This window comes from Bidens hawaiensis, unplaced genomic scaffold (genome assembly GCF_021521415.1).
Source record: "Bidens hawaiensis isolate Kalapana, Puna unplaced genomic scaffold, B.hawaiensis_p1.1 tig00004192_1, whole genome shotgun sequence".
NCBI classification, from domain to species: Eukaryota; Viridiplantae; Streptophyta; class Magnoliopsida; order Asterales; family Asteraceae; genus Bidens; species Bidens hawaiensis.
In genome coordinates this window covers 447476-519564 of record NW_027491249.1, presented here as the reverse complement: position 1 = coordinate 519564, position 72089 = coordinate 447476, and the positions used below count along the sequence as shown (strand labels likewise).

Here is a 72089-nt window from a genome sequence, read left to right as displayed (position 1 = left end):
TTTGCTCTATTATGTTTAGCAACAAAATGTCAAATATAGCAAAACTCGAATTCCCAGCACTCAACATTTCTGGAGAAAATTATATGTCTTGGACAGCAAATGTCAAAAGACATTTAAAATCTATGGATGTGCTAGACGCAATCCAAGAATACAATGATTGCTCTGACCAGGATAAAGCAAGAGCTGATGTTTTCATCCATAAACATATTGATGAATTGCTACAGCATGAGTATTTTAATTATGATAACCCATATATGATATGGGAAGATTTGAAAAGCAGATTCGGTCATCTAAAGGAAGTTTTACTTCCTACTTCTAGAGATGAATGGAACATTCTTAGGTTCCAAGATTTTAAGAGGGTAAATGATTACACCTCTGCTTTATACCGAATTTGTTCAAAGCTAGAATTTTGTGGGTATCCTGTAACAGAGGAAGAAAAGTTAGAGAAAACTTTCTCCACGTTTCATACATCAAATATAAACTTGCAAACACATTATCGTTTGCAGAATTTTAAGAGATACTCTAATCTAAATGCATTACTCCTTGTAGCAGAGAAAAATAATGAATTATTGATGAAAAATCATCAATCTCGTCCCACGGGTTCATTAGCAATACCAGAAGCACATGTTGCTCACAAAAGTTCTCATAAAAATTCTGATCATAAATGGGAACAAAGCCGAGGACGAGGCCGTGGACGTGGACGTGGTCATTTTGACAAAAGGCATTTTAATGATCGTAAGCATCCATTCAAATGGAACAATAACTCTTACGGTCGTGGTCGTGGCCGTGGTCGTGGTCGTAACCAGAGAGCCAATAATTATCATGTCCCACACAATACCAATTCCAACCACCAAAATAAATGGAATGAAGCTGGTAGGTCCGAAAACAATGGCACTTCATGTTTTAGATGTGGAAGTACAAACCACTGGGCAAAGGCTTGTCGCACAGCTCCACATCTGTGTGAACTGTACCAAGCCTCTCTAAAAGGAAAAGAGAAAGAAGTGAACCATGTTGATAACTTTAATAATATCAATGCTGAGCTGAGTGTTGAAGACTTTGGGGTGGAATTTTGAAACAAAGTTGCTTGACTATTATAATTAGATGCAATTATTAAGTGTGTTCTCATTATCTTTAATTATGTAGTTTCTCTTTCATGTACTACTTGTGTTTCAATTAAATAAAGTTCTTATTAAAATATCATATGTCTTCGTTATACACTTATTTTTTTTCTTAATATTTTTCAAGATTTAAAATGAAAATCACCGGAGCACAAGATCAAACAAATGAAGAAGATATATGTATAGCGGATAGTGGAGCCACGCATACTATACTTAGATCTAAAAAATATTTTTATAAACTGAAACCAACAAAAGGGATCATCAATACAATATCAGGTCCTACAAACTTGATAGAAGGAGTGGGAAAAGCTAATTTAGCATTACCAAATGGTACAAAGCTCAAAATAGAAAATGCTTTATTTTCCCCAAAATCAACAAGAAATTTGTTGAGTTTCAGAAACATATATCATAATGGATATGATACTCAGTCAAGGACTGTCAGTAATAAAAAATATTTGCATATCATAAGCAAAGATCAAATATTGGAAAAATTGCCAATGCTCCATTCTGGTTTGCATTATACATATATAAATGTGCCTCAAGCACATATGGCAGTCAAAGAAAATTGTTGCGATTCTGGTATCATAAACTTATGGCATGACATATTAGGCCATCCAGGATCCACAATGATGAAAAGGATCATTGAAAATACACATGGGCATCCACTGAAAGGTCAAAAGATCCACAAAATAGATAAAATGCCTCAATGTACATCTTGTTCTCTTGGAAAATTAATTACAAGGCCTTCGCCATTAAAAGTAGATAAAGAAACACCAATGTTTCTTGAAAGAATTCAAGGTGACATATGTGGACCAATTCATCCACCATGTGGACCATTTAGATACTTCATGGTCTTAATAGACGCATCCAGCAGATGGTCTAATATCTCTTTATTATCGACTCGTAATGTTGCTTTTGCAAAATTTCTTGCTCAAATTATCAAATTACGTGCACATTTTCCGGATTATACCATTAAAAGAGTAAGGCTTGATAATGCGGGAGAATTTACATCACATGCTTTTGATGATTATTGCATGTCTGTGGGGATTGTTGTAGAACACCCTGTTGCTCATGTACACACACAAAATGGCTTAGCCGAGTCGTTGATCAAACGCCTACAGCTAATAGCTAGACCATTAATAATGAAGACAAAACTCCCTGTTTCTATTTGGGGTCATGCAATTATGCATGCTGGATCATTAATCCACGTGAGACCAAGTGCAAATCATAAATACTCTCCCACACAACTTGTTTATGGAAATGAGCCAAATATCTCTCATCTTAGAATTTTTGGTTGTGCTGTGTATGTTCCTATTGCACCACCACAACGCACAAAAATGGGTCCCCAAAGAAGGTTGGGAATATATGTTGGATATGAAACATCTTCCATCATAAGATACCTTGAACCTTTAACAGGTGATGTATTTACAGCATGTTTTGCTGATTGTCATTTTAACGAGACAATGTTCCCGACATTAGGGGGAGAGATGAAAAAGCAAGAAAGAGATATATCATGGTGTGTGCCATCATTGTTACACCTAGACCCAAGATCAAAACAAAGTGAGACAGAGGTTCAAAAAATAATACATCTACAAGAAATTGCAAATCAGTTACCTGATGCATTTACTGATATAAACAGGGTCACTAAATCTCATATACCAGCTGCTAATGCTCCAGCTCGAGTTGAGATTCCAAGCAAGCAAAACCATAATAATGCACCTCATGAATCTCAAAAACGTTTAAAACGTGGAAGGCCAATCGGTTCAAAGGATAAAAATCCTCGAAAAAGAAAGGGTTCTGAGAAGGATACTGACCCTAAGGAAGGAATGATTGACAAAACCTTCCCTCAGGAAAGAATAAATGATATAACATTTCCTCAGGAAGAAATAAATGATTCCAATAAAGAATTGTCAATAAACTATGGTAAATCACATATAATGTGGGATCGAGATGAAATGGAAAATATTGATGATATATTTTCTTATTCTGTGGCAAGCGATATCATGGAAGAAAATGATGACCCTGAACCAAAATCTGTAGATGATTGTAAAAATCGACAAGATTGGAACAAATGGAAAGATGCTATGCAAGCTGAATTAAACTCACTAAACAATCGAAAGGTTTTTGGACCTATTGTCATTACACCAAAGTCAATGAAACCTGTAGGATATAAATGGGTTTTTGTGAGAAAACGAAATGAGAAAAATGAAGTTACAAGATATAAAGCAAGACTTGTAGCTCAAGGTTTTTCTCAGAGGCCAGGAATTGACTATGAAGAAACGTATTCTCCTGTCATGGATGCTATTACGTTTAGATATTTAATCAGCTTAGCAGTCTCTAAAAATTTAGAGATGCGTCTTATGGATGTTGTCACAGCTTACTTGTATGGATCACTAGATAGTGACATCTATATGAAAATTCCCGAAGGATTTAAACTCCCCGATGCAATAAGCTCAAAGCCTAAGGAAATGTATTCCATCAAATTACAAAGATCCTTGTATGGACTGAAACAATCTGGAATGATGTGGTACAATCGTTTGAGTGATTATTTGATAAGCAAAGGATACACAAATAATCTTATTTGTCCATGTGTCTTCATCAAGAAGACAACATCAGGATATGTGATCATAGTTGTGTATGTTGACGATCTAAATTTAATTGGGACACAAAAAGAAATTAATGAAGCAATTGCTCTTTTAAAGAAAGAATTCGAAATGAAAGATCTTGGAAAAACCAAATATTGTCTTGGTTTACAAATTGAGCATATGCATAATGGGATACTTGTGCATCAGTCAACTTATACTGAGAAACTCTTAAAACGTTTCAATATGGACAAAGCAAATCCTTTAAGCACACCGATGGTTGTTAGATCACTCAATGTTGACAATGATCCATTTCGTCCTTGCGAAGATAATGAAGAGATTCTTGGTCCCGAAGTACCATACCTCAGTGCAATTGGAGCCCTTATGTATCTTACTAACTGTACAAGACCTGACATTTCTTTTGCAGTTAATTTATTGGCAAGATTTAGTTCATCCCCTACTAAAAGACATTGGAATGGCATTAAACATATTTTTCGGTATTTAAAAGGAATTGTTGATTTAGGTTTATTTTATCCTAACGATTCAAAAGAAGGGTTAGTTGGTTATGCAGATGCAGGTTATTTATCTGACCCCCATAAAGCAAAATCTCAAACTGGATACGTATTTAAGAATGGAGGAACTGCGATTTCATGGCGTTCTCAGAAACAAACACTCATTGCAACATCTTCAAATCATGCTGAAGTCATTGCATTGCATGAAGCTTCAAGAGAATGTGTATGGTTAAGATCTATGTCACGACACATATTGATTTCTTGTGGACTAGAGAAAGATCGAATTCCAACTCCTATCTATGAAGATAATGCAGCTTGTGTCTCGCAAATGAAGGAAGGATATATCAAAAGTGACATAACAAAGCATATACCACCAAGATACTTTGAGTATACTCGAGACCTTATTAAAGACAATCAGGTTGAAATGAGATATGTCCAGTCCAGCAACAACTCAGCTGATCTTTTCACAAAAGCACTTCCCACAGCAACATTCAGGAAACATGTTCATGATATTGGCATGCGCCATGTACGAACAATGTAACGACCTGCAGTTTGAGGGGGAGCTATATACTGCACTCTTTTTCCCTTAGCTAAAGTTTTTTCCCATTGGGTTTTCCTTTAGCAAGGTTTTTAATGAGGCAGTACTTCAAGACCCCGACGTTTTGAAATGGTGTCATCCAAGGGGGAGTGTTATGAATTATTGGTGGATGTATGAATTATTGGTGGATGACACAATTGTCAAACACCTTTATTCACACGAACACTCAAGTGAAAATTGAATAGTTTAGATTGTCGGTATTTTACTTTTTGCACAGTAGTTTTTTTTTCCTTATAAATAGAATGATTTGAACGAAGGTTGATATCCAATAAAAAATTCTCATATTTCCTTGTTTCTTGAAGTTCATATATTATAAGCTTGTTAAAGTTTGGGCTAATATCACAACAATGTCAACATTTTACAAACTTAAACGAGTTGGGGGTTGGTAGCCCACCCACTCATTTGTTCTCCATGTTTTAATTATTTTATATTTATTCAAACAATTTTTTTTAAATGTTTGTTTTAATGAGAAGTTTTATAAATATTAAACTTGCGCTTGTAAAACGATCGGTCACATAATTAAGTGGCATGTTATATTTTTCGTTAGTTAAATTGTTTTAAAGGGATTATTTAAACCGTTAAATATTTAATCGGTAACCTAGTTAATTATGTTTAATAAATCTATAAACGTTTATGTACTTTGGTCAAAATAAATGAGCGTTTAAACTGTTATTTTAGTAACGTTGCGATGACATTTTGTCCAAAGCCAAACCGATGTAGTTGTTAACTCATTTCATTTTAAATACTAGAATAGTTTCGAAATATCCATTTAAGTGATAGCCGTAAACCGTATTAGTAGTTCGTTCATATATTATAATCATATAATAACTGCTATTTTTTTTCCAATGTTCGTCACATGAAAACTAATTCCCAAATGTTGTAGTTTCGTTTTAATTAATTTATTACATATGTATACTTGTATAAGATAATTCGTCGAGTTCCATCAAACTGCTCGTTCAAGTCGTTTAAACCATTGATAATGTTATCCTCATCATTCAAGTGAGTAATCACATCCCCTTTTTCCTATGTTTTGTTTTGGGGGCATTACGCGCATTAGAAATTATTATTATTATTATTATTATTATTATTATTATTATTATTATTATTATTATTACACTCAAACCAATTTCATTATTTGCATGGTTGTGATATTGCTTAATTAATTGTTAATTGCTATATGAATTATGTGTTTTATTGCTATATGTTTGGTTGGTATCTCATCCCCATCCTTATCCTCATAGCATGATCATACGCCGTCCAAATAGACATGTCCGAATCTAGTGGCATGTTTGAAAAGACATATTTGTTTACTTTTATTTTATGTTGTTTATTGGTTGCGAATCCGTCCAAGTAGACATGTTTGTATTCTAGTGGCATGATCGAAAAGACACTTATACTTGTTTATATTAATTGATGCTATTTACATATGCAAGAAATTGCTTATTTTTCATATTATTATTATATTTACACCAAACTGTGAATTACTCGCTCAATATGTGTTATTGATAAATTATTTTAACGCATAATGCAGGTTGTAAGAAGTTATTTGAAGTGAAGACATAGACTTGAACTTTAGGCTAAAAACGATAATGTAACATCCTAAAATTTATAATGTTGAATAAAGAAAGTTACGTTTAGTGATTTCCGCGTTATTAATTAATTAATATCGAGTAAAGAACGGAATGGATTTAGATTAATTGAGATGGGTTAAATGAGAATGGGCTTTAGGTCCATGGGCTTTAAGGGATATAAATATCCCCTAAACCAACCTAAAACCCTAAACCCTCATTTCATTTCCATCATAATCTCTACACACTCCAAAACACACACACACCACACACCGCCATATACGACCGGCGGCCGAGGGAGAGAAACGAGCAAGATCCGAGAGAGAGTAAACGATTAGTTGTGATTAAACAAGTTAAACGAGATCCAAACGAGCACAAAAGGTATGTTCTTGACCTTTAAAGTTTATGTTTTATTGAATGTCCTTAAGCTTAAAGATCCAAGCTTTATAGTATATACGGGATATATATACGAACGAAATGGTTAGGGAACGTTAGTGGGTGATGTCGAACCATAACAAGGGTATTAAAATCGCCAAAATGCTTGATAAAAACCAAACCCGTAGCTGAACTGCGCAACTTCGCCTGCGAACTGGGCAACTTCGCCTGCAAACTGATAACTTCGCCTGCAAACTGGTAACTTCGCCTTCAAAGCTTAACTTCGCCTTCAAAGCTTAACTTCGCCTACGGCCAAGTTCGCCTAGCTGGTAACTTCGCCTAAAGCTAAGTTCGCCTAAGGTTTAACTTCGCCTAAAGCTAAGTTCGCCTAAGGTTTAACTTCGCCTAAAGTCAAGTTCGATTAGAAAATAAATTAAAAACCTAATGGAAAATGTGTTAAGACGGTTAATGTAAATAAAATTTTTCCAAGCTGACCTGGCAGCTCGACCCCAGCCAGGGGCTCTGCCCCTTGGACCCTGCTAGGGGCTACCGCCCCTAGACCCCGCTGCCCCCGGACCCCCGTTCGTTGTGGGTTGTATAAAGATAGAAATACAACATGAGTAGTAGTAGTTAATTGATACATGTAAATATTATACAGTTAGCCGTGCACAGCTCAAGAAGGGAATAACGATTAACGGAGAGCGTAACAGGATTCAGGTGAGTTTCTAGCCCCATTTATGTGTTATGTTTTCGGGGCTGTGTGCATACTCGATGTGTTGTTAATACATTTATCCTAAGTGATAAGTGTATGCCATATGTGATATATGTGATGGATATGAATGATTGCTTGTCGGTACGCGAACGATCTTCGGATATTGCGCGTACTGTCAGGTCAAAAATAAAGGTACGAATATTATATATCGAAGATGTATGAACATTACAAATGAATACTTGTCGGGGCGTGAACAATCTTCGGATATTGCACGTATCGACAAGAGGTCTGGTTGTTAAATGAATGATGTAAAGAACGCCTAGAGTGTTCTTATGCTGTAATGTAATTATTGTATATGTGAAGTATGTGTATACAGGTACACGAATGGTATGTGAGTTCTACGTTCGACATAGTAAGTTAGGATGGCAAATCCCTCTAGCTGTTGTCGGACATAGACTCGGCTGGTGATGGCGTAGTTAAGGACTGCGGGCCTTATACGTAATGTAGATGATAGATGTAAACGTAGATAGGGACGGTGGGCCTTATACGTGTTACAGATAATAGACGACAACGTAGTTAAGGACTGCGGACCTTATACGTATTATAGATAGGCATCAGCATAGGAAAGGACTGTGGACCTTATACGTGCTGTATTTGTATTGTGGTAGCATAGGGGAGGACTGCGGACCTCGTACGTGCTATGGTTTAGGTTGCAACATAGGGAAGGACTGTGGACCTTGTACGTGTTGTGGATGTAGGATGGTATAGGGAAGGACTACGGACCTTGCACGTACCATAAATGGTGAACATAGGTAAGGACTGCGGACCTTTTACGTGTTCACGACCTTGAGTACAGGTATAGACGGCGGACTATGAACGTACTCTCGGTAGACTGAGGTTAGTGATTGTAGATATGTATGTATGTATGGTAGTAAGTATGTATGTAGAACAGAAGGGTAACTAGTTAGGTATGGATATGTATCTTCGGATATGTATGTATGTGTATGTATTGTATGGCGTCCGATTAACTAGAACTCACTCAGCGTAGCTGACTTTTAGTATGCACGCAGGTGAGTAGAATGAGACAACTAGCTTGAGCGGGCACATGGTGGGCGAATAGGAGACTGGCATTTGAAGACTCAAGATGTTTTAATGTAATTGACGTTTATTTTGAAAGACAATAATGTTTAATTAAGGCAAGTTTTGGATTGTTGTAACGTTTCATGAAAGTTTTTATATTCCGCGAAAGTTTTAATGAACTCTGATTTGTAAGAACTGTGTTTATGAATAAATCCGACGCTAAAGTAAGGCTACCGGGTTCGGGGCCTTACAGATAAAGTTGATGTTGTATCAAATTTTTTTAATTGTTTGTGTACGATTTATGTGAATGAATAAATTTAGATATTGACACTTATAATTATTTGTAGTGTCTTTGAGTCAGGGATGCAAATGAGTCGAGCTACTCAAGATGTATTCAGGTGCCATATATTGTCCTATGCAGTCTTCTAGAGCTTGTTCGGGATCAGGTTGTTGATTACATAGATCATGATTATTATTACAATATTTATTGTATCCCATCATTATTCGAGTAATAACTTCATCAGCCAAAAGTGATTTTTTGTGGCACTGCGCTTGTTGGATGGTTGTTTCCCATTATTATTACCTGCAAGGAACAATTAATATATCCCCAAACCAAAATATTATTATTACATGTCTGGTATGGTATGATACTTGATTTCAAAACAAACAAGTACATAACTACAAACATACCATGAGTAAGTGATATTCTGTTGTTGTTAGAAGACGACGATTTGGTAATAAGGAAGAATCTACGATGTATACCCAGACCGAGTGCAATAGCTGCGGGTTTCCATGCAGCAGGTTAATTAATTAACTAATTAATTAATTTCAAAACATAAACACATACATACATACATACATACACACATACATACGTACATACATAACAAACAAAGAAACAAACATACCATGAGTAAGTGATTTTGTTCTTCTGCCATTATTACCTTCACTTGCTGCAGGTGTAACAAACAATCAATCAGTATATATATATATATATATAGGTTTTGTTTTATTTTAGAAGTGATGCTTAGAGCGAGAAGTGCGAGAAATGATCAAACTAATCATGTAATTTGTTTTTATTTTCTAAATTAATAATTAGAAGGTTATAATAGTCAAATGTTTTACTTTTCATTTTTGGTAACTATCAAATATTGAAAACAAGTTAATTACAATCAAACAATAATTTGTTTACACCCTTAACCATTTTTTTTATTAAAACTTGAAATCTCATCAGATTAAATTCACCATCCGGTTAAATTATATAATTCCTTTATATGAATTAACTATCAAATAAGCTCCATATCCCCAGTCTGACAATTCAACCCAAGATGATTATATAGAAGAACAATCATGGGTCAATTTCAATCACGTTACTTTTATATGAATTAACAACAAATTAAACCGACCCTCTGAAAATAATCCTACACAAAACTATTACACACATAAAATATACATTTATTGTATATGTGTGATTATATGCTTAAACATACATACAACTAGGATGAGCACTTTTTATACAGGTACAGGTTGGTACCGATACTGATTTTAGCACTCAATCGGTACCGAGTTTTGAGTTTTTGGTATCGGTAAGTTCGGTACGATACCGGTGTTTACTGAATTTTGCATGAAATACCGGTACCGAACCGATACCAATATCGAACCGAACATTTCGATACCGGTACCGGGACCAAAATTTTGTGACTTTTGGTTTCAATACCGGCCGGTACCGGTCTCATCCCTACATACATAGCTTGCAGCGATTTCTTTCATTAAATTTAAAAATAGGCATATATTTTAACATTTTAAACTTCAAACACCACATTTATTTGATGCTGTTATTAACTTAACACAAAACATATAGAATTAGGCTATTTCAAATACTTGGTTGTTTAGACCGGCTTTTATAGTTAACTGAGAAACTTCCCACGTAACATATCTTATTGGACAATAGACTCATACACATACAAACAACAAAGGGTATGCTAATTAAAAATGTGGGCTGAGTTAAATGACCATGCAACTCCTAGATTACATACCAAACTTAAATAGATCTTTGTAACATAAACCTATACAAACGCAACAAAACAATTAGAGTAAGCAGGTTCAAAAACCATTGACTATCAAATACGTTAATTTCACAACCCATTACATTAATACTTCAAATTATTACTAAATACATAGTAGAGTCATAAACATATTACCTACATTCAGGTAGACACACAAAACAAAACAATAGAGTTTATCAACACAAAACAACCGATAAAAAAAAACTTTCAGTCTTAAGAAACTAAATTCTCATTCCAAACTTAGAGCATCCATAACGTCATATCTTTTTGTGTTTGTGCCATAAAGCATAATATTGGCAACATATTTAGTCCTCAAACTGATGAGTACTTTTTTCTGCTTCTTTGACTCATCTCCTAGACCACAATCCCAAGCCCTTTTGAATGTGAATTCTTTGAATTCCGGTCTTTCATTCTGTCAACAAAAATTCAAAGCACCAAAAAATTTTGAATAATAGAAAATTAACTTTGTATTGTTCAATATCAAAGCGTCATAATGCGTATGAAATTTTAATGTATCATACACATGTAGCATATATACTTACACACCAAACATGATATATTCAATCACAACAAAAAGCTAATGTATCCTACACACTTAGCACATGTACTAACACACCAAAGATCATGTACATCATAACTTGAACATTCAGAAAAAAATAATACCAAGATTACGCAACAAACAATATATCCTACGTAGGAACTAAATAAACCTAAAAGGTAACCTGACATCATACACAATAAACAAAAGTTCACAGTCGAATGGGATCATACACAACATACAATAATTTCACAGCAACCTACACTACCTACACTGTAACCTATCTTCACATTAACATACACTAACATAACATAACAATAACCTACACTAAAACAAATTCTTCTTACACTTAATAGTATAGCTGGTGATTCCTAAACATAATCAATTTCAACGTAACATCTAAACTATTATAAAATTACTATTATGACTATTAAATGACATAAACTATATACAAATGCAGAAATAACTAACAAATGCAAAATTATTATCCAAACCTACACACAGTAACAAATTCTTCTTAGTGTAGCTATAGACAAACCAAACCAAAATGTTTAACATGGTGATTCCTACACATAATCAATTTCAGAATAACATCCAAAACTATTATAAAATTATTTTTATGGCTATTAAATGACGTAAACTATATACAACCGTGGAAATAACTAACAAATATAAAATTATTATCCAAATCCCAAATTCTTCTTACACTTAATAATGTAATTATATACAGCCTAAAATCTTATCCATACACTTTAACACAGTAACTGTCTTCTACACTATTAAACTGTAAATTAAAAAAAAGTTAAACGCTACGCAACAAATATACCATATAAAATTACTATCAACATACAATATGTAACACCTACACTATTACATATCAATAAACAAGACAACACCACTGTCTTCCTACACATAAGCTTCATGTACTACCCAAAAACAATAATATAACTCTTAGAAAACCATACCTACACAATAACATCAATCCAAACAACCTTTTCATATATTAAAATATGAGATCCTACACAACAAACCAACCATAAAACCAGCATCCTACACAACATGCATTATAAAACTAGATGGTTGTTTTACATGTATATATCCTAATTCACCATTATATTACTGCATGCTAAGTTATTAAAAAAATCAACTTACACAAATTAAATAGTGTAGTAAACTGTTGGACCATATGAACTCATATATTAATATATTAATGTAAATATAAACTCATTTTTACCCAAAACAAAAAGAAAACAACTTTTGTCGAACCTTATTTATCTTCATGATCAATACAATAACAAAATGTCAAACATAGGTACATAAGTGTAATAACCGTGATGATTTTACAAATTAGTTCTCAAAAAAGCTCAAAGATGGGCAACTAACCTTGATTCAATTGAAAGATTGTGAGACGGTAACCTCGAAAAATCCCCAATTTTGCACGACAAAAATTAAAACGACGGTGGTGATTAGTGTTTTCCGGATCCTTCCTTGTACCCTAGTGCACTGAATAATCTCTTAAAGAAGGGAAATTATGTGAATCACATATCCTGGGAAGACGATTCAGTGGATGTTTCCAAGAGATTTAGGAGTGAAAAGAGGAAACCGATGAGGAGATGTATGTTTGAATTGACTGGCCTACTACACACAAATGACAAATCTATCATTTTTACTAAATACAAAGGTGTTACTAATTACAATCATGTACTTCTAGCACTTCTCATTATCAACCATCTCTATATAGGAGAGATTTCAAATAAGAACCCTTTTAAGTTTTAAAAACTCGGTGTAACAATTTTTTTTTTGAATTTTTTTTACACATACGTAATATATGTATGTTACATATACGTAAAAAAATTACATAATTTTTTACGCACAGAGTCGACTTATTACATATGTGTAATGGACGTTTAAAGTTGTGTAATCACTGTACATAGTTATTCTCTCTCCTTTTTTGACTTTTTTGTCAGATTTAATCTCAACCACATGTTCCAATTCTTTTAACTAAATGTGTGGTTTAACAATCACTTTGCAGGCTGGTTTCTGAATCTGTTCTGGATCTTGAAGAATTCATATCAAATTTTTATAAAGGTCTTCCTCCAGCTACCATTGTCTGTCTTAGCATACTTGACGAAGATTATGCCAGCTGGCTGAGCAGTGTATTACCTGGGAAAACAACTGCTCATCAATGGATTATGATTTCACGTCTGAATTCAGATTGTGCACCTGATATCAGTATGTGGCCCGTTGACTCAATCTTGCCAGATAAAAAAGTTTGCAATGTTGTTGTATTAACTTTTTTTGAGCGCGCGCTTAAAATCTGTATGAAATCCAGGTGCTGAAGAATAAAGGACTTCTAATATAGTGCTGCATTGGCCGGGGGGAGGGGGGACACTGTTGACAAAATTGCACCAGAGTTCGGAGCAATTATGGAGGAATTACTTATAGTATCAACAAACCTCAAGGGTCATAAATATGAAGGGCGGGTCAATAAGCTTGATGAGCGTGTTTGAACTTTTTGAAGTGAGACTTCATACTCTATGCTTACAATATCAAAGATTGGCTTTTATAAAAAAATATGTATATATCACTCTACCAATCGTTCATCTTTTAAAGTAGTTTTAAGCTTTGTATTTAAATGGACAGTTTTTTTCATCCTCTGTTGCTGTGATATTATCTACCACAGAAACACGCAAAAGGCTTGGTTTGGCAATCGGAAACGGAAGCGCATGCTCTTGGGAGAACGCACTAATGATGGAAGGTGGAGATTATGCATATAGAAAACCTGTCATATTGGTGCTAGACCTTGAAGTACAGGTAGGATCACGCGTTCCCTCTTTAATTTTTGTTTTACATTTGTATTTGTTCTGTGAGTTGTGTGATCATGATTCTTAAGTGGCAACTAGTAAAAATTTTAAAAATGATATATATATTGACATTGTGTTAAAATTTGCAGATGCTACCATGGGAGAGCCTCCCGAAACTTCAAGACCAAGAGGTGTACCGCATGCTATCGGTTGCTAGCATTGCGTATACTCTTGGTCACATCATTCACAACAAGAAAAAGGTGGGGAAGGCTGTTCGGTATTCCCCGTGATGGATCCGTTAAAGGCCTGTTATTTTGTGGATCCACACGGCCCTGTTGCGGTCAGGGTTATACATGATTTTCTAATTTAAAAAGGTATGTCTTCAATGCTATTTTGTTTATTAAGGAAACATGACTTTTAGCACTGTCTTTTCTGTTCTACCACTATTGCTAGTTTTCTGGTAATTCACTTTGGGTTATTCCAATTTGAAGATTTAAAAACTGTATATGAATTTTAATAAAAGTTCAAATAGACCGATTCGAATAGTCTTTACAAAAAATCAAAACCACTTGTAAATACTATTATTTTTTTTGTTGTTTTTACATATTATTAATATTTTCCAAAACCAAAAAAGAATAAAACAAAATATGTAGATTGCGGAAGTACATATATGTGCTTACGAAGTTACCTGTATGGATCTTATACGAGGTTTTCATGAGGTTTCAAGTATATCTTTGTGGATTTTATTATGAATATACACACATGAATATACATATACATACATTGATATTGATTAGTTTCAACAGATGTACCAGGGAAGCACGGGATCTTCACCCGGTGTGGATGAATTGCTTAGGGTGTTAAAAGAACATCACCTTTATATTTTCATTGGACATAATAGTGGTATGCATTGCTTTATCTCCATTTTTATATTTTTCTCTAGTTTGAACTTATTTTTATGTTATGTGATTTCAGGGAGCCAATATGTTCCTGATCATAAGGTTCAAGATCTAGAGTGCTGTGCGGCTGCAATGCTAATGGGTTGTAGCAGTGGATGTTTACTATTAAAAGGGCCATACATCCCTTTTGGCACCCCATTGAGTTACTTGCTTGCTGGATCCCCTATAGTGATCTCTACTTTATGGAATGTACATCAAGATATTGTTTGTCACTAGAACAATGCTGGATCTGTGCATAAAAGCGAGAGCAGGTGCTTGTGTAAAATGCATTAAATCTGCTAAAACAGAACTTGGATGCAAGCACAAACAAGGGATCGGTCGTTGATGGGTGAAGCCCGGGTAGGGGGTTGCCTACCCAGCCTAATTGGAGCTTCTTGTGTCTGCTATGGTGTCCCCACACAAAGTTTTAGAGGTGATCAGTGATTGTGATTGTGATTATGCTTGATGTTTTTGTTGATGATTATATTACTAAATTTTTGTACAAGTTTATTTTAGAAGTGTTACTTAGATTTTGCTATTTAGTTTCTTATTAATGTTTAATGTTTTACTAATGCTAATTTTACTTGCAAAAGTTGTGTATAGTTACATGTATGTAATTACAATCATGTGGATATGTTTCAGTAGGAATTGAGTGGTCATTGCTTGTGAATTTGTCATGCTTGGCATTGGCAAACACTAGGCCCGAGTAGAAGTTGGATCTGGTGGTTTCAAGGAGTTTACTCGGGTGGTTTATGAAAACAGGCGTTTGGGGTACAAAACTGGGCTTCTCTTGGACGAAAACACAATGGAAAGTTGATTATTATCATCGGGTAATCAATTTTGGGTGGATTTTAAGCAAGCATTTGTATCAATCAACTGAAGAATACATGGCTAAATCGCTTGTAGTCCAACCTGGTTAGGGATCATTATTCATCACCTGTAAGACTTTATTTTGTTATGTTTAAACCTTACATTTTATAGTTAGACTCATCATCAAGATGGTCATTCTTCTATATACATTAGGATTGTATTGCAGTTTCTTATATAACTCGATAAATTTGAACATCCAAATTAAACCACATAATGCATGTTATATAACACTATATTGCACGCAAAACCCTAGTTTGGAAAACATAATAATAATAATAATAATAATAATAATAATAATAATAATAATAATAATTACCGTTAAGCATAAAGCTTCACTACAAAGTAGAAACTAGAAACAATGATAGAATTTTCCATATTAACAAACAAAAGTTTGTCACAAGTAACAGGATCTGATAATTACCTAACACAAAACAAGATCATTGTTCTAGTTCAATCTTTTAGTTCAAAATGCGAGCTTAACGCTATGCAAGTAATCAAAACTCAGGTTGCGGTTGACAAGACGGTGTCTGCTACAACAAAATTTAAAATCATCAAATCATCCAAACAATAACTACTATTTTAAGAAATCAGTTCCCACACATGTATCCAAAGTCCCAACACCCCTTTTCAAGTTTATAAAATTAAATGATAATTACAAAACAGTCATGAGACCAGTAATATCATACCAAAAAACCTAGCTACATCATGGAATGAGTAGGCCATAACAGCATCTTGTGATACAGGATAATGATATACCTGAACGACTATAGCCAAATAAGCCAACGGGTGTTTGACTTTGACCATTTGGGTGTTGACCAAGGTGTCGTATTGGTACTACATGATCATATCGGACTGCATTTTTGATGCAGCAGATTTAATGTTATAAACATGCCTTGATAGCTCCCGCCACAATCTGGGTCGGTTAAATTCGGGCCCAGTCACGAGTATATATATAATCCTCTTTCCTTTCTTCAACCGTCTTAACCGAACTAGATTTCTTACCGACAATATGGGCCTAGGCTACTTTTAACACAATCTTGGTTTGCGTGTGTTTATTCGGAGGGATAAGATGTCGGAAAATGTTGAAACAAAAATTGTTGTGTTTTCGGTGTTTTGGATCAATTTTTGGTTGGATATCGTGTTTCAATATTCAAAGAACTAAAACAAACAATAGAAAGCAAATTGAATGGCATAATAAACTGTTGTTTTTCTTTAAAAAATTCCAATATAAAAGCATCTGCATGCCTGCTTATTACAACCCATTAATAAATATATCATATATCATATAACAGCTTACTTAATTATTAATTGCTGATGTACAAAATATATCATGTAATACGCCTAGCTCCCAAATGTTGAACAAAAGTGGATCACAGCATCATTAATAAATCTTGCGAAACACATGAACGTAACGTGAAAACAAGTAAAGATAAGTGTACATGTCGGAGCCTGGTGTATGTGTATGAAGGCACTCGTTAATTTAGCAAAAAAATGAAGCTAAAATCAGAAAGTAAAACGAAACTTGAAAAATATAAATACGGAGATTATTAACTTAAAACATAATAAAAGATCTATTACATGATAGTTTCAGCACACAAGTGAGTAACATTCTAGTCCTAGTACAGAACAGAACAAAATAAATTAACACAAAAGCAGGGTTTTTTGATCGAGTAACGAAAACTCAAGGGCGGTTGCTGCTGCTGATAGAATGGCGCCTGTTCCAACAATTTGATTATCATAGAAGATTTAAATAATAATAAATAAATAAATAAAAAGAATAAACGGATAATTAATGTACCTCGGATGGTAATTACTTTGGGTCAGTTAAATCCTCCTCCTCCTCCACATCACTGTCATCAGTCACGATATCACTATCAAAACCGGCGTTATAAGAGTCTTGGCCAGCATCAATCCGATCATAAGCTGCTACATCTGACTGAAGAGGGGCCATAGATTGTCCGATGCAGTCTCGTAGATCTGGTTCGGGAACATGTTGATCACACTGATGATTACAATAATCAGTGTATGACGCCAATATTCGAGTAATCTCTTCATCAGTCAAAAGTGATCTTTTTCTGCGCTTGTTGGATGGTTGTTTCCCATTATTATTATTACCTGTAAGGAACAATTAATCCCCAAAATAATAAGAATAATTATTATTCCACGCACATACATACCATGATTATGATTACAAAACTTACTGTATTCAGGTGCCATGTATTGTCCGATGCAGTCTTCTAGAGCTGGTTCGGGATCAGATAGTTGATCATTACATAGATCCTCCTCCTCATCGGTCACGATATCACTATCAAAACCGGCGTTATAAGAGTCATGGCCAGCATCAATCCGATCATAAGCTGCTACATCTTACCGGAGGGGGGGCATATATTGTCCGAAGCGGCCTCGTAGATCTGATTCGGGATCACGTCATTGATTACAGTATTTAATGTATCCCATCCTCATTAGAGCTTCTTCAGCCAAAAGTGATTTTTTTGTGGCGCAGCGGCGCTTGTTGGATGGTTGTTTCCCATTATTATTATAATTATTACTACCTGTAAGGAACCAAAATATTATTATTACATGTATGGTATGGTATGGCACTTGATTTCAAAACAAACAAGTAAGTACATACCATGAGCAAGTGATTTTCTGCTGTTGTTAGAAGACAGTGGCTTGGTAAAAAAGAAGAATCTACGACGCATTCCCAGACCGAGTGCAGTGGCGGGTTTCCCTGCAGCAGGATAATTAATTAATTTCAAAACATACATACATACAACCATAACAAACAAACATACATACCCTGAGTAAGTGATTTTGTTCTTCTGCCATTATAATTACCTTTACCTGCTGCAGCAGGGGTAAGAAACAATCAATCAGTATATATATATACATACATACACACATACATAGAATCATAACAACAGATGAAGAAGGAGAAGGATGAATGTTAATAATAAAGAAGACTCACCACCACCACCATAAAGCTCATACATACGCCTACGCCTGGAATTCATATCTGATCTGCACAATAGCAAAAGGGCTTTTATTATTATTTTGGGGGCAAAACCCTAATCGGCGGTATATGTATGTGTTACAGTCAATCATTTTATTTATTAATTATGGTTTCGAAGAATAGTACCGACGGACGGATGGATCCATCGACTCCTTCTCCTTTCTTTTACACCTTTAATTAATTTATTAATTTCATCAAATAAATATAGTATTCTTATAATAATTGAGTCAAATTTACAATAAATGGATGTATGCAATTTTTTCAAAGCCTAGATTAATCTTACTTACCTAGTTGTCTACTTAATAGTAATTTTTGTCTACTTCATTTGTAGTATAAATACCACACTAATGTTATGGAAAACATGCACCATCATATATACTCTTTTAAAGATATATAATCTTTCTCTACTTCTCTTTATAACTCTTCTAAAAGCTCTTAAGAAATAACATTAATCATGTGTTAGTCATTGCTATATTATAACAAGTATGCAATAATAAATATTTTCTTTATTGGCTACCCCAAATAACATAAACAACCCCCCCCCCCCCCCCCCCACACACACACACAACTAACAATAAATAACCAACTACCCCTCCAACTAAACATATATGGCCCATTAGAATAAGGCCGGCTACACGACTTTAGCAGGTAACAGGTAAGGACTTAACAATTTTCGTGTTCTAAACAGGTATACACGAATTTACCTGTTAATTTTCGTGTCTAAGCAGGTAAAAATATATGTTACTTGTTAAGTACATTTTAAGTACCTGATTAGATTTTTATAATTAAATATACATATAATTATAAGTTATCCTAAACCCTAAATTTCTAAAACATTCTCACTCTCTGTTTCTCAGTCGTCACCACTCACGAAATTCCCTCACCGACCATCAGCTCCTCCTCTAAACTTCGGCCATCAGCATCGCCTCTAAACTCCAGCTTCACAGCCGCCGGTGCTTCCTTTGGTCGTCACAGCTTGCCGCCTCATCGTAGAATCCTTCACTGTTTTCGTTTCGAGATCGTTTTTTCTTTAGACTTTTTTCGGTAGGTCGGTTTTAAAAGTTTGAAACCATAGTAAATGATTTGGTCTATGATTCACGCCCAAAACCCGCAGTATAAATATTTCTGCTCCAATTGTTTTATATTATATATGTTTTATAATGTTTTGTGTTTTAATAAAAATATAACTAGCTTATTAACCAAGCAACACTTTGTATTATTTTATGTAACAACTGAATATACTACTTCGAATCATATCAACACTTTCTTTTGTTTTAAATCTTTGTATGCGTTTAGTGTTCAGGTTTATGGATCGTATCATACTTTTTGGTTTATGCATTTCTTTAATAGTAAATTTGTTTTAATTTTTTGTGACTGGTTTCTTTTTTTTTTTTTAATCTTTTGCCTAAGAGCCCATAAAAGCCCAATTCGTAACCAAAATGTTTATGACGGTTCGCTTTGGTTTGTTTTGAATTTGAATGATTCGGTTTTGATTTTTTATTAGACAGAATTACATAAATTGTCCTTTATCTTTCACCCAAATTTCATTCGTTGTCTCTAATCTTCAAAATTGAGTTTTTTGTCCTTTACATTTCAAAATCCAACAGCGTTTGTTCTTTTCATCTAACTCGGTTAGTTTTTTCGTTAAGTCATGTCATATGTCCAGCACATGAGGCAAATTCGTCTTTTTATTCATTTATTTAAAAAAACATTTGAATTAATTAATTAAGCTTCATCTCAATTTAATTAAAATATTTATAAATATTATATATTATTTATTTCATTATAATTTAACCCAACCACCTCCCATCTCCCCTTCTTCCTCCATTGTCATCGGACTCATCTCCGGCGAACCACCACCATCCACCGTCTTCTTCATTGCCATCATCACGACACCACCACCACCTCCCTCTCCCTTCTTTATAAGCCGTCGCCATCACCGCCCCTTCCCTTTCATCAGAAGCCTAACCAAAGTTCAGGCCCCGTCGGAACCGTAACCCCAAACAGATCTGACGATGGGTTCGTAAATCGAGTTTACAAATCGGACAATGGTGGCAGTAATTGCTTACGGTGGATGCAGTTTTGTAGGGTGATGTTTTACAGAGTTTTTGTGTGTTTTTATACTCCCGCAAGTCTTATTCGCCGGAAACCGTCGAGTTGCAGGTTTCCGGCCAAACAAGAAGCAATCGGAACCTTTTTAGTCATCTTGATTTTTTCCGCCTAAGTCGTCGAAGAAGAAGGTTGCGGTGGGCTCGCCGGAAATGAAGCTTGGTGGCAGGGTGGCCGGCGGGATGACGGGAATGGTGGTGATTCGCGATGATGACGAACTGATGTTGGCCGGCGGGAGACACGATGATGGTAACGGAGAGGTGATGAAGTAGTTTTGTCGGAGAAGACGGCGGCGGTGGCCGCCGAAGAGCTTGGTGGTGACCGAAAAGTTTGGCTATGGAGGAAGAAGAAGGGGAGAAGAGAGAGAGAGTACAATTATTTATTAAAATATTATTTTAGTTTAATAGGTAAAATGATCAATCTGCCCTCATATGCAGGGCACATGACATGACTTAACGAGAAAATCTAACCGGGTTAGACAAAAAGGACAAACGCTGTTGGATTTTGAAACGTAAAGGGCAAAAAAGATCAATTTTAAATATCTTGGACAACAAGTAAAATTTATGTGAAAAATAAATGACAATTGCTGTAATTCTGTCATTTTATTATAAAATCTCGTTACTAACTGTTTGATCTAAAATAGTCAAAACCGGATCACAAATACCCTTATTGGCTAATTCATACACTTGACCTAACATGTTAAGTTGAACTAAATTATATTAAGTTATTAACATTCTCAAGGAATAATGTTGTACTCAAATTGAATGTACTAAGTACACCAATAATCAAATACAGTCAAAGGTATTGACGAGATACATAATAAACCATAACTAGAGGTGCATAAAATGGTTTGACTTAATACCAGTTCGGTTTGGTCAACAAAAGTTAAAACCGGTTTATGATCGGTTTCGGTTCGGGTTGAAACCAGTTTCTTATCATGTTACGATCGGTTTCGGTTCGGTTTTTACCCGGTTTCGTTTCGGTTCGGTTAACCGGTTTTGGTGGAGAAAAATACAAACCGGTTCCAAACCTACGGTTCAATCGGTTCCAAACCGGTTTCTACATAATCGGTTTCAAACCAGTTCGGTTATGGTTCAGTTTTCGGGTCAGTTCGGTTAACCGTTTATTTGCTCACCTCTAACCATAACTAGAAAATATAGATTCACATGATTAAGTTCATTATCCAATTCGCTTAATTTAATAGTTAAATTTTAAACTTATTTATCAAATATGATCCTGATTTAAAAATTAAAATTATCCCCTTCATTATCTTTATATCTCTATATCTTTTCAAAAATATTTACATCTAGTTCGATGTTTTAAAAACCAGTTTTTAACTCGTATCAGATTTGGCTAAAAAATGATGCAATCGGTTAAACAGTTTAACTTATAATTCATATAAATGCAACTTCAATTCAAAAAATAACCAAAAATTATATGATAACAAAATAAAATATAATCTAAAATTATACCATAATCAAAATTAATACAATTGCACTCAATTTTTAAAAAAATAATAAAAAAAGTTTACTCGTTTTAATTTAATCACTAGGTTAACAATAATTAAAAAAAAATACGGGCCGCAAGATATCAAAACTTTTTTGGGCTTCAAATAGGTTTGCCCGTTTAAGCTGATATTTTTGAAAAAAAAAAAAAATTTGGTTAATGTCCTACGACTTCTATCAAGCCGCCTAAAAAACCAAGCTCAAAATACCGGCTTTGGCATACGAAACCTGATTTTACCATTTTAATCACCCGGTACAAACCGGTTTTTAAAACAGTCATTTGTTACCATAATTTTATCAATCAATACATATGATATTATTCTATTCTAGTTTCGCGCCATTCTCTTAACCTTTATCCTCAAGGGGTGGGTATTATCGTCATTTAGTAAAAAGTTGGTCCAGCGTGTCAAACCCACTCCGTTGGTAATTCGGCCCACCATCTACAAACTCATCCTGACCGTTGATCTGGCATAACTGGGGCCCATATGTTTAAAGCCAACCAACACACAATATTAGTTAACTGAATTGTATGCATATATGTATATGTACAGCTCACCTGATTTCTTTCGTCTCTTCTTGTTTAATTTTGATACTCTGCGTATATACACCTATAGATACAAAATCTATATGTGTGTTTAGTTGATAATAATAATCGGCTTAACTGAAGCAGCGTGAACATGTTGGACGGGTTATTGAAGAGCAAGTTTTACTCCAGATGGTCAGATTATTATTATTATTATTATTATGTGAAGTTTCTTTCTTTTAAGTTTATTTGTTCTTAATCTTGTATGGTGATAGTATTATTATTATTATTATGTTTTTTTTTTGTGTGTAGGGTTATTTATTCTTAATTTTGTATGATGATTAATTAAATTTGTTTTTATTATTTTTGGGATATTAGTAAGTCGGAAATGAAGCTGATGATGAAGCGAATCGAGATAATAAGGAGAAAGAGGAACGCAATGCACAAGTTCTTGAGGAATGATGTTGCCGATCTTATTAGAACCGCTCTTGAATCGAATGCGTTTGATCGGGTAATAATGTGTTCTTTGATTATCTTGTTTGATAAGTAAGATAGATTGATATGTGTACGGTTTGGTTCGGGTCGGTTTTGGGAAAAAGACGAAAAGAACAGTATATTCGGTTTTTTAAGTTTTGAAAAGCCTTTGGTTTTCAGTTTTTGGTTTGGGTTAAAACCGAACCAAAATCCAAAACTTCGGTTTTTGAATTTGGTTTTCGGTTTTCTCAGTTTCACGGTTTTGAGTTCGGTTTTTTCAGTTTTGCCATATGAGCTTGAAAATTTTGGATTGGCCCAAAATAATGAATTTGAGCATAGATTATTTTGTTAATTAATAACTAACTAATTATTATACATTTTGACTAAACTATTTGAGTTGCATATTATTAAATTCTTAATGATTACTTAAAATAAAAATGAAAGTCTATAAATTCAGTTCCATTCCGTTTTTTCAGTTTTTGTTACATTTAAAACCAAGATCGACCCATAAGTCGGTTTTTACAAAAACATTCAACCAAACCGTTGGTTTTTGTTTCGGGCTGGTTTTTCTGTTATTGATTGTGTCATGTTGGTTTATCTATTTCTAACAAATTATTATTGAAAGTTGGAAGTTAACTGCATACTAAGTAAAAACAGCTGGGAATATAGGTGTACCATAACTAACAATAAATACTTTCATCTATATAATGTGTAGTGATTATAAAAATAAAAATATACATTTATAATTGATGAAAATTGCAGGTTGATTAGGCAGGTTAATTAATGCCTAACTTTCATTAACAAAATGAGATCAAATGTTTTAAAGATTCTTTATACTTAATAATTTCAAGACTGATAAATGATAATATTTGCCATCTTGTTATTTAAACAGGTTGGACAGTTATACATTGATCAGAATCTGTCATCGTGCTATGAATTCATCGAAGAATCATGCCTGCTCGTTTTAAGTCAGCTCTCGGTCATGAATAAACAACGGTAAATACTGAACTTGGTAGATAAATATAATGTTTTTATGAAACTTTGAATTTAAATCTATTATTATTATTATTGTTATTATTATTATTATTATGTCACATTATTGTTATTATGTCACATTATAGGGAATGCCTTGAGGAATGTAAAGAACCTTTGTCAACTATAATGTTTGCAGCTGCAAGATTTGCAGATTTACCAGAATTACGCGAGTTAAGACGTCTATTTAGAGAACGATACGGGAATAATCTTGAACCGTATGTCAACCAACAGGTATTAAAATTATTATTTTTTTTCATTTTGTTATTAATTATATAAAACTAAAAAGATACAATTTTTATTATAGTTTGTCAAGAACTTGAAAGCCGACCCGCCCACAACGCGTATAAAGATTCAAATGCTGCACGAGATCGCAATGGAATACAGTATAAGTTGGGATTTGGAACATTTGGAACATAAACTGTCTAAATCAATGGCTGAGATTGAAACTAGAAAAGAAGAACTTGATCATGGTAGTTTATCGCCTTGTCGGTCAAGCAACACGAGCATTAGCAGTGAGAGTATAACTAGTGCAGATGATAGTGCTTCTGAAGATACCTACAAAAAGTCAACCAAAACGTCAACAGAAACATATGATGGGCTGTTAAGGTCAATGGGTCCTCCTTACACAAAACCGAATAATATTAAAACCGAAGATGATATAACTAAAGCAGTACCAAGATCAATGCGGGTTAGAAGACCGTTAGAGCGAGCAGCAGGATCGTCTAAAGGGGAAAATGAAGTTGTAAAAACAAGCTATGATGTTTCGAGCGATGAGAATAATATTAGAGATGAAGGTGAAAATAAAATGGACAAGCTTCTGTCACACTACAGCAAAAAAGGTTCACATGTACCCGCGGCTGCTCCAAAACGAAGCGGTTCACTTCCGTGTGAACGGGTGGCTGGTGGTGGTGGTGATGATGGGAAAGGGCTTTCAAGGGCGGTTACTTTTCAAGCGGATTCACGTGGTCATGTGCATCCTAAGCTTCCGGATTATGATGATTTTGTAGCGCGGTTAGCAGCGTTTAGAGCGAGTTCGTAGTAGTTGTTTGTGTTGATATTGTAGGCTTATATCTTTGTCTAGCATTCTTTGTTTTGATCAGTGTTTTGCTGATGATATGTTAGTAGAATTGGTGCTTGTGGAACATTTGAATTTGAAGGACTAAACTTGACTAACTAGCAAACTAAAAGGGCTTTCAATAGTTGAAGGGTGCAAAATGTAAATTGGAGTAACTTGGGGATTGGTCATTGTGGGGTGTGCCAACTGGCCAACACCGATGATGACAGTTTTCGGGATCGGTTGATATTGAAACAAAGGTCATACGTTGGCAAGGATAGACCATCGGTTGGGTGGTAAAGTGTCATGTGTTGACTTGACGAACCATTGGCTTACATAAAACGTGTCAAGTAAATGTTTAAAGATGTTTTTATGATGTTTTAGATGAATGATTATGAAACATGTAAGGGATAAAGGAATGAGACAAATAATTATAAATGTGATAAAAGATTTATAAAAGTTTGTGTTATGAGTCATGAAGTACTTATGTAGTGTGAATGTTTGTCATATGTTTTCGGTGTATATTTATAAGCATGCTATGAGTCGTGTCTTACGCTATAATAAAGTTGGTTAAAAAACCGGTGTTTTTATCATATATACAATAGTGAGCTATAGTATGAAAGCATTAAAGCATCTTCGGGCTTTCTAAAAACGTCGCACATTCGTAAACATATCATGAGTTGCGTTTTTAGCACATGTTAAAAGGTTAGCCATAATATGTTTATGAATGCATAAACGTACATATTATGTGTTGTCTTGTGTTATCATTGGTAGACAATTAACTGAAAATATTACCTACCCCAATTGATTTATCTTTATCATTAGTGATAATGTGATATAAGTTTTACTTTATAAAAAGATCATTCTCAATTGATTTATTATTTGCAATAATAATATTCTTAACACCCACTATGGCTCTAGTCTATATATTGTCTCTTTTAGGATTTACTTTTAAAGAAAGTTGCTCAATTATTATGTGAAGTATATCGTCAAATCATCAAAATATTATGTTCACTGATGGATGGTCATCTCAAGCTGTTGATTGGAGGTATATTATACATAACTATTGCTTGATGCTTGAATAAAGCATTAATTTAAAGTGATGATATTCTTTTAGGCCATGACTCAAGTTGGAAATTGAATCTATTCCTACCCATAATATACCTGACCCAACATTGTATTCGCTATACATGTTAATCGTGTAATAATAGCTGCCCATAGTGTTCATCTCTTAATTCAAACAAAATAATAACGAATTGGTTCGAGGACTTGATACGTATCGTTATTGAGGGCCATCGAAAGTATTACGAAACAAGTTGAGCCTTATCAAGCCCCACCTCAAATAAAGTTTGTTTAGTTATCAAGCTAGAGCCTCGTGCTCGTATTGGAAGATCGTTTAGGCTTGTCGAGCCTTGTGCATATTTAAGTTTTTATTTTTTTGGAATTGTATTAGTTACATGTTGCATAGCGGAGCTCAAGCCGTGTTTAGGCACATTTAAGGTTTTTCTTAGAATAATATGAAAATAGAAAAAAAATGTACATAAATTAATTAATAAAAGCTGACGACTGAGTTAGAGCTTGGAAAAACAACTCATTAGATAAGCTCGAGCTCTGAATCCATTGCAAAACAAAACCAATGACTTGATAAGGGCGTTGTATGGGGCGTGACACTTGAATTTCATTCTAATGAGCTTGACACTAGATGTGAAACAAAAATACTCAATTGGACCCAATGTATCAATTTTTACTGTTTGGGCTTAGCCTGGGATCTAAAGTTACTTGATTTTTAACAATTTAAGAAAATTAATATTAGCCAATATCTCCGGCTATTATGTGACATTTTCCCTTGAACACAACTTTCACCTTTACATATATCAATGAAATATATTAATTAATATTTAATAGATTAACAGAAAAGAACCATTACATGAAAAAACAGTCCATTACCATATCACACTTCAACTATTTATCTCCCAACCCGCCCTAGCCCACCCGAAGTAACTTACCAGGTGGGTCAGGGTCGAGACTGGGGGTCGTCACACGACCCACCCACACATACTCCGAATGATGACGCCTACACCTGAATGAACCCGGGTGATGAGTTGGGGAACACAGACATTGTTTCTTCCCTCTTGTTATTTCTTCACCACCACCCGCAACCACTTGTGCCACGGCTACAACCACCGCCTGGTTGATAGCCGTGGCCAACCGCCGGACTAGGGTCTCGAGTTCATGAGCACTAAAACCGGGTATGGTAGCCGGATAGCACATATGTGGTGATGGGTTGAGAATATTATGTGAAGGAAATAATAAGAGGATTGATTATTTAATATTTGGGTGTTATGTGATTGAACCACACTTGGCTTATAAAGAGACTTGTTTATGATGATGCACCAACCAAAGATTCAAACCACGTCTTTGTGTTTTGTTTTTATTTGGAATTTAAAAATAATTGATTGAAAAAGACTTGTTGCTAACGTCATGGGTTTCTTAGCAGAGGGGTTTTCTCATGGCTATTTTTGGGTAATGGTAAAATTGGTTTGGTTCAAAACGGATTCTGATTAATGTGGTTTTACGTTAAAACAAACCGTTTTAAAATAATATAAATTTGGTTCGGTTCTAACAAAAATGGTCGTAGTTCTAGAAAAGAAAAGGTATTAGTATAGGTTTATCGATTACATTTGGTTTTATAGCGATTAGTAGCAACGGATATTTGTGTATACAAAATTGGTTTTTGGTCGGGTTTTTTAAACTTTTTTGATTAAAAAAAAGACAGAATTACAAATTTTGTCCTTTAAAAAAAGCCAAAATACGGTTCGTGTCCTTTTCTAAGTTTCCTTGCAGGCGGTGTACTTTAAACTTTTTTTTCCTACAAGTTTTGTCCTTTACGCTAACTGGGTTAGAAAAAGTCAGTTAAATCCCCTCACGTGAGACGCATGTGAGGGCATTTTGGTCTTTTTACCTACCCTGCAACAACTTCTTCTTCTTCCTCTTTCACCGGAAACCCACCACCACCACCACCAGCGATGGACTTCCGCCACCACGCCCCCGGCGGATCTCCTTCCTCCTCTTCCGCCACCACGCGCCGGAGGTTATGAATCTGAAGAAGGAACGAGATGATGGTGATGTTCAGAAGCAGCAGCAGAAGGATATATTTATCCATGGCCAAATTCTGTCTTTATTCAAACAACCCAACCAATAAAGTGTGTCTGATCTATTAATACATTAGTCAAGCATCCATCCAATCCATCAGTTTCACAATTCCATCTCAATTCCACTTTTCCTTTCTGGGTTTTTTTCACAATTCCATCTCAATTCCACTTTTCCTTTCTGGGTTTTGTTCAAAATCATAATTATCATCTGGGTTTCATCAATTTCCCCAAATTGTTTCCAATTTCCAAAACCCCCAAATTTGATAATATTCAAAAAAGCTTCAACTTTTACCATCCAAATTAGTGGGGTTTCTTGTAATTGATGTTATAAAGATGAGAACCGATTTTGGGCGTTCAATTCTGAGTATGAAGCGTGATCCAGCCGTTCATTCTGTTGATCACGAAACCGTAAATCAATATGCCAATATTGAAGCTTTTCAACGGCAGGTAACTGAAAGATTTCATGAGTTATCATTGGCTGATTCGCATGAACTCTTGTCTGTTGATTGGATTTTCAAGGAAGAAGAGGAAGAAGAAGGAGTTGCAGGTACAGGTGAAAAGACAAAAATGCCCTCACATGCGCCTCACGTGAGGGCATTTAACTGAGTTTTTCTAACCCAGTTAGCGTAAAGGACATAATGTGTAGAAAAAAAAAGTTTAAAGTACACCGCCTGCAAGGAAACTTAGAAAAGGACACGAACCGGTTTTTGGCTTTTTTTAAAGGACAAAATTTGTAATTCTGTCTAAAAAAAAAGTCTATTAAGGTAAAAACAAAAAAATATAAAAAGATAGGATGAACATTTGAATTTGAAGATAAATTAGAGACTAGATTAATTTGTTTTAGTTTATTATTTGAATTTGTTTAGGTTCATCGGTTATGATTAATTTTTAGGTTTAAATTAGAATAGGATTAACTAAAAGTTTAGTAGAAATATAGAGTTATGTGAACACTGTAATTGTGCCGAGTTTCGGAGTTTAATAGAAACGGGTTTAGACGAGTGCGTCTCCCAAAATACTGGTGTTCATATTCTCATTTATTCGTGTTTTGCGCCTACGCTTTTAAACTCATGGTCCCTTCCTATTTGTTAGAAACTCCATTTGAGGGGTCCTTTTGAAGGACCAGCATCAAGTTGAGAGCACCACTAATTTAACACCGCCCAATGTTATCTATGTGGATACCTAACCATCATAACATTACACAACCCATTACCCAATGTACCAATAGAGTTCAATGCTTTCTATGGGCCACCATATATTAACAACGCATGGCCCATGATAGAGACGTACAAAACCGGAAGTGGGCCAAACATGTTATGTTTTAAAACCGATTCGAACCGAATTTAAAAAATAAAAAAATCATAATCATATTGGCCAAAACCAATTCGAATTAGAAACGGGTTTGTAAGGGAAACCTGGACCAGAAAATTTTAACTTTTAACATGTTTCACATTTATTCTCAAACCAGCAGATCGGATCCAATTAGAACCGGTTTCATGTTGGATCGGATACCTTTTCGAACTCCAAACCGGTTTGAATTTGCACCTCTAACCGATGATACCTGTCTACTCTTTTATTAAAAAAAAACTAATTAGCTGATTCGTTTTTAAAATAAGTGGAAATGAAGCAACTTTAAACTGCTTATTCTATAAAACTCACTTAAATCACAAATAACCAGACACTAAGTTTGCATAATCAATCTGAAGCACCCTCAAAACAACACATTACTGCATCAAAACGCGATAAATAGTTCTTTTTTTCCTCGGCTCTCAAAAAACGAAGGCAATTGCACCGAGAAAAAAAAGTTGAATGCAAAAAAGGAATATAGAAATTTGATTCCTCATATATAACTCCTCATTACCCAAGGTGCAATTTATGAAAAAATATCATATAAATTATGCTTCCAAATTGGATCTTGGTAACATTAATGACCACTTTGATGACTGCAATATATATATAAATCATTAATATTGCAACTAACCGGCGGATTTTATGTGTTCTTCAAAATATCAGGCAGTCATCTTTGCCATTAGAAACGATGTTTTAGATCCCGAAATGCTTGCCTTCGCCAATGCTGCTTTGTAACGGAAGCTGCAAGATTCAAGAAACATTAGAAAAAACTAAAAAAAAATTGTGTAAAATAGTGGACGAGATAATAAATAGTACCATCGGTCAAAGATTTACAGTCGGATCATTGATTTTCTCTAGGTAATGCTCATACTTTGCACGGTACTTTTCAGGAACATAATCCTTAAACCTGTAAATGCACAGTTAAATGCATGAAAAACAGGTAAAAAGATAGCATCCAAGATGATACCAGAAGATTCAATCAAAAAGATTATTGAAACTAACTAATTGTACAAAAACAAGATATGGAATGATTTGTAAAATATATTTTACTGAGTTATACAATAATAATCAAATCATCATCATCATTATCATCATCATCATCATCATCATCATCATCATCATCATCATCGTACTCAGTATATCCCACCAATAGCAAAGCTATGGTAGGGTCTGAGGAGGGTAAGATGTAGACAGCCTTACCTCTACCCCATAAGGATAGAGAGGCTGCTTCCGGTGAGACCCCCGGCTCGATAGTAGTTTTGCATCAAGCCTTGGACATAAGGCACATAGCACTCAATCATCGGGACCGGCTGATCGGTGCATGTACCCTTATCTTTCGGCTATCAACGCCACTACATGATGCCTGATTAACCGTCCGTCACTTTTAACGTTATTTTCACGAGATTAGTAAAATAACGTCAAAATTAGTGCAATTTCACTTTTGCCCACCCGAGGGTTCACACATATATACATCATATGTGCACACCGCAAGCAGGGCTACAATAATAATCAAATCTTCAAATAAAAAGATCTTGTAGGTTGTATGATTAAAAGTAGACTTCGATCGACTTTCAACCTCTTTCCATCTTAGTAAATATTTTATTTGAGCCGTGTGTACCTTAGGCGAAGAGAAAGTCTATCCGGGCCAGAAAATATCTTAATTATACTTTGAAGAACATGACCTATCTCCATGGCCTTAGACTTAAATGCCTTCATAAATCCCACAAATTCGTTATACTCTCCATCACTAAGCTTCTCTCTCACCTGTTAAAAATAAATTAAATAATTAATGCAAATCCTTAAAACAATAAAAGCTTAGACTTGTTAATATCCAAAAGTGGCCTTGATAACTTCATATAATATCTAACCTGAATAAGAAAATTAGATCCTTTTTTCTCGTCATTGCCAGAAGTCGAACTACTTCGGGTTACTGAAGATACAGATTGACTACTTTTTTGTTCACTTTTGACTTGCGATGATGAACATTCTTGCAAACAAGAACTTTTTCCTTGTGGCATGGGCCCGCCACAAGATTTGTCACACCGTTGTAATGAAGCGTTTTCTAATTTACGTTTCTTTACAAAACGGGGTGCGGTTAGTTGGCTGCTCGTTTCTTCATCTGGTAACACGTCTTTGGTCAAATCAACCACGTCATTTTTTCTGATTTGTCTATCTTGTGAAATTTTATAATCTGTATATTTTAAGCTTGAAGTCTGTTTTTGGTTATTAAAAGAAAGATGTGAGCGATTAGCAGGAAGTATTTCGTGAAGCTGTCTGGAAATGCTGCCTTGTTTGACTTCAGTTGAAAACGATGATTCGGTAGAGAATGCTTTATCAACCTGCAATATCCACCAAGTATTACAATGATATATGCATGAACATATAATGTACGAAACTAGAATTGATCCTTTAGACGGGTCGATTTGGATCATACTAAATCTCAAATGAATCTTTTAGCAAAAAAGGCACGAGTAAAATGAGTCTTTTAGCAAAAAGAGAACGAATCAAACAGGTTGAAAGTCACTTTATTCAAAGATTTAGATTATTATTGTAAAAATGCCATTATGCAACACGTTGCTTTTTACATATATTTAATAAAATGATGAAAATATTTTTTTGGGGGTAAACTTAACTTACACTTGTAGCAAAAATGACCCGTTACCCAACCAACACATGACAAATTTATGCAATCAGAATAATCAAATCCATACCAAGGGTTTAAGAAAAATGGCAGGGTTAAATTTGTCCAGACCACTTTTTACTCCTGAAAAGTCAACAAGCAGAGACCATCAGGCTCAGGATGTAAGAGTGTTGACTTTATAATATCATTGCATATAACAAGTAACAAGAAGAAAATAACAATTTATGTTATCTATTTGCAGATAAAGAAAATGTTCTTATAAAGCTTGACAGATTAGTTTCATTCCTACATGTCAATTTATGAAAAGGTAAATAAAAAAATTTTCAACCTGACTCCTCAATCTGTGTTAACTTCTGCTTTGTCCGACAGTTGATTGCAGCATCTCGAAAAAACCGTGTCAGTGTGAAAACCACATCCCCAAAATTTGAGTAGCACTGCATAGGGAACATGTGAGAAGCTTTGACACTAAAAGAGTAATAAATCAAAGATTGCAAAATAGACAATCAGACTAGGTTGACCGGAAACATGATTTGTTCAAAAAATTGAACTTTTTATGTGTACAAAAATTATATCATTTTTAATATTAATCTGTTATTTTAATGAACAGATTTAGAAAGGTTTCCTTTGCATTAGGTGGCTTTCGATACGTTCAACCCTTTTCCTTCCATAACCGTAATCAACCCATCATAGTAAATATATCAAGTTTGCCAAATCTTTATAATAATATGTTCCGGATGGTTCACCTTGATGCGAGGCTGTATCCAGAGTGATATCTGGGACTGATGATTTGGTTTTGTAAACCTGTTTATCACATATTAAAGAAGTACCAGTTAAATATTCAATCTTTATCTTACTGGCACATTCACAGAAAACAGTATGGTTGACTGCATTGACCCACTATCTAAACAAAAGAAAAATTATAACTTTAAGACAGAAAATGCAAGAGCTAACTAGTAATATGTAGGGTTTTTTATTTTTTTGCATAATACCAAATATGTTTTCACTTTTGTCCGAATATACTCATTTTTCTTTTTTTGTTGTAGGTTTGTGTCATTAAAAGATGGCTTTTTGTCCCATTTCAGTCATTAAGCATATTTTTTACCATCTGGGTAAAGTATACAAGTTTCTGTAAAAGTTTTCCCGACTGGGTCATCATTAAATACCCCATTGTAATTGACCCAAACAGGAAAAATCAATCTTTTAATCACTCAGATGTGCAAAAGAAGTACAATAACTAAGACAGGACAAAAGTTTATATGATGATCTTTGCACAATTGTATATAATACTCTTTGAGCAATGTTGGATCTTTCGTGTGAGATGCACTCGCATATGATAATGATGATTACAATGTAACATTAAGAAAATATAATTATCAAAAATGACTCCGCTTGTATGTGCAATAGCAGAGTGTTTTAAGTTGTTCAGTTGGTTTGGATGCAGTCAAACTTGTTTCAACAAACCTAATTTATGTTTTCCAGTTTTCACCTTTATTTGAGGAGTACTATATAGTTTTAAACAAAGATACCTTTCGTCACAAAAAATGATTGCACCATGATCATGACGATGACGAATGACCCGTCCAACAGCTTGGTTCACAGCCCGTGACGCTTGTTGACTATACCACTCATCTCCAGTTAAAACCTAAAAAGAATTCAACTTTCAGAAAGATACACGATTCTAATAATTCAACAACAAACCCGAAGTGGGATTGATCCTTTATATCAAAAATACCTTGGATCCTGTGTGTTGCGAATTCGCCTGCTGATCCAAGAACTCGCGTTTCAACCGAATCTGCCATTAAGCAAACAGAATACGGACGATCAAATTCAAGAACATAAAACTATGCATTGGAAACAAGTGGGAATAAGTTTCTGCTAAATGGCAACATATTATGTACAAAATCATAACATAAAAAGCCAACAGAAGAATACCTTAGGATCATTCCACAAAGCAAATGGAATGCCAGTTACAATTACAGCTCTACCAGCCTTGTCAGCAAAATCCAGCCCTTCACTTACCTAATCAATATTAAAATAAACTAAAGCTAGATGGTCATCAGTAATATATACTATATGCGTGTACACACATATACATGCACACATATATGCATATGTATGTCAGGGTAAAATCGTACCTTTCCACGGCATACAGCAAAAAATACTGCACCATTAGCTGTAGTATCTCTTAACTTGGTCATATAATCCTGCTCAAAAGTAAAATTCTCTTACAACAAATAAAAAAACAATTTTGATAAATATAAAAAAAACAAAAATTAAAGCAGTTACTAACATCGATAGCCTGGGGGAAAAGTGAAGACTGCCTAGGTTCCACAACAGGTCGCTTATGCTTACAAATTCTTTCCCATATTGTAGTAGAATTTGTTGAAGTTCCACTCTGAGAAGCATGGGGCAAGTTTCAGAAGGTATTTGTCAAACAGATTAATAGATAACAGCAGTTTTAAACTTTAGTAGATAGCATACCGTATTTTTCCAGTAATCAATGCATAGGTTCAAAAGGTAGTAAGATGGGAAAAAGACCAGCAGCCCGTCTGGTACGATTCGAGCAAAATTGACTGAAAAACAGGTTTTAAAAAATCATCAGAAACTAAAAACAACCTATTCAGTGTGTGGATAATAACTTTTCGAAAGTTGATATTCACTAATGTAAGCATGTATCCTTACAACAAAATACAAACAAAAGAAGTAAACCATACTACAAGTATAGGCAGCAATTTCAATTGGTTTACTTATAAGCAGGTTGATTTAATTTATGATTTTATGTTTTCTCTCTAACTCTCTAAGTAACCAAATGGGTTAGATAATAAACGGGTCAAAGGAATGTGTGTTAAATGCATTAAACCTCTTAAAGCATTTTATTAAAAAAAACTAGAGGATTCTCAATATTATAGTTTTTGTAATCATAGTTGACAAACTAAGTACTTAGATTAAAAAATAAAAAAAAAGTGTTTCAGATCAACCCATCCCATTTTGACCCCTACAAACAGTTACTCTTTCCCAAAACTTACCAATGGAATTGCCCAAGCCTAGCTTGTATTCAGCAGAATCCCGGGTCTTATAAGAAGAGTTGAACAGATGACCAGATGGACCAACGGGTACAATGCCAGCCCACAACTGATTATCTGATATAACATGAGGATTCTCCAAACGTATGGGAAATTTGCTAGATTGTGTGAATAAACAAAGTGAGTTGTTTGGAAACAGAATATGTATGAGGTAAGCAAACATGTGGATATTGACTTACAGCTTCAATTCCTCAGCAAATGAGTCCATAGGAGATAACGTGCCAGATGTTAATATTATAGATCCAACGTCTTTTTTGGCAAATTCTTCCATAGCAACTCCAGGGTTAAAACACCACCAGCTAAAGATTCTAGATTTCTTGGCTGTATCACCAAAAGCAACACAAGTTAAGAAATAATTTCATTGAAAACCAAAAATTCTATAAAATGGTGTGGTAACCAGCCATACTTTGTATATCTTCTATGACTGAAACTATGATATAAAGAAACCAAATATGAATGCATATATTTTTACCTTTAATGGTATCAGGTGAATTTGCTTCAACTTCTTGGACATGAACCTGAAGTTAACAATAAATGCAATGTTATGCATCAACAGAGTTCGTTCCAAACGTTAAAAATAGAAAAATAATTACCATACAGTATAAGCATGTCACAAAGTAAGTATTTTACTCAAGGTTCAAACTTACACGATAATTTTTAGCATGGGCATTCCCTTCTTCTTTAAAGATTATTTTAAGGATGTCCCCTATACTCTCCAACCTACACACAGTTCCCTTTGTCTTTTGAGAATCAGAGGTCTTTGAATCTGTAAAACAAACAGCCTACAGGTTAAAATAGCAGCACAACAAAGATATTTTACAGATGCTCAAATGCTAGATAACACAAAATATGAAAGACTATATATTTAAATAGTTCAACTGTTGACATAAGAGTGGGTGTGCACTGTGTACCTTCCTCAAGTAGTGTCATGGCATCATCAACTGTATCAATAAGCATATTTGCTGTTTTGTGTGTTATATTTAGTTCTTCAAGCAACTCATATATGTAATGACCAGGTTTGGTAAAACCCATTTCTTTGGAAACAATAGGAACTTCAGCAATCCGCTTCTCAAGCTTCAAAAGAAGTGCTGAAAAGAAAGCTCACGGATTTGATTTAGTACACAAGAATCATCGGTTACTTGCAGCAACTAAAGACAAAAAAAAACAAGGAAATTAAAGGGTTTCCAAGGATGTTTTGGTGCATCCATAGCACTAAACACATACATTTTCACAAGCTTAATTTCTTTATTTAGTTGTATCATAGAAGGAACTCAAGGAAGATAAAATACCTCTAAGAATGGCAAAATTATCAGGATTATATGATTTGTCATTTGATATATCTCTCCTGGAAACAGCAATGTCCATACAGTTTTGTGCTTCGGAAATGCATGCTGTTAAGAGTGAAGAAGGTAGGTCAAAAGAGGCAGCATCTGCACATATGCTCTCCTATATATTTCAAAGAAAATATGATAAGCTTTTTTATCTCATACATTACATAACCATGTGTAAATGTACCTTAGCTATAATAAATCTTAGATATGAGATAATAATACTTACCAAATTGTGAGCTTCATCAAATATTAGTATACTGTTTGACCACTCAATAGTCAAAGATTTTCTGTTGCCAGGATCGATAAGATAGTTGTAAGGTGCAAATAAGATATCAACAACTTTATGAAGCTCACGTGACATGTAATAAGGGCATCTGCATTTTTTGTGAAATGTTAGTTAGTAGTATCTTGAAAAAATCACTACCGTTTATTATAACTTATAAGTAAAAGATAAAAAACCTACGGTCCATTATTCTTCCCAATATTAACTAAGTCCTCTATGTCAATAGGTTCATCCCCGAGACCAGGATTATTTTTCACAAATTCTGCAAAAAGAAAATGAACAGATATAGATCAGTATTGCATCAATGAAATGATGAAAAACAAGTTTTAAACAAAGGTTGCATCCATAAATTACCTGCGACGCGTGGGAAATGAGTACAATACCGTTTTGTGCGTTTTTGGCATAAAAAATGGCAAGCATTTGTCTGTGTTTTCCCATGAAGTAAACTTACATCAGGGTGAATACATAATTGCTCCCGAGATCCTAATACAACCATTTTGGGTCTGCATAAGTAATTTATATGTTCATAATAAAGTCATAGCATAATATCAACCAACTGTTATGAATGTGAATATCAATTGAATACAAATGATGAAAAATGGTAGATGCCGAAGCATCCAAAGTTTGTGACAGAAAACCAAACAACACTGTGTGTAGTTTAATAATATTAAGGCCACCAACATACTAAAAATACCTTACAGAAGTAAAAAAAAACAGCTTAAAAACATCAAACAAACTAATGCTGGATTCAACTATTATCAGAACAAAAACATCAACCCTGACCTGTAGACAGTTCTTTTCAGTTCTTGAACCACTTGACGAATCTGGCTGTGAGTGCGTGAAGTGTATACTATTGTAGGCAGCTTTGGTGACTCTGATTGTGATAATGAACCTTCTGCGAGTCTGGCACCCGCACCCCTACCAGTTGAGAAGGCACCCAAACTTTTCCTCCACGCCAATGTGGCACACAGAAGACACAATGTTTTTCCAGTCCCGGTAGGACTCTCCAGCAGTGCATTAGATTTCTGCCACATATTATAATTCATAAACATTACAACTGAAAGTACCAAAAATTTAAGGCAATCTCATTGCTTAAAATCAACATGCAAAATCTCCATCCTACTAATAACTCTGTGTCTCTGTGTGTGTTAGCACCTAAGCAACAATTAGGGGTGTAAACAAGCCAAGCCTGATTAGGCTCGAGCTTGCTCGTGAGTAATTTTTTCAAGTTCATGGTCTTTTCGTTTATTATTTATTACTTAAGTTGTATAACTATTTTTATATATTTTAAGAAAAACCTTAAGCGAGCCTAAGCTAGGCTCGAGCTCGTGTAGTAGCTTAAACGAGCCAAAGCTGGCTTGAGCTCAGCTGTGAAATGTGCAAGTAATACACAGAAGTCCAAAAGAGGTAAAACTTAAAAATACATAAGGATCGTTAAGGCTCGACAAACCAAAACGAGCTTCTCATACAAGGCTCGAGCTCAGGCTCGATAAGAAAACGAGATTTATTTAAGGCTCGGCTCGTTTTGAGCTTTTAACGATCCAATCTCAAGTAGCCCGCGAGCAACTCAGTTCATTTTCACTCCTAGCAGCAATCACCACAACTAAACCGTAAACAATGCTTTTAGATAGTTTTAATCTAGTACTACAATGATGAAATCAGCTTTAATTAAGATTACTACAACACATCCAGTTCTAGGTTTAGCTCGGTTGTGCAGTGTGAAATTAATACATAGAAGTCCAAAAGAGGTCAAACATAAATATATACAAGGTCGATAACTAAACAAGTTTTTTTAAAGCTAGAACTGGACTCAAGCTCAAAAAGGCTTGGCTCATTTCGAGCTTTTTATCAATCCAATCTAGATTAATATGTTGACAGCGCATCTAGTATGTACGGAATATGTCAAATCACGGCTCCTAACTAATTCGCAATTAGGTTTCGTAACATTAGGTAGCTTGTAACTGCCAGTACCAAAACCTAAACCCTAACACCTTGTAATGCTGCTTCCTAACAGTGTATACAACCAATCACACAACTAAATCAATGTAAACCTGAGTAGGCTCGAGCTCAGCTCGTTTAAAACTCTTTTTCTATAGCTCCAACTAGGCTCGAGAGTCATTTTTTCAAGCTCCGGCTCTTTTCGTTTATTATTTATTAATTAATTAATTTATGTAAGTTTAACTACTTTTATATATTTTAAGAAAAACCTTAAACAAGCCTAAACTGGCCTCGAGCTTGTGTAGTACCTTAGACGAGCCTAAGCTCGGCTCGAGTTTAGCTGTGTAATGTGAAACTAATACATAGAAATCCAAAAGAGGTAAAACATAAAAACACACAAGGCTAGTTAAACGAGCTTCTCATACAACGCTTGGGGTCAGGCTTGATAACTAAACGAGCTTTATTTAAGGCCCGAGCTCGCTAAGCTCATTTCAAGCTTTTTATCGATCCAACCTCGAGCAGCTGGTGAGACTCGTTAGCACTAGGTTTAGTTATTTCAAGCTCTATTGAATTTGTCAAATCACAGCTCCTAACAAACTCGCAATTAGGTTTTGTAATGTTGCTTCGTCACAGTGTATACAAACAATCACAGAACTAATCGATTAAAATACAGAAACTAATTCGATTATAAACCAGATGAATAATAATAATTAGAGATAGAAAAGGCGTACATCCTGAAGCGATTGGATGACTTTGTCCATGTAAACAAGCTGGCAATCGTACGCCTCGAATGGAAACTCAACATCGATCCCTCTGATCTTATACGTCGGCATCTCTAACTGCTTCGAATTACAGAGAAATTAGATTATTAATCGATGATGATGAAATGCAGTGGCCGTTCGCAAACCTAGAAGTGTTTACAGACAAGCTTGCTGACTTATTCTTCCCGCCAATTTTGTGTTCAGCACGCTAGAGGTGGGCGGGCGACTTAACCTGTTAATTTAACTAACCCGAAAAATCGAACCGAAACCGAATTAGTTTGAAACCGTTTCTGTAGAAACTGGTTTGGAATCGGTTTGTAATTTTCTACATTAAAACCGGTTCTAACCCGGTTTACCGAGCTAAAACCGGGCAAAAATGGTCAAAACCTAAAACGAACCGAAACAGATCGTAATCTGGCCAAGAAACCAGTTTCAACCCTAAACGAACCCGATCATAAATAGGTTTTGACTTTTGTGGACCAAACCAAACCGGTTTTGAGTTTTAACCCGGTTTGTGCACCTCCACATCACGCCATCGAAATTTAGAGGATTAAATTAAATGCTTCCCCGAACCAGTAGGTACGGTTAATGTGTTTTAGTTAATCGGTTTAATCGAAACCAAACATTATCTTGTCGCGTTGCAGCAAGGCAACGATGCGAATTCGGTCAATATTGGTTAGGTTTGTTAGGGTAACAACTGTAGATACAAAAATATAAATTGATCAAATGCCCAGAACTTTATTGAGACCCATATAGTTTATGATAAGAAGAAAATATAAAAACTTAACTTATAATTAAAAGAAATATTGGTTTTAAATAACACATCTATGCACTATTGACAAATAATGGTTCCAACTTCAAAGTTGGCTGGTAACGGTACAAACTAAAGGGTATATATTTTACATGGACCTCGACTAATAGATGTTAACTCCGTTAGTGATTTGGTGTCAAAAAAGATTACTGTCACACCCCAACCTAAGACGGAAATGCCGAGACCCAAAGGTACTATCATAAATCAAAATGACAATAACAATTAAGTTAATTATTTCATTTAAAGTGCACACAATATCCAATACATAAATAAATAATCCAAACAAAAATTAAAGATAAATTGTCTTCATTAAACCCTAAGGTCTTTATTAAGTGTCCAAAACTTCAATCTTTAAGTCAATCGATAACCTGCATATGCGTATAAAATACAATAGAGTTTGTCAACATAAAGTTGGGTGAGATTATCACCAGTTTTGCAATGATATAATAATAATATATGAAATAAGTAAAACGTAATAAGTTGCGGTAAATAAATCAAACCATGAGCAAATAAGGTGTCAACTGACCGTTGCCAAGCGAATCGGGCGTTGGTAAATCAACCATGAGCAAGTAATAAGATCGTTGCTAAACGAATCGGGCGTGGGTCAATAGTATGATCATACTATAAATGAAAATATTTTGGACCTCTCTGAATGCGATAAAGTAAACAAATAAGCAGGTAGCAAGTGTATTTAATAGTTCACACACAATTACACGTTTGCTATTTTGTGATATATAGATAATATGAAATACGGATAATACGCATATGTCCCCAAAAACTTGTGAAAATACAGTAAAATAGGGGAATGATAAAATTCACCTTAAATCGAAGACAATTGAATAATAATAATGATAAACGAGTTAAGAATTAAATGTGTCGTATTCTAATGCGTCGAATGAAATAAACCAACTGAACTTGAAACTTTGAGATGAGAAAGTATGAGTAAAAACGAACTCGTTGCCGCTGGAATCATTCCAAACGGATGTTTAGAACTCCGGTTTTGTTAAATTAAAGATTTAAGCGAGTCGGTATTGACCATAATCCAAACAGTGAGTCAGAAGTCGGGTTTTAGTCAGTAGCCTTAAAATTTCTTTATGATAATAAAAGTCTTCTGGATCGAACGTCGGTTCTGACCAGAAGCATGAGAAAATGAATAGTCAAACTTGTTGACTGTTTTGCCCTTTAACGGGTTTTAAAAGAATTGACCAACCAACACCCTTCAACCATGGTAATTGATTGAAGGTTATTGACTAGGGAATAAGTATGAATGATTTTACAGTTTACAACTTACCCGAAAAGTGAAAGAATCAACCAAAAAGAGGAGTCAAAGATCAACACAGGTGCAAAGTCAATATTCAAGGCTTGTATCTTCAAGTAAAACGACAAAAACGAGCAAGATGATGAAGGCCATAGGAGGGTGACAGCTGGGAATGCTCTATTAGGGTTTTGATAAAGTTTGTGACTGATAATACATGTGTTGTTTATATAGTAAACACTAAAACGAACCAATTATGGTGATTTCACTCGTTTAAGAAACCGAATAAGCATTTAATGACGAAATCAACAAGAAGATCAGCAAAATTCATTCTTGGGAAAGGGGTAATGAACATGGACATATATCTAGGCTATATTCCTTTTCTTTGGGCTTAATTTACTCGATTTAGTCCTAAAATAAGCGATTTAAATGCTAAAAACGAACCAGGAAAGCTTAGCAATAACATAAACTGATCAGATGTGCCACGGCGGCGCGTGGCTACCCTATGGTGCTGCCACCACGCGGGGCCCCGGTCCAAAGGGGGATTATTTTTGGTTTTTGATAAGTTGGGCCCTTGTAGTGTCACACCCCGACTTAGGGCCTGGGTGTGACGCCCGTTAGTTGGTATTTGTTTTGAAAATATATCATAGTTACGGGTTTGTTTTAGCGGAAGTCTTTAAAATATAATATTTAATTGTAAAAATGTCGGGTCAAAACACCTATTGAATATTGTAAAATATCAACGGGGAAGTCTTTAAAATAATAATATAAAATAATGGGTTCAAATACCCATTTTAATATTTGACAAAATATGGTCGGAAGCCTTTTAATAATATTATTATATTGAAACCTCGAGATTTGAATACCCGTTTGATAATTTAAATACCTGTCTTTTGAAAATAAAATTTTTAAAATTTTCCGAATAAAATATCTGAGCCATCAGATCACCTCTAATGACTATGTCTCCAATCTTCTATCAGTCATGGCTGTCAGTTCTATTCTTTATAGTTTCCCTGAAATGTGGAGGAAAAAATGCGTCAGTACACAGCCGATGAATGACGCTGACTCAAATACCAATGTGAATATCAATAATAATATCTTTGTGACAATACTCATTAGGCACCCAACTTAATTGGTTAAAATTATCCTAAGTACATGTACAATTAATCATATACACAATATCATTTCTCTGAACAGTCCTGTAGACTTCCAGAGGCATGTTTGATGATATGCATGGCGTCGGGGAACTCCGAGTCACCATATATGTATGGATCCAGACACATGTATACTCTTAATCTTAGTATGCCCGTTTCTTATTATTGCAACACAAAGTTTTAAGGATTTGTAAATCCTATGAAAACAGTTCATACTCTAAAAGAGTAGTAAAAGTTTGGGGCGTATTCACCTTTCATGATTGTAATCAGTTTCTGACACTGTTTCCTGTATATTGATCAGTTTCGATTACTGACCCCTGTATGTAAATAAATTTCTGTTACTGATTCCTGTATTTGAAATCTGATTGATTAATTGTCTGTTATCTCGGACCTATAGTACGAGAATAACCTTTGTATAAATATTTAGATCAACGATCTAGCTTCAGACCTGTAGTCTGTTTTGTTTAGTTTTAACCTTGACAATTCTTTTGTTTGTATAAAACATTTGGACCTTTAGTCATTTTGTTTAGTAATCAATTATTTGTTAGATTTCTTCTTCAGGAAGAAACATGTATACCAGATTTATTTTTCAAGAAGAAATATTACTTTAACTATAACCTGTGTGAATGAATAGTATATTTCTTAATCATTTATACTATTTTAACTATTCCCTTTGCATGTAAATGGTTACGTTTCTTAATCATAATATTTTAACTACAACATTTGCTTTATGAAAAGTTATATTATCCTTATCAGTAATCAAGGTTCGGGCTATACCCCCGACTATGGTATAAGCTATTATAATAATAAAATAATAACTTAATCAGAACCCCTACCTCGTACGGGTATTTGGAGTTAAATGCTTATGACTGATCGAGCGGCACTTCTACTCTATATCGCGTTCTAGGCTTAGACTGTAAGAGCCTCGGAGCTTGGCACGTTCCACGAGATAGGCACGCAAAACGAGGCTAAGTGTGTGAAAAGTGAAGTGGTTGGTGTGAGTTGTGAAGTGCCATGGACCCTCCTATTTATAGCAGAAATTCTACAACTTCGCGCCGCACGAAGATGCAGGCTATGGTGGTTCGCGTCGCGCGAAGATGCTATAGGTTTGCTGAGTCATTAGTAGGGTTTCCACGTGTCACCAGGTGCTGCCACGTGTCTCCACGTGTCATGCATGCAGAACTGCAACTTCGCGTCGTGAGAAGAATCCTGATCCTGCTACTTCGTGTCGCGCGAAGATGCTCAAAGTCGGTTTAACCATTTTGTCTTTCGCGTAACGCGAAGATTCTGAAGCCAAATCCTTCGTGTCACGTGAAGGATGAAGTTTATATTTTTCATTTTCAGTCCTTGTACTATCCAAAAATACTAAGGCGGCCCTTATGCGGCTCGCGGTGATGCGAGCGTGCCGAGTGCAAAGTGCACCATCAAAACGCTCATTACGCCCATCGCTCGAGTCCGAGTCCGAGTCCGTGTGCGTCTGGTGCTTCGCACCCTCTGCTAAGACTATGGAGAGTGGTTAGCCACATTAAAACATTTATATAGAAACTTGTTTCCTTATAAAAAGCTTCCATTTCTTTTCATCCTTACATGTGGGATGAAAGTTTCATTCCTTATTTATACCTCTATGGAATGCTTCCATTTCCTTCCATCTTTCCATGTGGAATGGATTTTCCTACTTCCTTAAGCATAAGATGCTTAGTTTTTTCCTTATTTTATTTTTCTCATTACTTGTATTTGAGATTATTTTTAATCCTTCAACTTTCAAAGTTGATAACTTTAATCCAAAAATAAATATGGGTTTTTCCTATATGTTACATCTATCTATACTAATAAATAAGTACTTCAAGATGCCACTTGTCATCTTCTGAACCCATTTTTATAAAATGGTATCTCATTCGGTTCAACCCGCTCCAATAGAAATAACCAAATCCAGTTTTTTCATTCTTTTTTTGTTTTCATCAACCCTAATTCCAGTTCCTCTCTCCTGCTAGCATCTACGCCATCACCTACCTTAATTCCAGTTTGATTTTATCAAAATCAAACTCGGATCTGGTTCTTTGTGTGCCATCGCTATCACCGTATCCTGCTAAACAGCCACCGTCGTCACCTCCTTCGTCGCCACCCGCCATCGCCGTATTCTGCTGAACAGCTACCGCTGTCGCCTCCTTCATCGCCACCGCCGTCGCCGCCTCTCTTCCGTAGCCACCTATTTTGTACGCGCCATCGCCGTCGCCACCTACTCCTCTCTTCCATAGTTCACTCTCTGTTAAAGGTATACTCCTTAACTATGTAATTGAAATTAGGGTTTTATTGATCTAAATTAGGTTTTTTTTTTGGTGGTGTTCTTGATTGCATAAAGATGACATTTTTAATCTGTTTTTTTGATTCTTTTTGTGTTCTAATTTATGGGAATGGACAGTTCACTGATGTTTATGGAGCCATTAGCCATGTTCGCATTGAATTAGAGAATGGTGAGTCTTAAATCAAGTATAATATTTGTTATGCTTTTAAAAAAATATAAGTTTTATAAAGCATGTTGAACTCATGCGTACAATGGCGAGTCTGGATTCTTAACGCCATGTCTAACTTTAGCGACCACGTGTAACACATTGCGTTCATCCTATATAATGGCGTGCAAGATTTTGTGAATTTGCTATTAGATTTCTATTTTAAAACAAAATAGAATTCAGGTGCATTCACTTTTAAACCGTTGGTACACGTGACGGGCCGTAATTGATACTCACACTTCTTAAGATTTTGTTCCGTTTTAACATAGTCGATGCACGTATATTCTCGTAGTGATATATCATAATGCAAATATATCACGAATAAAAAACCTACCATGCCACTAAAACGCAATATTATAAAATTATAAAACTAAAATTTAATTTCAATTGGAAATTGGCTTTTAAGACGGATATAAATGAAAATATTATGAATTTTTAAAAAATTGGAACTAAAAAGAAAAATGTAGTTATTAAAATAAATAACCACAAAATAAAGAAAAATAAGCAATGTTTATTATGTGACAGATAAAAACAAAACGGTTATCTCTAGAAGCATGTTACATTTGTCACATTTATCGTAATATCAATAAACCCTTTTTCATCAATTGGTAGCATCATCATTATTCTATTTTTAACATAATCTATCTCATGATTCAAAAAGTAGTCACACATTTCGTGTGAATTTGTTGGACTTCATCGATGAGAATCTAAAAACATATAAACAGTTATAATCGAATTTATTTTAATATATTTATTTATTATTACATAGTTAAATAGTTAAGACACATTTTAAAATCATGTATATAAATCATTTTGAAAATTAAAATTCTTTTATAAAGTTCTGTTTTGTTTAAAAGTATTATTTTTATATGTTTATTTAATATTCTACTGAACTATAATTTTGTTTTCAGTAGAATCAGGTTTGTTATTCAAAAAGGGGTGGCGACGCGTAGCTTGTTGCTAACAGGATCCTTTTATTCAATGGTAATAATTTTTTTCAAAAAAAAAAAAAAAAAAAAACCTAGAGGATTACATATATCATTTTTTTTTTAATTCAAAGTACGTCATTTGTCTATAAAATCCACATATAATCTTTTAAGTATTACAATATAAGTTTGCACAAGTAAAATGTGAAGAGAAAAAGATGATGCATAAAATGCTACGGAAAACATGAATAAATTACAAAAAAATAAAAAATTGCAAGGATCAAACACACACAAATGTCTATATATAGAGAATGCACAAAACTTAGAATTTTGGTCTTGGGGTGAATCCATCTCAAGAGAGGTTTAGCAAGAGGCAAGAGATCAGGTATAAAATTTACAAGTTTTCATTTTTTTTTATCAATTCTCATATATTTTGTACATAATTAATTACTAATCTTTTCAACGATTTCATATTCACAACCAATACATCTAACATTTACATACACAAAAGAATTAGACTAAACTGTGTTTCTTGAAACACATATTTCAGTTTTGTTCATTTGTATAAAAGATAAGTTGTGTTGATTTTCTACTCACTCTTCTTTAGATCTAATGGTTGTATATGAATGATTCTTTTAATTACTTCAATTATTTTATAAAAATGATGACAAATTTGTGATAAAAACATTTTCAATTCAATTTTCTATAAAATCAAGTTCACACCATAGTAGTTCAGGTAACATATTATTTTTATAAAAAAAAGAAAAATTCACGCGGAGGTCATTTTGTAGTGTTTATACCCCTTTCTTTAGCTGAAATAAATTTGTATCTTCAAATTTTCTTTTTTTCTTCTTTTGTGTTTGTGGTTAAAAGAGTAAATAATTGAATATATCATTGAAGTCCAAAAGCATATTATAAGCGGGATCTAGTTGTATGGTGTTCATACTTTCAGATTGGAGGTGATGGGTTCAATTTCTTGCAAATACAATGTTAAAGAGGTTTTAGGTGAAAATAAATTTGTTTTTCAAAAAAATATATATATATTAAAAATGTAAATTTGTTAATCATTTGGAAACCTCCAATTCAACACTAAACATGATGAGAAGGCCAATTTTGCATCGAAAACATGTCAATAGAATACTTTTGAAAAAAGCTCCCTATTATTTGCCTTAAAAATTATAAATTTTGAATATTTTTGACTGAAAGTTAGTATGCCTTTTATTTTATTTTTATATCTAGTTTATTATTTTTTGATGGAGTGTATGTATGTCGGTGTAATTGTCGTGTAGCTTTTTAGATCAAATTTGCTTTTCTGATGATAAATATGTCTGTTTTTAGTATTTCTAAAGATTGTTTTATCACAAAATACTACGTGCAATGACTATTTATAGTCTTTTAAAAAAGTATACTTCAGATGCAATAAAAAATTACAAAAATTAGTAATAGTTATAAATCATTATACACAAATTTAACATTTGAGATTGGTTGATGAAGGTTTTCGAAGGAAATGGGGAACTCAACGAGTCAACTCACCAGCATCGGGTTTGGTCATCTGCATAGCACATACAGTTCCTGGTTAAACAAAGTGATAGATATAACAAAATCAATTCAACATCTCTAGGGGCAAATTAGTCTTTTGAAAGCAATCTCTATATTTCTACTAATTTTTAAGTTTACAAATTTGGTTAATAGATATTTTTGCAGTCACGCTTAACGGAAAAAAAAAACATATCAATTTACAACCTTTTGTAAATTAGGATTATAGATAACAACATAGCTGTGATGTATGTACCATATTTGCAAATTCATGTGATGATACTTTATGCATAGATTATTATTTATTCTTTTGCGAATGTCACATATATAAATTAGTATTCATCTCAAGGTTTTTATTCAATTGATTTGCAGGAAATAGAATGACTAACTTGACCTGGATACCTTAAGTGTGAAGCTTAACTGAGACAATCCTATATAATACTCAATAATATCAACATTAATTGAAAACAAATAAATAGATGGCAATCTGACTTATGCTCTGATAACGGCTTCTTCGTTCGTGAACATTAGTACCTACAAAATTTTCCGCATTTAGTTAGAGCAAATTTTTTCTCATGTTCTTTTGTTTATTAAATAAAAAAACTTCCAGTCGAATGTACGACATGTTTATTAATCGTTCGGTTTGTTCGGAATATATGGTAATGTATATCTATTATATTATAATAATCATGAACCACCATCTATCATTTTTTAAATTTAAGTACAAACTATATTTAAAAAAAAGAGAAAGAAAATCAATTCAAATTGTCAAAAACAAACACCAAGCTGTTAAACAGTCAAATAGGTAAATCCGGCCTGTTGGGCCATCCCGGCTTACAAGTAGTCTGTAATTTGTTAAATATTATCACAATAAACTTCATTAGGAATGCAACAGAACAAATAAATCCGATTCCTAAAAGCCCACTCATCTCATCTTATTAAAGATGCACACTTATACAAAGTCATGCCATTTTAAAGTATATTAAGTATACAAAGTCATGCCATTTTAAAGTATATTAAGTGTAATATACACTTAATAAAAGTTAAATATTAACCTTAGCCTGAGGTTTAATCAACTCGTGATGCATACAAGCCATTTCATTAATAAATGTGGATAATGGTATAACTTGTAATAAATGAAGTTGTATAAAATTTTATTTGATAGGTTCGTTAGTTAGCTAATTTTATTTGCTTGTTTGATAGGGTTCATTAGTTAGCTCCATAATCATATACAATAAGATTCAAAGAAGCAAGCTTCACAAAAAAAGATCAGATAATGCAATTTAATTTAATATTTATTGAAGTAAATAAAGCAAAACAATAATAACAATGACGTACAAACAACAAAACGATTTAAAACACGAAGAAGGCAAATATTATCACAATAAATGATTCTTGAGCTAAATTTTAACTTTCTAAACGAAATTGATGCATTCCTATAGTTACACATCTATGTGATATTAATAAACCAACAATCAAATTGATTTGATAATATTTACACCAAACATATAAGAAAATTCCCGAAATGACCCATTTTAGGAGAGAGAGTTTAAAAATGTCCCCCACTTTGCTTAATTCCAGAACTAGCCCCTCCAAATCCAATCGTGGCGATAAAATTTACGAAATCAGCGATTAGTATTTAAAAACCAATAAAAAATTAACAAGCAGGCATTTAAAACTCATCGTGACAATAAATTTTGAGTTCAAACTCATCTTGACAATGAGTTTTGATCTTGATGAGTTTGGACGTCACAATTAGATTTGGAGGCATTTTTGGAGGCTCACTCCTGAAATGAGCCATTTTGGAAATTTTCTTATTTTTGTTTATATTATGTTTTTATTATTAAAAATACATATAAATAACTTATTTTATTATCCACACCCCCAGTTTAAAGTATCCAACCAAAAACAAACTATAAAAACTAAAAGCACAAATATTAAAATCAACAGTGACTAATAAAAAACTTAAAAACTAAAACTGAAAGAAGCCACAATCACAATTGGTGTTTGCAATGGGAGGTTCTGTTTTGCCTTCACTTTCATCATCTTCTTCACAACCCCATTTCTTATTACATTCAAAACCACACAAGTTCACTAAAAGAACAAGACTTTACACTTGTATGCAACATCATGATCCCAAAGATGACATTTTTAGCCACAGAAGAATGTTTCTGTTCATGGGTACTGTTTCTGTTCTTCCATTCTTGAGTTTAAAGGCAAAAGCTTTGGAGAATCTTGAACCTGGTGAATATGGTATGTTGGGTTTCAAGCTATCTTGTAAAGTTGTAATTTTTGGCATATTTTTGTACCCTTTTTTATATTTTACCTAAATTTGATTGAAAAATGTATCTTGGGTTTGTATCTTTTAGATTGGTTTAGGAAATTTTAGCAAGATTTGGTAAATGGGTTGTTGAATCCTTGATTGTGCAGTGTAAATTCTGTGATTTTCTTGAATGTTTTGTAGGATTTTTTTTTTTTCCCTCAAAATACTGTATTTATCCAATTTTATGGTGAGTATCAATTAAGAACTCCTAAATGGTGGATAGTGGCCAGATGTGACATTAAAAACAATAATTGCCGTATTAATTGTTTATTGGATTACATCGAAACAGAAGGCAAGTGGGCAACAAGCTGCGCCGCTACCCCTTTTTTATTTTTTCAATATTTAGTAATTTTTTTTACCTTCCCACAAAATATATTTGCAAAATTTATAGTTTGTTTTAGGAATATTTAGGAAAATTTGGTAAATGGGTTGTTGAATATTTGATTGTGTAGTGCCAATTTTGTGATTTTCTTTAAATTTTTGTAGGATTTTAAGTTATTTTTACAATATTTAGTACATTTTTATTTACTTTCTCCAAAATTTGCTTGCAAAATGTGTTTTTTAGATTGATTTAGGAAAATTTAGCAAATTTGGTAAATGGTTTGTTGAATTTTTAATTGTATAGTGTAATTTGTGATTTTCTTGAATATTTTGTTGATTTTCAAGTTATTTATCAAATTTAGTACAATTTTTACCTCCCCTCAAAATTTACTTGTAAAATGTATCTGTTAGTTTGATTTAAGAAATTTTAGCAAATTTTGGTGAATGGGTTGTTAAATCTTTGATTGGGTAGTGTAACATTGTGAATTTCTTGAAAATTTAGTAGGATTTTAAGTTATTTTTCAATATTTATAACATTTTTTTTACCTTCCAGCAAATTGCTTAAGCCAAAATGTATATAGGGGTTGTAACTTTTAGCTTGATTTAGTAAAATTTAGCAAAATTTGGTAAATGGGTTGTTGAATCTTTGATTTGTAGGGTAACTTTTTGAGTTTCTTGAAAATTTTGTAATTGTGTGATTTTCTTGAGATTTATGGTGTTATGATTTTAATTACTCTGAAAAAATCCCTAATTTTTTATCTTCAACTAAGTAATTTAGATGGATGGATCTTGAAGACTGACATTGTAGTTTGTTTGTTAAATCAAGAAGAGTAACTCAAGTTAGCATAATCCAAAATTAAGAAATAAATTATGTAAATAAGAGCAAAAGAAAAAAGTTATAAATATACACTAAATTTCTGTTAAACTAATCAACCGAGACTCGGTATGTCTTTACCGAATATTTATTTCTTTGTTTCGTTTCACGTTAAAAAGGAATATGAATCCTATCATACCATTGTTGGATTTCATATATATCATGATGAAATTTGAATGAAATTATTTGTCGTGCACTAATGCACGTGTTACCGAAGCATGTACTAATTATTTCTTGATTCTGTTAATTTTCAGAGAACTCCCCAAGGTTACACGAGGTTAATCAAGTAGCAGAGGCACGTGACTATGCTAGTCAACGTTATATTTTATAAATTTGTACCTGATCTTGTTAAAAAGTCACACTTTAATGACATTTAAATACTTTCAAATGATTTCCTTTTTCGTCTCTTAGGTACAAGCTTACGTAGATGCATCACCGAATCCCGTTCTTACCGTTTTGGGTGGACTTGGAATACTTGCTTCAGGCGTGCTTGGTGCTCTTTATGCGTTGACTCAAAAAGAAAAGTCAACCGACATTGCAACTATAGAATCCGTAAGCCTTAAATTTTCTTGTCATCCTATTTAGAAAACTTTTGGCTATAAAACTACCATAAATAACCTTTTATCGGCGTAAATCCTTTAAAAGTAGAAGTATAACGTATCTATAACGACTGATAATAATGCTTACTAGAAAATCATATAATTAGGATTTTATGTAAAGATTCATGCAACTAACCTTTTGTTAAAGAAAGTATATAACTTTCTTGTACTTATACAGATTAAGAATAAACTGGTGGAAAAAGAAGCTGCAATTGCTTCATTGCAGAAAAGCTTTGAGTCAAAACTACAGAACAAAAAGGAAGAAATAAATGAGCAAATTACGAAGTCGAATCAAGAAAAACAATCTTTAACGAGTCAAATACGTTCAGCAAACGACACAATTAACGGGTTAGGAGAAGATATTCAAAAAGAGAGAAAAATCGACCAAGATCTTGAAAGTCAAATTGACCGTCTTACGGTTGACTTCAAAAAAGGTTTAGATGATAAAGAAGGCTTGAAAATACAGTTAAAGGATAAGCTTTCTTCCATTGAGGTCCTGCAAGCTAAGATAAACTTGCTTAACTCTGAGATCAAGGATAAAGAAGATAATCTTGCAAATGTCCGTTCTGCCCTTGCGGTTAAAGAATCCGAGTTTAAGAAACTGAATTCTAGTTATGAAGAAACATGGGATGAGTTGACCGGGTCAAAGTCAGAGATTGAAGGACTAAGACAAGAAATCTTGAAACTTGAGAATGAATTAGGATTGAAGAGTTCAAATCTTGATGATCTGAAGGCCGAAATTCGCTCTTTACGTGAAGAAAAAGACGTTATTTTTAAAGATTTGGACTCTTTAAAAACCGAGTACAAGGAGTTGAAGTTTTATTCGGGAAAGCAAGAGGATTTTGATGCTAAGCGTTTGGAAGAAAGCGGGAAGAAAATCGAAGAGCTTAAAGAAAAGCTAGAGTTGACTTTAACCGAAGTGGTCAAAAATGAAGAATCAGTCAATGAGTTGACCAATGAAGGAGACAGTTTAAGGAAAATTTTGGAAATTGAAGTTGGAAATGCCAATCGCTTCAAAAATGAGCTTCGGATCGTACAGAAAACATTAAACGAGACGAGAAACGAGGCTGCTGAGCTGGCGGGACTTCTCGAGCATTCCAAGAATGCACGCAAGAAGCTCGAGGAAGATCTTTCTAGAGTTCAAACCGAATATTCTGAATCTAAAGCCGAGTTACCGAAGCACATTGAAGAATTGAAAGAAACAGTTGAGACGTTGACTTACAACCTTGGGTCAACTAAAGATGATTATGAAAAAACAAAGGAAGAACTGAATTGGATGTCGGTTGAAATTCAAGAAATATCAGGAAAGCGCGATAATTTAAGTAACGAACTTGTGGAGACGTATAAAAAGCTTGAAATCGCAACTCACGAGCTTCAAGAAGAGAAGAAAAATGCCGGGTCGCTGACTAAAGAAGTCAACTCTTTAAAAGCCGAGACCTTGGAAGAGAAAGAGTCAAGAAAGTCAACGGAAAGTGATTTGGAAGAAGCAACAAAAGCAATCCACGAAATGAGTCAAAACACCAAGATTTTGTCACAAGATTTGGAGGATTCGAAAAACAAGATTTCTGTTCTTGAAGATGAAAAAGAAGCTTTGTACAAATCTCTCGATGAACAGAAACGGGCCATTGAAGTAGCCCGAGAAAACATGGAGGAAGCTCATAATATTATTGTGAAATTGGGAAAGGAAAAGGAGAATTTGGAGAATAAAGTAAGCAAACTCGACAAGGATTTAGCAGTCGCGAAAGGCGAGATTTTGCGGTTAAGAAGTGTTATGCATGATTCAGAAAATGCAAAGAAGGTAAACAAGAATGGAAGTGAAGATAAGAAAGAAGTTAATGTGAAGAAAGTTAGTAGGAGGAAAAGGGTTGTACCACAAGAGAAAAAATCTTGATAAATTTTGGGGCTTTTGGGAATTACTTAAAAGTTGAGGGGGGTGTTTGTAATATTTGATATTTTTAGAGGGTAGATTGTAGAGGTAGAGGTCTCGGTGGGAGCATCCTCTTTCTCTTCGATAAGGTAAGGTTTCCCCCGTTACATCCTCTTCAGACCCTACGAATAATTATGTTATGCTTGCAATTATACCAGGTACGCTTGTTTGTTGTATTATAGAGGCAGAGTTTGTAACTTTCAACACAACCTTCGTTATGATATGAAATATAAAAATAAAATACTATTATAATAGACGCCATAACTGTGAAATTGTCTATCAACGTTATTACTTGATAATATATTGTTTACTCGAGTTAAGCAACGTTATTACTTGATAATATATTGTTTACTCAATTTAAGCGAGAAGCGACGATACTAAAGTAAATCTTTATATATATGGTGTTTCTTGACAATATATTATTTACTCGAGTTAAGTAACTTGTACAACGTAATAGAAGAAATTTGTTTAAAAAATCTGTATTATATAGACATGCACAATGTATTTATTAAGGAAAACAAAAACCTAATCGACCACAGTGAGAGTCGAACCCGCGACCTTTTGCTCCGAAGTCAAACGCGCTAATCCACTGCGCTATGCGGTCTTTGTGTTATGTGTTTTGCCGAGTTACTGTATATATCATTTCAGTATGGTTTACATATCACACTGAGTCCATTACCATAACCAGACAAAATACAAGTATGATAAACAACAAGAAAATATATAAGATAACAAAAATGGAAGCTTCTAATACGTTAACGGATCGTTTGAGTGGCATCAAATGGCGAAAGAGACACTACATATAGACCAAACTTATGCAAGTATGATACCTGAAGAGGTATGTACCCGCCTTAACATCGACCGGGGCGAGAGGCTTGAAATCAAGATATCATGAAGGCACAAAGCCAAAACCTATGCGCATGGCGCATATCACATATGCTCACGCATCACATATGCTCACGCGTATCACATGCTCACGCACCATATATGCTCACGCATATCACATCTGCGCGTGGCGCATCTGCGCGTGGCGCATATCACATGCTCACGCATCATATATGCTCACGCATATCACATCTGCGCGTGGCGCATATTACATATGCTGGCGCATATCACATCTGCGCATGAAACATCTGCGCGTGAGAATAAAGAAAAGACCTCGCGCATCCTCAGGATAGGCGCATATCACACGTGCACATAATCAACCTCGTCCTTATCCAAATCAGGATAAGGACAACCTTGATTGTGCTCGTTAGACAACCTTCCAGAAGGTATCCTTTAAGGAATAAGAATATGCTGATGTTGACAGCTGCCAATGAAAAGTGGACAACTCAGCAAAACCCATGTGCTACCACGTGATTGCACATGGGTCAGGTGAAATACCTGGGTCAGAGAATAATCAATGAAAAAGCACCAGGTGTCCTAAGGACACGTGGCGCAAAGCAACAGGAGGAGGCCAAAAAGGCCCTAATGGGATCTGAGCCCAATCATTGGAAACCCTAACACTATAAATACCACACCACCTCCACAAGGGGAGGTAAGCAAGAAAATACATTCCAATTCCTTACTCACTCTCAAATTATTATTATCTTCTCCTACAATCTCTTATTCTCAGACCGGAGGGTTACCCCAAAGAGGACCCCTCTGTCCCTTTCTGAGGGGTAAGTTCACGGTGCTGCTCGTTTTGTAGGTGGAAGAATTCATACTCCGGAGAACCATCGGTGAAATAGCATACTCATACCCGAGGAAAGTTGATCGTCTACCAGTGAGCCGATCCACGTTTCTTCATTGGCGCCATCACCTGTTACAACGGCAACAAAATCACCATCTCATCAGTTCTCTCTGAAAAACTTCACCATGGTTTCTGGTGTTCGAAACAACGATCAAGTTCTGGAGGATATTGAGCTTGAGGATGTTAATGAGGGACAGCAGTTTCTGAGGGTGCCGCGTGATTCTGCGCGCACCACCAGTAACCATCCCTTCATCACAACTCCTCATAGCCAGACTGAAACTCCTCCAGACGATCTCACGTTCCAAAATCTGACTGGCGCGAAACAAAAAGGACCAATGGGTCCAGAAGTTGAAACCAATGACCCTAAAGAATGGCTCATAAACGAACAACGACGTTTAATGGACAAATACAATGAGCTGGTCAAACACAAAAAGTTAGCCGACTTAACACAAAGGCTCGCGTTTGATAAGCAAACCATTCAAGGAACAACAAAAAGGGCGCGCGCGCCGGAAGATGATCACTCTGCTCACACTGAACACGCTGATTTTAGTGATGAAGAAGTGCACAGCATGAGGAAGACGCGAGATACTCATGCAGGAGGCTCACAGCTCCGCGCGCACATGAACATAGCGCCTGGGGCCAAAGCCGATATGGATCTGTACACACCGTACAACCCACCAGCGAGAGGGCAAGTGGACGTAACCACACCATACAGGCCAGCCATCTTGGTGAAGCATTCAAAATTCACTGAGCGCATCGCGAAGGCTCCCATTCAGCACAAAACTAAAATGCCAAGTGGTTTGGGCAAGTACGACGGCACAACTGATCCAGACGATTTCCTACAAGGTTTTTACAACACTGGAAACCTAGAAAGCTGGACGATGCCAACATGGTGTCACATGTTTGCTCGCTGCCTCACGGGCGCAGCGCGTGTCTGGTTCGAAAGCTTGCCGACTGGACAAATCGATGGGTTCGAAGAGCTATTGGAGAAGTTCCAGGCTCACTTCGTACAGCAGCGCAGACACACGCGCGACCCCGATGACATCATGCACTGCGTGCGCAGGAATGATGAAACCATTGAAGACTACATAACCCGTTTCAATCAGGAATCTCTGGCAATTGGAGGTATCACTGAACAACTCTTGCGCGTGGCCTTTATTCAAGGTGCGCGCAGTGATCAACTCCGCAGAGCTCTCGTGAGCAGAGATGGCATGCCAACCACTTGGGCCAAGCTAATGGAAGCATCGCGAGTCTTCGCGCGAAATGAAAAACAAAATGCCCAAGATAGAGCAAGAGACAGAGGGCATCAAACAGAAGCACCGTGCAACAATGAAAGGGGGGGCTAACAGAACTCCTTATGGTTAACGGATCGTTTGAGTGGCATCAAATGGCGAAAGAGACACTACATATAGACCAAACTTATGCAAGTATGATACCCATATTCGATATCTTAGATATTTAAAAGGGTCATGCTAGGGATACCGTCCCAACACCACCCTATACGCGGCGTATTAGGGTACGATTTGACGTCCTAGCCTGGCCTGTCATAGGGTTGTCGGATCGTACGGGCTATACGCCGCGTATAGGACTATACGCGGCGTATTGTCTTTTGTATATTTTTGAAGCCCGGCTCCCTCCCCTTCCTCTCCACCATTTCTTTTTTCCTTTATTTTTTTAACCCACATCCTCTTCATTCAACCAACACCAACAACCATATATGTTTCCGAAGTCGGACGACGAGATGTTGGACGGGTAACGGTCAGTCGGAGTTAAACCATGTATGTTTCTGGAGTCGGACGAGGAGATGCCGGACGGCGCTAACGGTCAGTCGGAGTTAAACCAGGTTTCGTTTTATCTTAATTTTTTACATGTTAGGACATAGTTGTAGATGTTAGGACAGAGATTTGGTGAATGGTTTACTTTAGAAATTTGTCTAGGCATCGACCGTTTGACGGTAACCCTAGTTCGCCGGGCCTCCTAAACTTAAAATAGATTTCCCGTATTGTTAACGTTATCGCTAAAATTTTTATTATATTATTACTATTAAAATATTAATATTATTATTAAGATATTGTTGTTATGAAAGTATTATTGTTAGTAAAATAAAATACTATTATTGTATTTATTAAAATAGTATTATTATTATTAAAATAATAATATTTAAATATTATTTAAATATAAATTATTATATTATTATTATTATCAAAATATTATTAAAATAATTATAGTAAAATACTATTAAAATATTAATTATTATATTATTATTATTTTTATTCTAAACATATAATTATTAGTATTAAAGCATTAATTTTTCTATTATTATTAGTACTAACATATTATTATTATTATTAGGTACCTGATGTACGCCAGAGAGTCAGATGCCGGGGTTCGGCGGCGATGCAAGACTTTTGGAGGTACGTTTGTATAGTGTATAATATAATATAATATAATTATATTATATTATGTTATATTGTATTATGTTATATTTATGTTAGTGAGTTTTTTTAGAAAAGCCCACCAGTGTTGTCTTATTATGTTTTTTTAGCCCTTTTTTATTTCTTTTCTTTTCTTTTGTTATTATTAATGTTATTTATGATTATTATTAATATTAATAATATTTAATTCAATAACATATTATTATTGGAAATTCGATAAAGGGAGTTTAGTAGCAGGACTTATTTGGGAAAATTGGCAGTGCGAAACGAACTTTTAAATTATTGGCTGCTTTCGTTATGGGCATCTTCAATCAGTTACAGTGGCTTACTTGAGAGAACCGGCATTTCCAAATGAACTTTCAATTTCTTGGCTGCTTTCGTTATCGACATCTCAAATCTGGCTCTTCGATTTCTTCGAACTCCAACGGTCTTGACCGCCGGTCACCACTGACAACCGTAGTTGTGTTCACTCGAACACATATCAGTCGTCACTAAGCTTAAGCTTAGGCTTGTTATTAGTTTTATTTTTAGTTGGGGGTATTCTAAGTTGTTCATGTTGTGTATATTAAAGAATTATCGGCTTATATATATATATACGTATATATATAGTAGATGTGCGGTATAAGAATTCATTGCGTCGAGATAACCAGCACCAGATCGAGACGCTAGTTTGATGAGTTTGAATCTCTCGGATCCGCGGTATCCGCTAACGAGAGCGAGAACGGGAGCCCCTATTTGGAGAGATAGGTGGAAATTCGGTCATTACTCCAACATAACGAGCACCAGATTGAGATATTAGTTCGCACTTAGCTGAACCGGTTGACACGTATGCAGACGTGGATTTAGGTTCGGTGTTGACCCGGATATTAACACGTTTGTTTACAGCATTTGTTGACACGTTTGCATAATACACAATGAAAGCACAAACTCAAACAACAATCCATACAATAGCAATTGTCTTCGTTATTTTTCTCTTCTTCTTGTTTGACTGGTCGTTGACGAGAATTGCTATTGTATGGATTGTTGTTTGAGTTTGTGCTTTCATTGTGTATTATGCAAACGTTTTAATCAGCGCCAACACGGAGCCTAAATCCACGTCAGCATACGTGTCAACCGGTTCAGGTAAGTCCCGACTAATATCTCAGTCTGGTGCTCGTTGAGCTAGAGCAATGACCGAATTTCCACTTATCTGTCCAAAATATGGGCTCACGTTCTCGCTACCGTTAACGGATACCGCGGATCCGAGTGATTCAAACTTATCAAACTAGCGTCTCGATCTGGTGCTGGTTATGTAGGCGCAATGAATTTTTATAACGCACATCTACTATATATGTATACGTATAAATATACGCCGACAATTCTTTAATATACGCAACATGACCAACTTATAATACCCACAACTAAAAATAAAACTAATAACAAGCCTAAGCTTAAGCTTAGTGACAACTGATATGTGTTTGAGTGAACACAACTACGGTTGCCGGTGGTAGCCGAAGGTCAAGACCGTTGGAGTTTGAAGATATCGAAGAGGCGGATTTGAGATGCTGATACCGAGAGCATCCAAGAAAGGGTTCGTTTGGCACTGCCAGTTTTTCCCAAGGTAATCACCGTAACTGATTCAAGATGTCCATAACGATATCAGCCAATAAATTGAAGGGTCGTTTTGCAATGTCAATTTTCCCATATAAGGTCTGCTACCGAACACGCTTTGCCGAATTGTGAATAATAATATATTATACATAATTAAAATAATATTAATAATAATTATTATAAATAACAAAAAAAAAGACAAAAAAACAAAAAACATAACAAGACAAGCTGGTGGGTTTTTTTAGAAAAGCTCCCTTATACGCCGCGTATAGACCTATACGCGGCGTATTAGTTTGATTCCAACCTGCCCTGCAAAAGCTGGGCAAGGTTGTCAAATCATACCTTATACGCCGCGTATAGGTCTATACGCGGCGTATTGCTTTTGCTGAATTGTTAGAGCCCGGCTCCCCTCCCTTTCCTCCTTTCCTTTCTTTATTATAAATGGAGACGTTGTATCTCTCAACGTTCAACAAAAAAACAACACAACATTTGTACTATATATACCCAGAATGTCTTGGTTTAACCATTTATTTCCAAAGGAGGAGCCGGGTTACGCCGCTAACGATCAGCCTGGCACGTCATGGTTACCCGACTTGAACCAGGTTTCGTTATATATTTATTTAGTATGAATTTGGTAGTTTTTTTTACTAACACATGCTGCATTACGTTTTGTTAGGAGTATATCGGGTATGATACCCAGCCCCAACAACCTTACTGTCAGCCCGCACAGTTTTATGGTAACACTGGCTCGCCGGGCTTGCCAAACTTGAACCATATTTCGTTATATAGTCTTATTGTAAATACATGGTTATGTTATTATTATTTTAATATTCTTATTTATTATTAAAATATTATATTATATTTTTTTATAGGTATTATTGTTATTTATTATTATCACTAACACTGTTGTTTGAATTTCTAATTTATGTATGGTAAGAGTACTTCGTGTCGGATTACGGTAGTCAGCTGTCGTACCCGTCATCTGTCGCCTGGTCGGATTATGGAGGTCAGCTAACGTCATCGTACCAGCCACCGGTAGCAAATGATCCGTTTTATGGAACCGAGTCTTCATCGCACCATGGGCGAAATGATCAAGCCGGGCCAAACCCAAATAACGAAGATGGGTACGATGACGACTATATACGCGAGATGAAGGTTTCGTATAAAACAGATGCTGTAAGACATCGTGTGTTTTGTTTAAGTTAACATTGTTTGTTTGTATGTTATTTAATAAACGGCTTAAGAATTAGCGTAAAATGTTTCAGATTTTTGAGAGTCGCGAGGAGCTGGAGAAATGGGTAAAAATTAGAGGACGGGAGCATGGGTTTGTTGTTGTGGTCCAGCGGTCAAGGAAAAACGCCGTGGACCTTGCATGAAATCGTGGAGGCGAACCCAAAATAAAGGCGACGGTGAGACGTACCGGCAGCATCAAAAAATGCTGTCCGTTTAAGATCCTGGGCAGGTATGACTCGAGGGGTGCATGTTGGAGGGTTCAAGTGGTAAACGAGACTCACAACCACGATCCCGTTGAATTCGAGGAGGGGTGTGCGTCTTTTAGAAAAATGAACACCGACCAGCTGGTTATGGTTGAGAGTAAACAGGGCCGGCGTGAAACGCAAGAAATCGAAGCAGCCCTCCGCAAAAATTTTCCCGGTGTGCAACCTGTAATAAAAGATATATACAACCACACCGCCAAGATTATGAGGGATGGGCTACTAGGCGACACCCCTATGAAGGTAGTTCAAAACACTTGTAGTTTTAATGTGTACTTGTCGTGCTTGTAATATTTACCAAAGTTTTATTTCATCCAATGCAGGCGCTTGAAAACTTTCTCGCAGGCAACGGTTTCACATTCTATACCCGGGAGAGTGATACCGACGACAGGACGAAGGAAATTTTCTTCTGTCATAGTAAGTCGCATAAGATGTGGCGTGTGTTCCCCGAGGTGCTGATGATTGACACGACGTACAACACCAACATGTACGACCTGGCCGTTGGTTCAGTTTATCGGTGTGACATCGACATCACAGTCGTTTTGTATCGCCGCCGCGTTTGTGATCAGGGAACGGCAGAGGAACTTCAGCTGGGCTCTGGAGAAACTTAAACAAATGCTCGACGACTGCATGGAGCCACGTGTGATCCTGACCGACGCGGACCAGGCCCTCATGAACGCATGCGACGCGGTCTTCCTTAATGCCACAAAAAATTTATGCAGGTAGCAATATCCGAGAATATAAGGAGAAAATTTAAGGGCCTATATAACACGGAAATGGGGACGGACTTTGCGTACTGGTGGAAGGTCCTGTATCAATCGCCGATGGTGTAGGAGTACGACCACCGTCGCCTCAACATGGAGCGTCATTTGATACGGGACGATAGAGCCGGTGAGTCCTTCGTATCACCTGACAGTTTTTAATAGCCTAAACATACATCTTAATAACGTGGCCTTTTATTTTTCAGAAGGCTGGCAATACATTCGTAAGAGCTGGCTGGATCCATACAAACACAAGTTTGTAGCCTGCTGGATCGACGAACGCCGAAACTACGGCGAAACTACGACGAACCGAGTTGAGAGCCAGGACGCAAATCTGAAAAGGTACCTCAATGGAAGCAACAACTCGCTCGACACAATTGCCAGGCAAATCCTTAAAATGGTCAACTCGCAGATGAAAGAAATCGGTAAATCTTTTGAAGCCTCCCGTTTGAAGGTTATGGAAGGACATCGACAGCACGTCTGGTTGAAGAAGCTAATAAACAGGGTGTCGATTCTCGCTCTGGGTCTACTTGTGAACGAGTATGGGTTGATACACAAGATGTGTGACGGCGGCGCTTCATGCGACCACCATTTGTATTCGTCTTCGGGGCTGCCATGTGCTTGTCAGATTGAGGGATACATAGTTAACGACACGTGTATCCCAATAGAGGATGTTGACCCGTTCTGGAGGAGGCTTGATTTTGATCCAGCCTGTCCGCTGAACGAAGAGCCAGACTACGCAGCAGGTCTATGGGACATCACAGATACGCTATCGTCCATAGATGACCCTAATCAAAATAAATGTTTTTTCGCCAAGCTCTTATCTGCTATTTCAGGGAGATCTAAAAAGAAGGAGCCAGAAAAAAGAAAGGATCCTCAGGGGCGTCCCAAAAAACCAGATCCCCCGAGGCACAGCGTACACCCCCGCTCCAGATCTCCCAAGACATAGCTCCTACAACCCATCCTCGTCACAGGGGCCCAGCCAAGAAACCCCCACCCCATCCTCGCTGACTCGTTCGTTGTCCCAGTCAGCGTCGCGGTTTAAAACTCCTCGTGGACGACCTAAGACATCGCAACCTACGGGAACTCACCTCGGGTTTCCTTTGATGGTTTCGCCAGCGCAAGTACCGGCGATAGAAACGTTTAGGAGCGTCATTCCTAGCTGGGCCCAGCCGTTCGTCGCAGACATCAAAAACGTACGCCCAGACGGTAACTGCGGTTTTCGATCAATCGTAGTTGGTTTGGGGATACATGAGAAAGTTTGGCCGGATATTAGGCGGGCGATGTAGAACGAGCTAGAAACGAACGAAGGGTGGTGGTGGGCGATGTTCAACAAAGAGGATGACAGATTGTACGGCTGGGTTCATTCCAGCATTCCGTACTCTAACACGGTCAAACCGGCGCCGCTGAGTCGTTGGTTCAGCTTACCCGGTCACGGGCACCTGGTTGCTCAGACATACGCGTGTGTGTTAGTCAACCTAGCTGGCAATCAGACCGAATCTTACTTCCCATTGAGAATCGGTCCTGACGTGGTTCCGGATCCACAGGTTATAGGCATCGCTAACTGGGGAGGTGATCACTGGATATATATCAACCTAGTAGGGGATTTCCCAATGCCTACGCCAAACCTTAATTGGGAAACAAGCGCCGTACCGGCGGCGCTCGAATGGAAAACACGGTTCGGACAGCGTTTGAAGGAGTACGAAGATATACGCCGGGGTTGGCGAAGGGAATCCTCTAACGTAGATCTAGACAGCTTGTAGAAGACATTGTATCAATGGACAAAAAGTCTATAATAATAATAATAAATATTAAATAATAAATAATAAATAATAATAATTTTAACAATAATAAATAACAAATTAATATTAATATTAATAACTAAATAATAAAACATAAAAATAATAAAAATATTATTAATAATAATAATAAATAATAATAACTAAATAAAAAATTATTATTAATATTAATAACTAATAAATAATAAATACTAATAAATAATGAAAATTAAATAAAAAAAGGCATAATACGCGGCGTATTGACCTCTTATATCAGTCATCGGCAGCTCAACAGCTACATAATTTCAAATCTCAAACTCCCGCCCGATCATCCGAGCATCCACACACAAGCCTATATCGGACGAACACCGACCGGAATACCAAACAAGCCAACGAGATTTCACCCGACACCGACACGAGATGCAGGTAATTTTTTAATATTATGTTGATGATGATGATTATGTTAACATGATGATGATGTATTGTTGATAATGTGATGATGATGATCCTGTTGTTTGGATGGATAAAACCGTCGGCCGGAGTCCGGCCGTAAAATGGCCGTAGTCCGGCCATCTGTTTACAGGGACTATCAGACGTGGCGTATATCCCTATACGCGGCGTCTGATATATATATTTTTTATTTTCTGTTTTATTATATATATTATTATTAATATTATTATTAATATTTATTATTAGTATTTATTATTATTATTATTATTAATATTATTATTGTTGTTGTTGTTATTATTATTATTATTATTTGTTATTATTATAGTTTGTGGACGACGAGATTGAGGCCGAGCTCGAGCAGGTGGGGCGGGGCCAGGGCTATGTCCGTGGCCGGGAGCGGGTCCAGGGCTATGTCTGTGGCCGGGGCCGAGGCCAGGGCCAGGGCGGGGCCGTGGACCCCCTAGGGCAACGATGTGCAGTTTGATGAGGGTTCTCCCGCCCACACACGATACATTCGCCTATGCTAGATGCACCCGTTTCCCAGCATGATTATATCCTGGTCGTTTTTGGAGTCTTGTGACGCAAACCAGTGGGCGGCTGTGTACATTGGACAGGATACGCCCTGGAGCCGATGCTTCAGTATGCCACTATCAGCCCACCGGGAGCTGACACTAGAGGTTTATAACACGATACGCGTTACGTAAGTTTACTCCACATTGTTATGTTTTTATTATATTATATTATATTATTGCATGCCTCGTGCGCCTGGTACGCCAAAGATTCAGATGAGGGTGCCAGGCATGACGATACGACACAGTCGGAGGTTTACTTACGCATGTTCGGGCATGACGTCCATCTCTCGATGGAGGAATTCGCGGTTGCTCTGGGCTTATACACTGCGCAGGAGGTACGCATACGACACAGTCGGAGGTTTACTTACGCATGTTCGAGCATGACATCCATCTCTCGATGGAGGAGTTCGCGGTTGCTCTGGGCTTATACACTGCGCAGGAGGTACGCAGCCCGATATACACGGAGAGCATCCACCAGATGCGGGAGGACGAGCTACGGGTATGGTGGCGGGCCATCAGCGATCACGACTTCGGGGATAGGACCTTGGACACCAGTTCCAAGGTCTCAACTATTAGGGACCCGCTTCACAGGTACGTTCTTAAAATGCATTCTATTGTTTAGTATAACGTAATATATATTAATAATATAATATAATATTATATTATATTATACTATATTATATTATATTATATTATATTAATATATTGGAATAATATATTAATATAATATAATATAATATAATATAATATAATATAATATAATATAATATAATATAATATAATATAATATAATATAATATAATATAATTATATTAATTATATTAATATAGTTATATTATATTAATATAATATAATATAATATAACATTATATTATTATTATTGTTAATAAATTATATTATCTTATATTACACAGGTACCTTCACAGGCTGATTGCGATATCCATCGCGGGTCGCAATCAGGGCGCAGAGCACTGCAACCTGCGCGACTTGTTCTTTTTAGGTGTCTGCTGACTCACAGGCACTGCAACCTCGCTAGGGGGTTTGCAGACTATTTTGTTGGCTACCAGTTTAGGCAGGGACGAGGGTCCTTGATGGGTGGCGGGTACATCACCCAGCTTGCGATATCTCTGGGCCATGGAGCCCTGGTGGATGGCCTGCGTATCACTACGACCCCTCCCAGTCCGCTGGACCGCCTCCGTGCGGCGGCATGCACATTTTGCGTTCGTTCCCCAGGCCCAACGGCCCGCGGGAGCGACTGGTGGCGGGGGCGGGGGCACGTGTGCCTTACGTCCCGGTGCCTTTAGTCGAGCCTCCCCCGCTCGTGACACCGGAGGTGGAGCTTGTCCATGAGTCTGTCGACGCGGGGGAGGGGGTCGGCGGGGATTCGGACGACGGTGGTGCCGGACGTGAGGATCCGGGCGCATCTCAGGTACATTTTAATATATTAACGTTTTATCGTTTCTTTTAATTCGACTTCGTATTAAACGTATTTCTGTGGTTTTGTTGTTAGGGGCCGACGCAGCACGTTCCACGCACATATCGCGCGGTGCGTCTGGGTCCCGCCACCGACGCTAGGTTGGAGGCCCTAGAGTTGGAGATGCGGCGGATGTTGCGCCAGATTGACTGGCGGATGAGCCAGATGTCGCGCCAGATCGACTAGCTTGTTGCCAGTCGAGTAGCGGAGCTGTCTGGACAACAGTACACCATGTCACCGCCACCGCCACCACCCCCCAGTTTTGACCACGAGGCGAGCACGTCTGGCGTGAGACGCGGACGGGGCGACGACGTGGATGCCCCGGACGGTTCGGGCCCGAGGCGCAGGGGAGAGGACGACGCCGATGTTGGCGACGCGTTCGGGGGGCTCGTGGGCCACGACGACGACATTGGCATGGACATGGGGGACCTCACGTAGATTTTATGTTCTAGTTGTCGTATTTTCTTTTATTTGTACAGATTTAACAATGATTTTTGGTATACGTATGTGTTTAACTGTTTTTCACCGAAAGAATATTAAATAATAAATAGATAGTTAATTAATATATAATGATAATAATAATAACAATAACAAAATAACAAAGAAAAAAACACATAATAAGACAAAATTGGTTGGATTTTCTAGAAACACAGGCCTATACGCCACGTATAGACCTATACGCAGCGTATAGGCCGGTGTTTTAACAATTGGGCGGTGTCCTTAGAAAATCCGATTTAAAATTCTCAACCTTGAAGAATGTTTACATTCCAGTGGAATTTAAAACACAATATTAAACAAAACATGTCATTTATAGGTTGTTTATTGAAAATAATAATCATGTGACTAATGACCGAATAACCAATGTAGTTTTTACCTTCAAAGTTGATTAGAGGATTTTTATAAATCTTAGCCGAATAACCTATATGATTCATTTGTTATTTGGGTTATGTGGATTAGTTGGCTTGTTGTTAATTTTCGAGATAAAAACAAGGAAGTCGCTAAGAAATACGTTTTGTTTTTTTTTTTACTATAACTTAGAAGTTGAGCAAACATGTAGTGTGCCCTTATTAATGACTCAATTCAAATAACCCGAATAAAACCTTTATACACTAACTTAGTCAGAATTGTGCATCTCAAGAAATCCAATACACTAATTTAAATTGGTATTCGAGCATTTCAAATAAACAAAACATAAACTAGGAACTCTCTAATTAGATAAACCAGAACCCATAGCTGCGATCACGATAAAGTTTTTATTTCATATTACAAACGCAATAATAAGTCATAACATGAACAACCTAGACAAAATAACTTAATCAATCTAATAACACATTCTATGTCATTTCACTCATTTAACTTCAATCAAAGGGTTGTTACAACCAACAACTCTCAACATAAAATTATTTGCTTAATGAATATAATTATTTATTAATCCAAAATCAACAAATTAAAAAGAAAAAGAAAAAAAAAAGTAAACAAACTACACTTTATTAAATTAAAACAAACACACCCATTCACCCAATTTCAATTTCCCCAAAATAAAACTCTTTAGGGTTCTTTCAATCTTTCAATTCCTTCATAAATCAATCCAATAACACCTTCAAATTAAATTCTTCGTCACAATCTCTCAAACCCACATCAAATCAACCCAATCCTCCAATCTCATCCAAATTTTAACCAAAATTCAAGATTTCAAATCTATTAATTTAGATTACGAACATAACAACATGTCAATCCTTAATAACACTAACAAAATAACTTAAATCAATCTAATAACTATGTCACTTCACTCATTGACTTCCATCATAAAGTTGTTACAAGTCATAACATAAAATTATTTTCTTAATAAATATAATTATTAATTAATCCAAAATCAACAAAATAAAATAAAATAAAATAAAAAGGTAAACTACTGTTTATTAAATAAAAAACAAACATCCTCATTCACACAATATTATTAATTTCTCCCAAATCAAATTCTAGGGTTCTTCCAATCTCCCAATTCCTCCACTAATCAAAATCCAATAACACCTTCAAATCCATTTCTTCATCACAGATCTCTCAAACCCACATCAAATCAACCCAATTCAACCAAACCCACATCCCAATTTCACCCCAAAACCCTTCAATTTCAAGAACCAAATTTCAAGATTTTCAAATTCCGTTAACAAAGATCGGTTTTTTCCATCTGGGTATTGAATCATGTTCTATGGTTCAGTGGTGTGGGACCCATGGCTTATTGCGGCTCAGATTGTGTGTATTCAGTGCTTGTATTATTTGACGCTTGGTGTGTTATTGGCGACTCTTGTTGGGACTAGGGTTTCGAGGATGAGTCTGGTGTATTTCTTTGATTATGCCACGGTTACTGTTGCTACTGTTACTGGGTGGTGTGTTATTGCTTCCGTTATTATTAGTTCCATTGCTGGGTAAGAGTTTTATTTTATTATTATTATTATTATCATTTTATTTTAATTATTGTGGTTGATTTGATTATTAATTTTGAGTTTAGGGAGCTAGTTTTATAATGTAGATACTAGGGATGATACCGATGCCGGAAATGACTAAAACCATATACCTAGGGCTGTAAACGGACTAAACGTTCAGCGAACAGTTCATGAACTGTTTTTCGGGAAGTTCGTTTATGTTTGTTCATTTAATAAAGAACAAATATGAACGAGAAATTTCGTTCGACTAGTTAAACAAACAAACATGAACTGAGCCCCATTCTTTCAACTGTGATCATGAACGTTCGGTAACGTGTTCATGAATGTTCGTTCTTGTTTGTTTGTATATGTTGTTCATGAAAGTTTTGTGTACATTTATTTATTTTATCTAAACATTTTATATTCTTTAATTTATTCGCATTGATGAATGCATCTACCTCAATCTCTAGGATCTGCCGATTTTATTTGTGTTCGTGAACCGTTCGTGAGCACATTCATTTCCTTATTCCGTTCGTGAACATATTATTTCCTTAACAAACGAACATGAACAAGGCCTTGTTTGTGTTCGTTCGGTTCTTTTGCAGCCTTACATATACTGAATAGTCGAATACCGTACCCATTTTTTTCGGTTCGGTACCGATCGATACCAATACCACTGAAAATAGCGAAAACCGAATGATACTGATACCGAAAACATGAAAAAATGAATACCGATACTGGTACCATTGTGTTCGGCCGGTACCGATATTCGCTTATTCGGTAAAAAAATGCTCATCCCTAATAGATACTGCAATGTATTATCTTTTGAGTTTACTTGAATATACTAGTTAGTGTTTGGGGTTGCTTAATAAAACTGCTTATGCTTTTTAAGCAACACACAATAAATGATATGACAAGACGAATGAATGATAGCATTTGGATTTGTTTTTTAAAAATATGATAATAAGCATTTTTCTTCTATTGAAACACTCAAAACTGCTTCTCTCTTGTATAAAATAAGGGTGTTGGATTGCTTATTAAAACCGTGTGTGTGACTGGCTAGTTTTGTTTTTACTTGTTACTATGAGAAATATATAAACTGCATTTTATGTTGTATAATAGTGATATATGTGAGTATTAGTGCTTTATGACATAAACTTAAAGCTTGTGGTGTTGATTTATGCATTTAAATTGTGACCTGTGTTCTCTAAGAAATACTAGTTTTTCTCCATTAAAACCGTTGCATGAAACTAATGTTGAATACTTTTTTCTTGAAAGCAACTTTTAACCAATTTTTAAATGTTTTACAGAGCTGGTTTCTTGCTTTATTTGATTGAGAGAGCAAAAAAGTGCCTGGATTTTGCAGCCACGGTTTACATAATCCATTTATGCATATGCATTTTATACGGAGGTTGGCCTTCGTCAATAACATGGTGGGTTGTCAACGGTACTGGATTGGCGATAATGGCTTTGTTAGGAGAGTATTTGTGTATAAAACGTGAATTACGAGAAATTCCCATTTCAAGACTCGGATCATCATCATCATCATCATCATCATCATCATCGTACTCAGTATATCCCACCAATAGCAATGCTATGGTAGGGTCTGAGGAGGATGATTTCGAGACTAATATGCTGCAACTATTTCAAGACTCAGATCAAGTAAGTAATTTCCTTTGTTTACAGTTTGATGCTGGTAAAAAAAGGTTTCGTATGTTTTGTTTTTCCTTTTTTCCTTCTTGAATGTCTGCAAGAATTATTAAGTTTTGAATATACAAATATTTTACAAGGCTATTCTGACGTTTTCTATGATCAGCTGCTACTGATTTGAGTTATTCTAAGATGCTGCAACTATTTAGCGATTAAGGGTTTGCAGTTTAAGAGCTTGATCTGTGATACTATATGCCTTCTTTCATAGCATTTGGAACAGTTGACTTAATATGCGGTATAGTAAAATGCTTTAGTGAAGGTTTTAAATTTTAAGTATGTTTTAATAGTTTGCCTAATAGGGGTAACAATTTACCATCAATGGATTGCAAGACGATAGTGGGCGAATAATATGAAATTTGTCTAAAAGGAACTTAAGACACAAATGGAATATTTTGCAAATTTCGTAGGACACGGTACTTATTGTCCATAGTTTTTCTTCTTTACTTATAGAGAAATATTATTACGATAATTTTGCGAAAACCTGAGAAAATGCTTATGAACTTATCTCAAGACTCAAGCTAATTATACAATCATAAAGTAATACCTACTAACTATCCATAATGTAAGATAACAATAAACTTCTTTAAAGATAAGGATATGTGGTTATGAATTTAAATCAAATCATACTATATTTGGATTATGATGTAATATTCTTTTTCTAGGAAAAAAATAATATAAGGTGGAAAATAAATAAATATGCAGTGGGCATTTACTCTGTTTTTAAATTGGTTCGGTGGACCACGCGATCGGTCATGAGGTTCAAAGCAAGCTTAGTTTGGCCCCTATCAAAGGTAACCCATGTATATTATAAATTAACTTATAAACACTAAGATATATCACAAACTCACTCACTATATATATTCCAATAGCATAATCAGGCAAAGGCATTGCTTACTTTAATAATAAATTCTCATGAGAATTAATGGATTATACAATCTTTAATAACTGTCTTCTACTTATGGTTATATTCTTTTGTGCATGCTATCTGCTGTTTTCTTGTTGTCTGTTGGTTTCCTGTGTTTTATTCGTGTAAAATATATAGGTGACAATTTTTATCATTTACTAATGCTGGATTTTGGTTTTGTTTTATCTAAAATGAATTAAAACGGGTCAAATCAAAATTTAGCTAAAAGAGGAAGTCTAGTTTTAGTGCATACAACGAGCTGGGCTGGGTTGACCGACAAATGCTATTTTTTATGACTTGTTATAACCTGAACCTGTCGTAACCTTGTATCCTTTAGTAAAATAGTTTAGCAGTTACATGCAACTTGTATAGTTAGTTTTGAGGGTGTTATCATGCAGGCGTTTGACCTGATGAAACGAGTGCATTGTAGCAGGAGATAGGATTTCTTGAAGACGAAAGCAAGCTCACAATAGTAGCAATAGAATGGCTTTAATGTAGTCTGATGATGAATGGACTGCTTCTTG

At 35.5% G+C, this 72089-nt stretch overlaps 4 protein-coding genes, 1 non-coding gene and 1 pseudogene across 6 annotated transcripts; 4 read left to right on the top strand and 2 right to left on the bottom strand.

Annotated features, from left to right (window-relative positions):
* Nucleotides 1-23010: 23010 nt before the first annotated feature.
* LOC143625636 (uncharacterized) lies at nt 23011-25578 on the top strand. The gene is made up of 5 exons (XM_077095919.1): nt 23011-23106; nt 23290-23422; nt 24278-24381; nt 24507-24651; nt 24725-25578. The coding sequence occupies exons 1-5, from the start codon at nt 23066-23068 to the stop codon at nt 25457-25459; spliced, it is 1158 nt and encodes a 385-aa protein (XP_076952034.1). The 5' UTR covers nt 23011-23065; the 3' UTR covers nt 25460-25578.
* Nucleotides 25579-30764: 5186 nt separating this feature from the next.
* LOC143625635 (regulator of telomere elongation helicase 1 homolog) lies at nt 30765-40089 on the bottom strand. The gene is made up of 23 exons (XM_077095918.1): nt 39981-40089; nt 38095-38336; nt 37666-37814; nt 37492-37573; nt 37255-37402; nt 36987-37143; nt 36609-36785; nt 36345-36463; nt 36170-36215; nt 35877-36018; nt 35641-35795; nt 35096-35187; nt 34905-35009; nt 34750-34818; nt 34547-34633; nt 34347-34406; nt 34141-34256; nt 33358-33415; nt 32943-33048; nt 32685-32737; nt 31842-32312; nt 31592-31737; nt 30765-30880 (listed from the first exon to the last, which is right to left on the bottom strand). Exons 1-23 carry the CDS (start codon nt 40080-40082, stop codon nt 30796-30798), a joined length of 2967 nt encoding a protein of 988 aa, XP_076952033.1. The 5' UTR covers nt 40083-40089; the 3' UTR covers nt 30765-30795.
* A 10122-nt stretch (nt 40090-50211) lies between these two features.
* LOC143625634 (MAR-binding filament-like protein 1-1) lies at nt 50212-54207 on the top strand. Its single transcript, XM_077095917.1, has 4 exons — nt 50212-50452; nt 51972-52012; nt 52129-52269; nt 52495-54207. Exons 1-4 carry the CDS (start codon nt 50212-50214, stop codon nt 54205-54207), a joined length of 2136 nt encoding a protein of 711 aa, XP_076952032.1.
* A 566-nt stretch (nt 54208-54773) lies between these two features.
* TRNAR-UCG (transfer RNA arginine (anticodon UCG)) lies at nt 54774-54847 on the bottom strand. Its single transcript has one exon. It is a non-coding gene; the product is annotated as a tRNA-Arg (tRNA).
* An 8732-nt stretch (nt 54848-63579) lies between these two features.
* Nucleotides 63580-64017, top strand: LOC143625678 (uncharacterized). Its single transcript, XM_077095956.1, has one exon. The coding sequence runs from the start codon at nt 63580-63582 to the stop codon at nt 64015-64017; it is 438 nt and encodes a 145-aa protein (XP_076952071.1).
* A 4713-nt stretch (nt 64018-68730) lies between these two features.
* LOC143625677 (uncharacterized) lies at nt 68731-70817 on the top strand (annotated as a pseudogene). Its single transcript, XR_013152311.1, has 3 exons — nt 68731-68954; nt 70262-70647; nt 70768-70817. The product of XR_013152311.1 is annotated as an uncharacterized LOC143625677 (transcript).
* Nucleotides 70818-72089: the final 1272 nt, after the last annotated feature.

Coding starts and splice junctions, on each gene's coding strand:
- LOC143625634 (XM_077095917.1), top strand. CDS start 50,212: ATGGGAGGTTCTGTTTTGCCTTCACTTTCATCATCTTCTTCACAACCC. Junction 52,013..52,128: donor AGGTTAATCAAGTAGCAGAG/GCACGTGACTAT, acceptor TTCGTCTCTTAG/GTACAAGCTTACGTAGATGC. Junction 52,270..52,494: donor ACATTGCAACTATAGAATCC/GTAAGCCTTAAA, acceptor GTACTTATACAG/ATTAAGAATAAACTGGTGGA.
- LOC143625678 (XM_077095956.1), top strand. CDS start 63,580: ATGTTCAACAAAGAGGATGACAGATTGTACGGCTGGGTTCATTCCAGC.
- LOC143625636 (XM_077095919.1), top strand. CDS start 23,066: ATGTTGGACGGGTTATTGAAGAGCAAGTTTTACTCCAGATG. Junction 23,107..23,289: donor AGCAAGTTTTACTCCAGATG/GTCAGATTATTA, acceptor TTGGGATATTAG/TAAGTCGGAAATGAAGCTGA. Junction 23,423..24,277: donor AATCGAATGCGTTTGATCGG/GTAATAATGTGT, acceptor TTATTTAAACAG/GTTGGACAGTTATACATTGA.
- LOC143625635 (XM_077095918.1), bottom strand. CDS start 40,082: ATGCCGACGTATAAGATCAGAGGGATCGATGTTGAGTTTCCATTCGAG. Junction 36,464..36,608: donor CATGACACTACTTGAGGAAG/GTACACAGTGCA, acceptor TTTGTTTTACAG/ATTCAAAGACCTCTGATTCT. Junction 34,257..34,346: donor CGCAACACACAGGATCCAAG/GTATTTTTGATA, acceptor AATTCTTTTTAG/GTTTTAACTGGAGATGAGTG.